Source organism: Cryptomeria japonica, chromosome 11 (genome assembly GCF_030272615.1).
Source record: "Cryptomeria japonica chromosome 11, Sugi_1.0, whole genome shotgun sequence".
Classification (NCBI taxonomy): Eukaryota; Viridiplantae; Streptophyta; class Pinopsida; order Cupressales; family Cupressaceae; genus Cryptomeria; species Cryptomeria japonica.
Window position 1 is genome coordinate 317,639,573 of NC_081415.1, and position 72,089 is coordinate 317,711,661.

The window sequence follows — 72,089 nt, forward strand, 5'->3', positions numbered from 1 at the left end:
AATGTGTTGAGATTGATGTAAATACCTTGAATTTTGCTTTGGAGGTGGTTTGATCACCTTTGATTCATTTTGCTCTGCTTTCTTGAAAACTTGGTGAGTGAAAAATGACCGTGTAAATGCTTTATGTGCACAATATACCTTATCAGGCTCCGTGCAGGTTAGGTCAAAAATATTAAATGCACTCAATTCCACTAAACTTTCTTTCCTTTTTGTGCTTTAATCGGGTAACCAGACTTCCTTCATTTACCGACTTGACAGGCTTCCTGTATTCACTGACTTGATAGTCTTCTTGTATAGTGCTCCAAAAGACTTTGATAGAATTTCAAACTTACTAATACATCTTTAACTATGTAGATTTTGACTTAAGTACATAATAAAATAGGAACTGTTAAGATTTGACCTTTGAGAGAATGTAGTCCCTTCATATCTTTATCGATTAATTTGGAATAGGTACACCTAACTCGGTAGGTAAGGTGCTTTCTTCATTTGACACAATTTCCTTCTTTTTCCAAATCATCTATAATTTTTCTTTTATTTCTTTAGTGTCTCCTCTAGGTTGATCTCTACAATCTCTAGCCAAGTGTCCAACTTTGTGACAATGAAAACATGCCATACCAGGATTTCTCCATGATCTTCAGTTGTTCATTCCAAACCTTATAAAGTAGTTGGCACTTATATGTCCATATCTTCCACAACATTCACACCATATCCTTGTATTGTAATCCCATGGTACTACAGAATATTGTTGGTAAGGATCTATGTGAGTTTGGTAACCTCCAGTATTTGCTCAGTGTGCAGACCACATATAGTCCTTTTGCTTAAGCCAACACTTCTTGGTACTATGTCCATATCTATTGCAGTTTTTACAAAACCCTTTGAATTTTGCCTTTCGATAATTGTTAATAGACTTTGTCCTAAATTGGTTAAATGTATGACCATATTTATTGCAATTGTAACAATAACCATTAGACTTAGTGACATTCAGTTACTTACCTTTTCTGATTTGACACATGTTAGCAGTATGACCTTGATTTCCACAGTAGTTGGAAATAGGCTTCTTTCTTTTGATGTGCTTCTTGTTTCCAACTTGCTTTGATGATTCTCCTCTCTCAGTTGTATGAATTCCCTTCTCGGTAGAGTCTTTTCCTTTGTAACCGAGCCCTGCTTCTTTGTTGGGTCTTCTTGTATTTAGCTACTCATCCAACATATTTGATGCTTCATAGCTCTTCTTTAGTGTTTCCTCGGATTTTTTTTCTATTTCAAGTTCATTGGTCAACCTTGATATTTCAAGTTTCAATGCTTGATTCTCATTATCCTTCAAATTTGCTTCATGATGTGCATAACCTAATTGATCTGACAGATTTTGTTGAATCCTAGTCAACCTTATGATTTCATCATTCTTTTTAGATACTAATGCTTCAAGCTGTTGTATTTCTCTTTCTAGATCTCTTACTTTATCCTCAACTATCCTCAAAGCATCAAGATTCTTAGTCATCTGTGTGCTGAAATGTTCATGACTTCTTTTCATTGCTTTTAGTTGATCAGCCAGTGCTTTGTTCTTTTCTTTCAATACTCCAATCATTTCTTCAGGCTCTTCAGATATACTATTCTCAGATGATGTCTCAATTTGTTCCACTAACTCTTGAGAGTCCTACAAATCATCAGATAATCTTATTCTCACTTTCAATGATTTTTGCATTTGTCTTTGCATGTATGCAATCACTTGATTAGCATGATCCAACTTTTCTTGGAGATACACAATTCTCTGAGATTGTTTATAACCTTCCATTGATAAGATCTTTCTCTTTAGTTTGTTAAACCTTTTTTCAAGATTCAAGCTCTGATACCAATTGTTACGCCCAATATGGAAAGTTGATGTACTGAGAGGGGAGGGGTGAATTAGTACTTCAAATCCTTTTAACAACAATATCTTCACTGCTATGCATAAACCAAAAATTGCTGCAACATAACATAAAGATAAAACAAATAAATAACAATCATACATGATTCACTCCATAACACATATATTTTGGTTATGTAGAAACTCTTGGTTAGAGAGAAAAAATGTGGTGGGGATGGCACCCACAACTTCACTACTGCAATAATAAAGAGTGTTCGGTTAGAGCTATATGTTTAGCTATTTTTGATAGCTTACCCTATTAGGAGTATCAAGATCTGTTAGATCTACCTTGCTAAAGGATTTTACAACACTTAAACTAAATGTTGTACCTGGTTAGAGGCTTTACAATTTATAGACTTGGTTAGAGTCTTTTACCCTGTTAAAGGTTTCTCTTACAACTTCACAATATTACAATAAAATCATTACAAATATCTGCAACTTTACATTTGGAATGTTATAGCAGACTCTATGTGCTCAGAATAGATTACCTTTCTTATAGCATACCTCGGTAACCCATATAGTAACTCGGTAAACCCTTCTATTTACTCTGTTCTTTGAGTGTTCTCTGAAATCCTTCTCGATGACCTCTATGTCTCTGTAACTGTCATAAAACTTAGTGCTTTCTCATGTATCACAAATGTCTTGCTTCATACACCTCTGCATATTTCTGTCTGTCACATTTTTATCCTTAATCCATGCTGTCTAAATAGATCTCTTATGTCAGTGATCTGATTCATTGCTTCGATCTTACAAACATGATTTATCGAATGAATAAATATACAAAATATTTCATTGGATAAATGACCTCAAAATCATACACAATTTTTAAGTGCAATTTCCAATGTGATAACGGTTCTATGTTCCTCGATTTTGTAACTTGTTTTCCCATGTGTGTCTAGATTCAATGAATCTGGTAACATGTTTCACTCGGTGTATATCAACTTGGTGTATCATTATTTCTACTTAGTAGACATGGAATGATACTCGGTAGACAGCTCGGTGCATACTGGGCTCTGTGAATACTTTCTTCTTTAACCGATTGTTCTGTTCATACCGACTGAATATTTTGGTAGTAGTAACTGACTAGAGTATATAGAATGACTTTGGATATAAAACTAATGACAACTTGATAAGTAGTAACACCAAGTAGGGAGGTCCTTAGCAACCCACAACCTGTTAGGAATGTTGTTGACAAAGGAAAACATAAATGTATGGAAGATGGGTCTGGGTCTAAGACTATTGTAGAAGTTTCTCACATGCTGTCAGTACATGAGAAAGAAATAGAAAGAATGAGAAAAGAAAAAGAAGACCTGAAAAGGGAATTGGAGAGAGTTGAATTAGAAGTAGCAAATCAAGAGGTTAAATGGAAAATTAATTATCTAAAGGCCCCTCCTATAATTTTTCCTTCAACAGACTTAAGTAAACCTTTACCTCAGCCTGCTTCACTCCCTTCATTAGACAAAAGAGACATGTAGACTATGAACAAGAACTCAAAGAAGGAAGAATACTAGAATTCTTTAAAGATAAATGAACTAAATCTTGAAGGAACTTGCAGCATTAAAGATGTTGGTGTTGATACCATACATATACTCACTAAATCACTTGAACAAGACTCAGAAACTTCATCCAATGACTCTGACAATAGTCCCATTTTTGACAATATCTACTCAACATTAGACTCTGAATCATCTGATGTAAATGATGAAAATTTGTCTACTGATCTTATTGTTGTTGAACCATGATATGACGTCTAGTCTAGCATAGGGAATGCCGCTACAAGTAGGGAGGTCCTTAGCGACCCACAACCTATTAGGAATGTTGTTGACAAAGGAAAACATAAATGTATGGAAGATGGGTCTGGGTCTAAGACTACTATAGAAGTTTCTCACATGCTGTCAGTACATGAGAAAGAAATAGAAAGAATGAGAAAAGAAAAAGAAGACCTGCAAAGGGAATTGGAGAGAGCTGAATTAGAAGTAGCCAATCAAGAGGTTAAATAGAAAATTAATTATCTAAAGGATCCTCCTATAATTTTTCCTTCAACAGACTTAAGTAAACCTTTACCTCAGCCTGCTTCACTCCTGCTTTACTTGTAAGCATTCCTTTAGCTAATCAAGTTCCTGTTACTAATCAAGGTAGCCAACTCCCTCTGACTCATTATTCCAATGTGAGAATGAATATGGGTAATAACTCTAATGCTAATCAATTCCAAAGAAGACCCATTAACCTAGAATTATATAGATAGCTCTTTTTTGATGGAATCCCGGGCTATCCTAACCATGTTCCTACTGAATTAAGAGACAGGCTTCATAAATTTGCTGGTAATAATGCAATCAATGTAGAAGAGCATCTAAAATCATTTGGTGACCTAATAAATGATTATAAAATTATAGATGAAGATGTCATTGTGAAACTATTTGTACAATCTTTGGTAGATGATGCAAGGGATTGGTATAGAGGTCTACCTATGAATAACATTGGTTTTTGGAATGATTTTAAGAATTGCTTCCAAGAACAATATGGTGATAAAACAAATGTGAGCTTCATGCTCAATGAGTTCAATAATATTAGAAATTCTGATAATGAGATTGTCATAGATTTCAATGATAGATTTCATAAATTAATGCATAGGCTTTACAAAGTAATGAGGTTAGATGATAATATGTACCTGAACACTTAGTATAATGCTTTTGATTAAAAAATGGCTTACATCTTGAGGGATAAAAACCCACACAGTCTAAGAGATGCTTTTAGGATTTCCATTAATGTGGAGAGTAATAGGAAAGCATCTGGAAAAGTAGGGAGGAGAACTGATGGAAGGTTGTGGCAAGAATCAAAATAGCAGCCAAATAAAGTTGCTAAGGAGGATGACATAATAGAGAAGTTGATGACTGTCATGAAAGATCTTACAGCTAAGGTAAGTAAAAATGAAAAACCTCATTATAATTGGCAAGATAGACCTCCTAGATTGCATGACATGCCTTACAACACTACTTGGAAGGATGGTAAACCTCAAAATGATAAGCCAAAAAACACTCAAAGCCAAGATACCCCAAATCCTTTGAAAGGAGGAATTGTTCATAACATGGAAAATACTCCCTGGTGCATGTCTTGTGATGGACCACATTCTCCTCATTAGTGTGTTGTAGCTCAAGCCCTTTAAGAATCTATGAGAAAAGAGGGTGAGTTTGATATTAACATGTTTGAAACGGTTATTGAAAGTGATGATGAGTCCTCACAAAGTGAATCTAGTGAGTGTGATGTGATAAATAATAATAAGTGTTACCAAGGACAGTTGACACTTCATTGGCATCATACTTTGAATGTGGTAACCATTGAAGATGAAGAAGTTAATCTCTGAAGACCTAGTGATGAAGAGGTAAGAAATCTTACTAAGGCTACCATAGCCAAAGCCAAGCATAATTACAACTTGAGAAGTAGTAAAAGGGATGGAGATCAGGGTGAACCTGGTTCAATGTTCATAAAATAAATATCTCAGAAGAAGATAGCAAGTAATGGCACCTTGCCTCAAGACGGTCAAGCCAAGAATGACCAATCTAAAGATGTAGCCAAGAGTGTGGATAATAATGCTACTAGTGATATAAAAGGGACTGCTACAGTGAAGAAGGCAAGTTAGCCTAAGGCAGAGAAAGCTAAAAGTAATACCGAGTTAATTAATAAATCCACTTTTGATATGACTTAGGCTCTGACCTAGATGAAGGTTACAGTTCCATTAGTAGAATTACTAAAAATAAAAGAACATAGAGAAGCTGCTCTATCTTTATTTTCTAAAATGTCTGACAGTAGTATAACTTTACCTTCAGGTGCAATGAAGGGTGAAAAGGATCATGAGTTGCAAACTCCAGAAGTATATGTGGGAACAACTATTACACAAGAGCCTTCACAGGTTGATCCTTTCTATGTAACTTTGTTGGTGAATAATAGATTGATTAAGAATTGCATGATAGATTATGGTGTTGCTGCAAATGTGATGCCATATGGTGTCATGAAAGAATTAGGACTGTCAGTAAGTATTGTGTATGGAAAGTGTTATGCTATAGATAATAGAGAAGTTCCTATAATAGGTACAATGAAATATGTGGAGGTAAAAATAACAATGTTTCTTGAAGCAACATATAAGATGGATGTCATGGTAACTAATACAAAACCTCATTATGGCATGCTACTATCCAGACAATGGGCTACAACAGTAGGTGAAAATGTTCAGTTGGATCTGTCATATGCTACAATCCCAATCAATGGAAGCCAGGTTAAATTGTATAGAGAACCATGTGCCCCTAGGGTAATTGAGAAAATAGACCCTAGTATGTTAAACTGCATGATTGATGTAGATCTTGATAATTTTAGAATGCAACCAATTTTACCTCAGTTAAAAAATACTGATTCTATTGTGACTGAATTAGAATCTCAACAACAAGGTTTATGGCACATGTACTTTGATGGAGCTTGTTCTAAAGAAGGATCTAGAGGAGTTCTTTTTGTGTCTCCATCAGGTATAACTTTCAAATACTCTTTTTTGCTAGCCTTCCAGTGTACAAATAACACTGCTGAATATGAAGCCTTGTTATTGGGGCTTGAAATTGCTAAAAGGCATGGAATTCAGTTGTTAAGGGTGTTTGGGGATTCGGAGTTGGTTGTCTCTCAGGTAAGGTCTAAGTATGCATCTAAGAATAATCATCTGAAAAGTTATAAACATGCTGTTTGGGATGTGATTGAACATTTTTGTGCTTTCTCTATTAACTAGATAGAAAGATCAAAGAACATCATGGCTGATTTCTTAGCAAATGTTGCATTAAATAATGATGATGTAACACTAACCGGTGTATCCATAGTTGAGATAAAAGCTAGGCCTACTATTCCTGATAATGTATGCAATTGGCAAGTGTTCATGGATGATGAAGACATTCTTAGATTCATACAATGAATTGATGACTATGATGGACAGAAAATTGATTGCAATGCATTGGTAGAAGTGGTGGAAGATAGAGAAAAAATGTTTGAAAATGACATGGTTCAGTTGGAAACTAATGAAATACCCAAAGGATTAGTAGAATTGGAAGGTATGTTCAATCATAGTGACAGTCATTTGCATTAGCAGTCCACCACCAAGTTAGATGAATTGGAGGAAGTGAACTTGGGGATAGAATCATCCCCTAAGTTGGTCTACATTGGAAAGAAATTGTCTCCTCACATCAAAATTAACCTTATTAATTTATTAAAGAAATATAAGCATGTTTTTGCTTGGTCTTATGAGGATTTGAAAGTGTACAGGCAAGATCTTTTTCAACATGAAGTCCCTTTGCTTTCATATGCTAAGCCTTTTCAATAGAAACAAAGACCTATTAACCCCCTTTTGGAAATTAAAATGCAACAAGAGTTAACCAAGTTGAGGGAAGGGGGGATCATTAAGCCTATAAGGCATTCATAATGGGTGTCTAATTTGGTCCCAGTTAGAAAGAAGAATGGGGACATAAGGCTCTATGTTGATTTTAGGAACTTAAATGTTGCTTCTTTAAAAGATAATTATTCTTCTCCTAATATGGAAGCAATGTTGTAGAGAGTAACTGGCTGTGACCTATTGTCTATGATGGATGGGTTCTCAGGATATAACTAGGTGTTAGTGAAGGAATCTGAACAGTTCAAGACTGCTATTACCACCCCTTGGGGAACATATGTATATGTAAGAATTCCTCTTGGTTTAAAAAATGTTGGAGCTACTTTCCAAAGAGCAATGGATGTAGCTTTCAAGGAATTCATTAACATTATTAGGGTTGTGTACCAAGACGATTTAACATGTTTCTCCAAAAGGGCGGATGACCACTATGGGCACTTGGAAAACATTTTCAATAAAGCTCTGGAATTTGGTATCTCCTTAAATCCAAAAAAGTGTCATTTTGTTGTCACTAAAGGAAAGCTGCTTGGGAATATTGTCTCCAAGGAAGGGGTTAGAATAGACCCTGAAAGAATTGAAGCTATAAACAATGTACCTAAGCCAAAAAGTGTCAAAGGTATCCAGTCTTTCTTGGGCAAGGTGAATTTTGTTAGAAGGTTCATTGCCAATTTTGCAGAGATAGTTAAGCCCATTGTTAGATTGCTTAAGAAAGATACAAAGTTCTACTGGGATGAAGAAGCTTCAAAGGCTTTTGGTGAAATTAAAAGGGCTATCCAAGAGGCACTAGTGTTGAAGTCCCCTGATTACAGTAAGCCCTTTTCTTTGTTTTCTTTTTCTTCTTATCATATAGTAGCTGCAGTTCTTCTACAAAAAGATAATGAAGGACATGAACACCCTATAGCCTTTTATAGTAAATCTCTACAAGTTGTAGAGCTAAAATATGAAATTATGGAGAAACAAGCATATGCTTTGGTTAAGGCTGTAAAAGCATTTAGGCCATATCTTGTGAATGCACAAGTAATAGCTTATGTCCCACATGCGGCTGTCAAGGACATTCTATCTCAGTCCGAGGTCACTGGTAAAAGGTGTAGATGGATAACCAGAATTCAAAAGTTTGATTTAGAGATTAGAATTACTAAATTGGTAAGAGGTTTAGGTCTTGCTAAGTTGATGGATGAATCAAACCTTATTGATTTTGAGGTGAATAATGTTGAAATTAAGAATATCCTGGTCACAAGTATTGAGACACAGCCTTGATACTCAGAGATAGTACATTTTTTAAGGGATGCAACATATTCAGAAGGAATGAATCACTACCAGAGAAGGACATTGAGACTAAAATCTCAAAAGTATTTCCTTATTCAGGGTGACCTATACTAGCAAAATAGAGATGGGTCATTATTGATGTGTTTAGACAAATCCTAGGCTAAAAGGATGTTAACTAAAATGCATGATAGAGTTTGTGGAGGTCACTACTCTACCAAGACTACAGCTGGTAAGATAGTTCAGGCTGGATACTATTGGCTTACTTTGTTCAAAGATGCCCATGAACATGTTCGAAGATGTGACCCATGCCAAAAAATTTCTTCCAAATTAAAATATGAGGGAGCCTTGCCCCTCAACCCGGTTATAGTGGAAACCCTTTTTGTCCAATGGGGCATTGACTTTATTGGGGAAATAGTTGTGAAATCAGGAAGAGGTCACAGGTGGATCATGGTGGCCATTGATTACTTCACTAAGTGGATTGAGGCTATACCTAATAGAAGGGCCACTAGTAAAGTTGTTATTGATTTCTTGATAGATAATGTTATAACTAGATTTGGTGTTCCTATGAAACTGGTAATGGATAATGCCATGAGCTTCAAATCAGAGGAGTTCACAGAATTTTGCACCAGTCATGGAATAATTAAGTCTTATTCTTCACCATATCATCCTCAGGGTAATGGGAAAGTTGAATCCAGCAATAAGATTCTTCTGAATATTATTAAGAAAATCCTTGAGAACAAAAGGTCTTGGGACCAGAAATTGAAATTGGCCCTATGGGCAGACAGGGTTACTATCAAGAAAGCAATTGGTATGTCACCTTTTGAATTGGTTTATGGCATGCAATCTAGGGTGCTAGTCAACAATCTTCTTCCTATATACAAGTTCCTGTAAGCTGAGGATATGGAGTTATCTAAACCTATAGAAGATAGAATGATTCAAATGGTGGAAATGGAGGAAATCAAGACTCTGGCCCATAAAAGGAATTTGAAGATTCTGTTGCAATCTAAGTATTTGTTTGATAAAAGAACCACACTGAGGAAGTTTCAAATTGGTGACATGGTTCTTCAATGGAATGCAAGAGGGAAAGATAAAGGAAAACATAAGAAATTTGAGTCGTTATGGATAGGCCCTTTTGTTGTTTGTGATCTGAATGGAAAATATTCATATTTTTTGTAGACAATGAATGGTGAGGTACAAGAATTTCTAGTGCATGGACAATTCTTGAAGTATTACTTCTCTTAAGTCCATGCATGGTAGGTTTTAGTCTATATATAGTTAGGTTTGTTTTTGTTGGTCATTTTCAGGCTTTTTTCGGTCTATTCTCCAGAGTTTTTTGTATTCTTGTGTTGATCTTGCAATCAACCATCCACAATCAAAGTCGCTGTTATCACTGTTTTGAGCTTGATTGATTTTGTTCCATAGTTTGCTAAGGTCTGCAAAGTTGTTCTTAGCATTTCATGTTGCCTCTGAGTTTTTGGGTCAAAAAGGGTTTGGGTTTTTGAAATTTAACCCTTCTTATGTTCTGAAAGCCCTTGCATTCTATTTTTGTGTTACCTTTTTCCACTTAACCGAAAGGGTAGGTCCATCATGAAAGGGTCCCACCTTTACGAATTTCCTTAGGCAGGTCTTTATTAAGTCTTTTATTTAGTGCCCTTTTCCTAAGTTTTCATGTCCTTGTCAGGCTCTGTAAAGATATTGTAAGTTCCATTAGATCTAACGATGCATGCGGTCTCCTGAAGGAAATATGAGTGAGGTTTATCCTTCGTGAAAAAGCAAAAGCCTGGAGGGCCCTGAATGTTAAGTGAATCCTTCGATTAAAGATCATTCATCTTCAGGAAGATCTGATGGTCGGCGCTATTTTTCCTGGCAAAGGTGTCTGATGTTTACCTTTCGCGAAATGGAGAAAGGGTAGTGGGCCCTGTAGAAAGATTGCTTAAAAGGTAAGAAGGGTGCACTTGCAGAGATCAGACGATCGACATTGTTTCACTAGGCAAAAGAGAATGTGTTTTATCCTTCATGAAATAGAAAAAGGATAGGTGGGTCTGGTAGGTAAGCAGTTTGTGTTATTAAAGGCCAGTCAACTCAAAGTTGATCTAACGGTTCGCGTTGATTCATGAAGAAAAGCTATCAGGGTTTTATGCTTCATAAAGTGGCAAAAAGGTAATGGGCCTGGCTTAAGGGTAGCATGGATAGTAAAAAAGGTGCATCTCAGAATAGATCTGACGGTTTGTGTTGTTTCACTGGGTGAAGTAGCACGCAGTGTACTCTTTGCGAAGCAGTGAAATGAGCTAGCGGTTGCATGACAGATGATGTGGTGAAATAACTAGATATCCAGCCAGGGAAAATGATGATCTATCGGTATAACATGCAGCTCCAAGTAGATCATGGATGGCCCACTTAGATTGAGCGGCGATGGTGATGAAATCCATGGCCAAAATAAAACACATGGCTATTAAAATGTAGAGTCCAGTAGAGTTCTTGGACAAATTGGCGGCTGACACATCAGAGTTATCTGGCAGAAATAAAAAGGGCATGTGGACTCTGTGCAGAGGGCCCACTTTGAAGGTTAAAGGGTGTTAAAGGTCGTGCATCTCAAAGGCAACCCAATAACGAGTGTTGTTTCACAGCCCAAAGATGCAAGGTGATTAACCTTTGTGAAACAACGAAAACCACCAGCGGTGACGGTTGTGTGTGGTTAGTCATAAGGGACTAGCAATCGCCGTGGGGAGTAAAGATCGAGTGGATGGTGGAAGATCTAACGGCAGGCATTGTTTCACATGGGAGAGATGCGTAAGGTATATGCTCTATGAAATAGTGAAAGGAAGGTAGGGCCCAGTTTTAAGCAGCTTGAACTAGGTAAAGTAAAAGACGTGCGGGTTTCTCAGGATCCAAAGGACAACATTGCTTCGTAATGAAAAAGTGAGGATTTTAACCTCTACAAAATAGTGAAAAGTGAAACAATTAGAAAATTTTATGATCCGTTGGAACCATTTTTGGAATTCAATTGCGAATTCAATCCAGAGTTGATTGTCGAAGCTTGTGGTTTTAATTCTTCAATTCAATGCTCGACTATCATATTAAGCTTCACATCAACTGAACATCAGTACCATTTTGAAGAGTTTTACAGAGGAGCCGATGCACAGAGCGAATTTCTTCAAGAAATTAGTAAGGTTCTGCATATTGCATGTTAATTACAGTTCGAATTGGTATCACTACATGCTTGTTTTTCTCCGAAGTTTGTCCAAATTTTAATTGAGAAACTGCAATTTCAGGATGGCACCAAGAAGGGATTTCATAGGGAAAGTTAATTACTAGGACAGAGCTATTTGTGATGATTTTTTAGAACAATTAATCATGTCCATAAATGTCGCAGCCAAAATTAAAGAATTGGTACCCAAAGCCCCCCGTCTAAGAATTGGAGATGGTTTGTATGACAAAGGCAACTGGTTGAGGGATCCACAGATAGGGATATCAGGTGTAGGAATTTTTAAGGTGGGTTTTAGTCAAAGATATGCCTCCACTCTGATGAATAGTATATGGGAATTATACATGGGAAAGCTCATAGTCCCTGGGGTTTTCATGGATGTAGATTTGTTAACCCAGATTGTACACAATTATGACCCTGTGGCTAGATGTATCGGGAATGTGAATGGAAGAGCCTTAATTGAAATTAATGATGATGAATTTAGGAAGGTGTTTAAGCTCATTGATGTATCAAATTACTTAGAGCCTATCAAATTTGAAACATTGGCCCAAGTCTACAATGTGCAGAGAGATCACCTCAGGAGTGGTCCTTTGAAGGAGTTTTTTGTAAAAATAGGAGGGCTAACTCTTGTAGGCCCTAGTACCATGGAACCCTTCTCTCTGAATTTGTTTACTCTGAGGGCTAAAGGGATGTATTGGTCACTGTGTCAAATTTTTGGGGAAGATGCTGAAACCACCATGCCAACCCATTATATGCTAATGATAGCACAAATTTTAAACCCCTCTTTGGCAGTAACATTTGATTATGCACCTTATCTCACTGATGCAATCCATGCAGGACTGATAGGGATAAAAAGTGGTAAGGTAGATAGACCTTTTGGATGGTACTCCCTTCTCATGCATATGTTTTTATTCAAAGCTGTTGATTACGTTGCTATTGAAATGGATCTAGTTAAGGACATGGATGGTGAAGAGATGCCTGTATAATTGTGGAGCACCATTTTGTCCTGGGATAGAGAGGATGCCAGTTACCTAAAGTTTGACAAATGCTTTGCATCTAAGATAAGGATTCTATTATGCTCAGAGAACCCTAGGATCCCCAAAGATCTTTTAGAATTCCTTAGGCCTAAGGAATTTGTTGAAGGTATCAAGATTTTGCACAATTGGGGTGACATATACTTATGCCCCATCTCTACAATTTTCAAAATTTATGGTTCCAGAGGAACTCCATATTTATTGCCCTATCAAGTCCCATTGAAGGTAGGAATTACAGAGGGCCTAAGGCAAAGTGGGTGGCATACAAAAAGGCTCTTGATTTTATTCAACAATTTGATAGTAGTTATGACCCTCTGTTTAGCTTTAATCCTTTGAGGAAAAGATTAAATTCCTAATTCTTTATTTTGAAGACCTAATGCAAATTTTAAAGGAAAAGATTGAAGCTATAATAAGAGATAATCCTGACAAGGCTAGGTTGGTGCTAAGTAAGCCTGCCTTTGCTAAGGCCATCCCTCTAGGTAATTATGTAATGCATAAGAAGCCAAAATATAGTGTGTTGATGCTAGTAATAGGTGAGCCCTCTACTTCAAGAGGGAAGAGAGCAATAGAAGATGTCATTGACATCCAAGACTCCCCTAAGAGGCAAAGGGTGGGGAAAGAAGTGAAAATAGGTAAACCTTTGTATTCTCCATCCCAATCCCCTATCCATATAGGAGATGAACAGGTAATGGCCAAACAATTGTTGCAGTTAGGGAGTCTCGGGGAGATTACCTACACATATGAGGAAACAGAAGAAGGGATGCCATAAGAGCCACCGAGTGTTGAGATGAACTTAACTATAGATGAGTTCAAAGGAAATGAGTTAGACCTTGTTGTCAAGCAAGCTAGTGAGGAGTTCCTAGCTGATAGTAATTTTGTCACAACAAGGGCCTTCATGCAATTTGTTTGGAAGAAAAACATTGAGAAATTCAAGGCAAGGTGTGAAAAGAAAAAGAGTGAGCAACCCCACAAAGATGCAACTTCAATAGAGGAGGAGGTGAAACAAGAAATGATGGCAGAGTTCAAAGCCATTACTCTTGAAAAGGGGAGAGAAGTGGTGTCAAAGGCTTGTGTTCTAATCCTCCCAGAATGGGATATAGCAGATGCCTTAGTACTTGAAGCAGTCAGGAAAGAAACCAATCCTATGGAAGGAGTGACATTCAGTAAGGATAATGCTGCTATGGTCATAAGGTCCTTAAAGAGGGATGAGAGTAGGAGATGGAAGGATACCTCAGAATCTAATTTCCTTGGAGAAATGATTGTTAAAAGTGTCCAGGACACAGGAGTGGTGGAAGATACCAACACAGTTCTTGAAACTGCAAAATTCAGTGTGGCAGTGGTTGAGAAAGAAGCTAAGGAAAGAGCTAATCTCCAAATAAAAGTAGAAACAATTCTAAAGGCTTATAATGAAGCCAAAAAGGAGGTAGCTAACAGTAATAGTATTATTGCTAGACTACAAAGTAAATTGGCAGGACAACACCTAGGAGGTGAATCCTCTACTCTGATGATTGTATCTTCTCCAGCAAGACCTCCACCCACCACTCCTATTGTTGAATTTCCCCCTTCTCCCATGACCTTTGGTTTTCAACCAACTGAGACCATTCAACATGAATTGGAAAAGTTAAAATAAGCTCAAGCCCTGTTTGCAAATAAATATGAAGAAAAGGTAAAGGCCATAGTTTTGAGTTTTGTTGATATAGTTGGAGCTCCCATTGTGCACACTAACATGAAGAGAATTTTGGATATTTTTAGTGAGTTGAATGAAGACAAGGCTACTTTGGAGCCAATTTTAGAGAAGTGGATGCCTAGAGAAGTGAATTTAGAACTTATGTGTGCATCTTATGATGAGGCAAGATCTGATGCCACTATTAAATCCACAAGTGAGCTAGCAAAAATCATGACCAAGCTATCAAAAGGAAGAGCTAGTGTAGAGAGAAAAGCCAACTTGTATAGGAAGGAATATATTGAGCATAAGTTTGAATTATGTCCTGGGGGTTTTGTTAGTACAAATTAGTTGAAGGACAAACAAATGTGGCTTGATGAGCTGGGAGCTAACTTGTCTTTAAGGGTGAATGAAATTATTAATACAGATAACACATCCTTGTTTGATAAGACAATTGAAGAAATAGAGAACATAAAGTCACACTAGGGTTTTTTGGAATCAGTGGTTAATAAAGTGATAAACTCTTGGAAAAGGTTAGTTAAGTTGAAAGAAAAAATTGTTACGTTCTCATGGCCTACTGATGACATGTTCCAAGAGTGGACCAAAAGGTATTTAGTGCAAGAAGAGGAAGTCCTAGAACAATTAGAAGATACTATAGTGGAGCAACAAACTGAAAAGGCCACTGGGATTGAAAGTGACGTGTAGCTTCTTGTTGAAAGAAATTGCGATTGTAACAAACTATTTTTAGGGATGTCCGAAGCTTGTATGCATCCATATTGTTATAAATGGACACCAAGACTAAAGAATAGGGGACTACAAGAATTTGTAAAGAAACTCTATTGAAATATATTTAGATTTTTTCTAGTTCTCTCAGAGATCACTTTGAATTATGTAACATTTTCAAGATTGAATATGAATATAGAGATCGAAGTTTCAGGCACAAATCTTCATTATCTTTTGGTGTGTATTCATTAGTTTGCTGGTTTCATTTGGATAATTTAGGGTTGTTCAAATGAGCATGGATTGTAAGGAAATCTTATAGACATATTTCTGGCTTTTCTCTTCAGGAGAGGGATTAAATGTGCATGAAATATTTCTATCAGTAGATCAATTGTTTGTTGCTTTGAATCTGATGAACTATTTTAGTTAAATGGGAAAGGACCTATGTATATGTTAGGCATGTATGGGGTTCATGAAAGCCAAAATGATGAAATGTATGAGAATGTTCATTTTTGAAAACTTTTGCTTGATTTAGGTGACTCTGTGGCCTAGATAAGGCACTGATACCTATTATGGAATTCTTTCTATTTTTCTTGAGGATCAATACTGAAAATGAACACAAGTTTTTCTTTTAATGTTTCAGTTCCATTGAGGTGATGAAATCCATAGGTTTTTAGCATTGGTTTACTATGGATCTCAATTTAAAAGTGTGAAAGTTTTCACAAGGGGTACACCCACCCGAGCTTTGAATAAGTTTGAAGTGTAGAAGGTTTTGTTGAGAACCTTGTTATAAGTTATTCTGGAATTCTATTTTATTGGTGCCCTCTTCATATGCAAATAGAGTTATCAAATCTTCTTATAGGGAGGAAAGGAGAGATTCAAAATTTGAGACTAACAGATAGGAAGAAGAATGAAGAAGACTTGACTAGGAGACTTAATGATGCTGGAAATGAAAATCTGAGACTTGGTCATGAAAATGATATGTTAAAGACAGATCTGATTCACATGCAACATGATAAAGATGAGCTTGTGAGACAAATTGGGATTCTATAAAATGAGTTGGCTATTACAAATAAACACAAAGAAAAATTCAAGAAAAGTTCAGAAGAACTTGATGACATGCTTAAAAGGTAGAAACCTGATGGAGATACAAATGGACTTGGATTTGAACATGGACTGCAAGCAATCAAGATCAGAACAAACCGGTTAGATGACCTAATTCTTATAAATCTAATGGGAAATGTTTTAATTGCAACAAGTATGGTCACAGAGCAAATTAGTGTAGAATTAGAAATAATCAGAATACAAACTCACCAACCGGTCAATGTTCCAAATGCAACAAAGTTGGTCATAATTCAAAAAATTGTAGAATGAATGTGAAATTCTATGTTTGTGGAAGATTTGGGCATTTATTTAATCAATGCAGATCACAAATTGGTCAAGCTAATGGACAGGCTATTCAAAGGAATAATGTAACTTGTTATGCATCTAACAAGATTGGACATATTGCTAAATTCTATAGAAGCAAGAATGCACTGATGAACAACAAAGGATCTAGTTTGAAGGGCAAAGAAAAGGTAGATGAGGTAAAACAAGAATTTTCAAAACAATGGATTAAGAAGAGTGATTAGAGAACTAATGAAACTATCTCTTCACTGATAGCACATAGTAATCCTCCACCAGCAAGAGATTCTTCATCTAACTAAGGAATAATCCTTAGGGGGTATGGCAACAAGTTGAAGATCATGTATTCTACCCTTAGTTGATGGTGAGAAGATACATTTCTTCTTTACTGATGGATGTGTTAAGTTTTCACTTAATTGACGAGCATTTAATGTAGTTTTAAGAACCTTTTTGGCTATAAAGCACCAAGAAACCCTCATTTCAAACTCACTGAGCATTCAAACGATCAGAAAGCACCAAATTGAGCAAAGCATTCTAAGGTGAAGATACGATGTGATTTTCAAGCATTCAGAATTTTGATTTAAGAGGTATTTATCTTCGAAATGGCTTCCTCATCTTGTGTTCCAGAGTTTATTTCGAGCCCTACCATTGTGTAAAATTTTAAACACCCTAGACCCATATTCAAGATTATCCCTGAGATTGCAAAACAAGATGATTTTGTAGGAGCTTTTTCAAAAATTCCTAATGGTTTAGCATTTGTAGAAGACCCTAGAATATACATACATTGCAACATAGAAAACCTAGGGATTGAGGAGCTAAAGAAAATGTTTAATGAGGTCATTTCTGATGAAAATGGAGTAATCAAACCCAAACATAACATTGTGGAAAATTTAGGTTTTGTAGAAATTCAGAACATCCCCAAATTTCCTAAGGAAGTTGTCAGACTTCTATTAAGTAGAGTCCATGGAGAATTCATGTGGTTAGAATAATTTTGCAAGATAACCAGGGAAGCAATTAAGGCAGTTATTGGTTTACCTTCAACCGGTAGTAGGCCTGATAAAACCAAGAAGATACCTAATAGAGGAGTTATGGATTTAACTAGAGCAACATCTGATAATAGGTCACTTAGAGTGAATGATGTTAAGGATATAAATGTAAGATATGTGAATATGGTACTAGGTTACAAAGCTACTCATGCAAATAGACTAAATTTTGTTTCTAGCCTATGTATTCACAGTGTATATGAGATGGTAAACAATAATGCTAATATTGATGTGTGTGAATGGCTTAAGGATGAACTAATTGACAACCTGAAGAAGATTAAGGGAGACAAGAAAGGTATTTTCCATTTTGGAAACCTTCTAGTATGTCTGATGTTGTACTTTACCAAGGAGATACCCAACATAGGTCACAAGAATTTTGATTATGACATTTTGATAGGAAAATAGATACAAGATGCTTTCATCGATATGGGCACTAACAATGTTAAGAATATTGCACACTATTTCAAGACATTGCAATCTAAGATGAGAGCAAGAGAGAGACTACCACAGAGCATAATTGACAAATATGACAAGGAAATATGTTTTGTGATTTAGAGAGATGAAACTTGGATGGAAGTAGTAAGCCCTAGAACTATTTGGGTTACTGAGATGGGATATGAGGTAGACCTATCTATTTTAGAAACATATGCTAAAGCTCTACTTGATGCACCAAGAGAGCCTTCTGAGAAATTCTTTGGAAGTACAAAAACTATAGAGAGCAATTTATCTATGCAGAAAAGGACTAAGAGAAGAGAAAAATTTATCAAAGATGCCTCCAAGAAGGTAAAGGAGATAAAAGAAAATATCATGAACATTAGTGGTATATCGGCAAGTGAACTTGAAGGACTACAAGCTGAAGCACATGTTTCACCTATTGTAACATCCTCTGATACTAATAGTGGGAAGGTTGTTGAGTTTAAGAGAGTAGAAAGGAAGAAAAAACCCTCATTGGTACCCTCTCCTTCACCTAAGAAAACCATGACACTAAGGAAGAAACATCAGGTAGTTAGGGAATCGAAAAATAAGCTTACACCTAAGAAGAAACAAATGCCAATTACCCCCACATTAGATGATTTACTGAATGAGATAATAGAGGAAGAAAATTTGCCTAATGTAAGCAAATGGTATAACACTTCAAATGATACTTACAGAAACACCATTGAGGAAAGAATTGTTTTACACTTAGATATTTACAAGAAAGTTTTGATAAAAGTGATTGATGAGCTACCAAATGATCTATACATGAGATTAGAAACAAAAAGGCCATCTGTAATGGAATTGGATAGGAAATTGAAAGTTGAAGAACTCTAGGATGTTCACCCGATAAACTCCAAGGAAGAAATAGATGAACTTATTTCTGAAGCTAATCGGTATGTATTGTTAGTGGACACCGACAAGTAAGCCTGATGGTTGGAAGAGTTAAGGATATTGTAGATGAGACTACGGATAAATGGGACATATTCTTTGTAGAGAAGGAAAAGAAAGAGGAAAAGAGAAGACCTAAAAAGACATTCAAAGTATATTAGAAAGAAAAGAATAAGGGTAAAGGCAAAGTTGGTGGTATGCAAAACATAAATGTAACAGATAATCTTCCACCGCCTCCTTTGGATACACCAGTGGTACACTCAGAAGATCCACAGCTTACTAATACTAAAGGTATAACACATGACAATACTAATCCAAAGTCTAAGATACTCTTTACCATGAATGTGGATACTCGGGAGGTAAACATTGTTGTGGACAAGGAAACTTCAGAAGTTAAGACAGATAATGTTCATAATAGTAAGACTTCAGAGAAACTAGCACAAACTGTTGACTCTCAGGAAACTGAGATACTGACTCAAACAGAGCAACTGATAGAGACTCAAAAACCTACAGAGGACAAAGGTACTAGCACAGGGCTACCAGAGACCGAACCGATAGTAGAACTTTCAGAGAAACAAACTGAGGCAAAGATTCATGTTGAGACTGAAAAACTGATAGTTATAGAGACACTGAAACAATCTGAGAAACCATTGAAGGTTGAGATGCAAACACAGACAGATCCACCTGAGGAAAATAAAATCAAAATGGATACATTTGATGTAAATAAAGAGTAGATAGTGAAGGTGATTGGTAAGACATCTGTTGAAATGAAATCTAAAGTTGAACTGAGTACATCTACAGGTGAATTCAGACCTACCAATATCACAGAGGTACTTTTGGATTCTATAAAGAGGATAATTGATTGCAATGCATTGGCTTTTAAAGCAATTGACAACACTTTACCTCTTCTAAAGATGATTGCAACAAATTGTAACATAGGTCACATTAAGGATTCTTTAGGTAAATTAGACACATTGTCCAAATTCATTTTTGATAATGTTATAACTATAGACAAGGTGAATGAGGATATCATAAAGGAGAGAGTTGAAAAAGAGAAAAACACATTCTTTGAAAACACCATAAAGAAATGTACCGATCATGTGGATACACTTTTACCGATACTCAATTCTACAATTTTTGAAAGTATAAGGAGCTATATAGGGAAGCATCTAAACCTCACTGTTTGACTAAGGACATTGACAAGGAGATCAAGAAGACATAGAAAGAAATTGATGACATTGTAGATAATATTATAGGTTTATCCAGACTTATATCAGTTTCTGAGCAAGAAATGGTAGTTTTTTAGGAGAAGTTAGAAAAACTTGAGAAAGAGAAGGAAAGGATAAGGTCTAATGCCTGGGAGATAGAAGACAAACTTGGCCTGATGATGGATAATCTAATTACTTAGAGAAATGAATTGTCTAAGGCAACAGTACAAGGAGAATGATCACCAGAGCAGAAGATGCACTATCTCACCGGTATGATCCAGTAGACTGAGGCAACTTTAGATGACAACAACAAGTTTATACAAAGTCTGAATATGATTTTGGTAGACATCTTTCAGATTGTAACCAACTGGTTACAAACCTTGAGGTAGAATTTTTGTACTCTTTTGATTATTTATGACATCTTTTGTCATTGATGTCAAAGGGGGAGTAGTGGAGAGAAAAATGTGCATGTACAAAGGAGATCATTTGCTCAGGGGGAGCACATCTTTTTTTGGATTTCAGTTTTGGGATAACAGTTTTGATTTTTCTCATGAGTGTTTCCATCAATGCCAAAGGGGGAGATTGTTGGCATTCTACACTCTTATGAGAATAGTTGATATTGTCATTGATGGCAACCATCTGGGAACCAACTGGAAAGTCATCGAGCAATTGGTTTCCACATGCCCAGCATCACAAACTTCATACACTGGCAGACATCAGCACCGACAGGCACTTCACCAACATTCAGATTACATTGGTAACAATGCATACTGGCACCCAAGCCGACATGGGATAAAGTTTTGTTTATATGAATTGTTTTGTAATGTAATTATCTTTTGTAAGCCGACATGGTATATTCTAAAAGACTCATATATGTATGAGATCTTATAGGTCATTTTATAGGTCATTTTAGGATTCCCACAGATACTGAGAGGGGGGCGGGTGAATCAGTATCTAACCGGTGAATTGAATTTCTTAACTTAAAACATGTAGAACATATTATAATAGTGTACCAGTATGCAAGAAATAATTCAATAAATAGAATTAAAAGCAACCACATGAAAAACACACCATAACACAATGATTTAACAAGGAAACCCAGTGTGGGAAAAACCTTGGTGGGATTTGTGACCCACAATATTCACTTACTGGCCAATAAGAGAATATTACTTCTAAAAGAGGGGCCTACACATGCAGGAAGGCCAATTGCCTAGAGCTCACTACTCAATGGGAAGTCTCATTGACTTACAATGATGGATTATATAAATCCAGTATCTTGTACTACTTCAAACTAGCATCTATAATGCCAGATCCAGTACCAGTTTGTACTCTACTTCTTACATAAACCCTTAACCTATAATTCGCATAATAGGTCTGCCTTATTTCACCTAAATATAATCTTCTCACTTACTTACAAATGTTCTATAATGATCTCTCTTATATAAGAGTCATTTTACAATGATGCCAAGTCAGCTTACAAAGATTTTACAATAATAAACAAAATATAATATAACAAAAATCATGTCGGCCTTTGTGCCAGTATGCTTCCTTTCTCTGTAGGTGCCAGTGGTTTGAGTGCCGGTGTAGAGTCTGATCTTGCTAGTGCTAGTGTAATGCCTTGTCGGTGCCATAGGATTGTAAGGTTGCCATCAATGAAAAAACCTTCAATCACCTACAATATCTCATTGGAGTGTGCATATGCCAACAATCTTCCCCTTTGGCATTGATGGCAACACTCATGAGAAAATTCAAAATTGTATCCAAAACTTGTAATCCAAAAATGTTTCCAAAAATATGTTACCAAAAATATAAGAGTTCCCCCTTAGCAGATAAGTCTTTTGCCAGTTATTTTCTCATACTACTACTCCCCCTTTGGCATCAATGACAAAGGTTGTCAAGATGTCAATAGAGTTGTAGTCTCACTCAACCTTGTAATTGGGTGGTTACAATTTGAAAAAGATCTGCCAAAATCAAGTTTATACTTTCCATAAACTTCTTGTTGTCCTTTATTGTTGTCTCTGTTCTTTGAACTGTACCGGTGAGGTGCTGCATATGCTCTGTCAGTGTTCTTCATCCCTGTTCTAGTGCCTCAGATATTTCCTTCCATAATGATGCTAGATAGTCCAATCTTGGACTCAGTCTTAGTCTCAAATGTTTTGCCTTATTTACTATTCTCTCCTTTTCTCTTTCTAACTTAAGTAATTCCTCCTCAAAACTTGTTATCCTTTGCTCAAAAAATGATAGTGTATCAGGTGAGTTAACAAAATTGTCTGCAAGTTTATTGATTTCATCCTATACCTTGCTCATTTTCTTATCTATGTCTACTATCAAAAAGTTTGTCTTGCAAGTATCTTTGTACAAAGTTTTAAATTCCTTCAATAAGTTACATAGTTCTGGTAGAAGTGTGTCAAATTCCCTAGTACACTTCTTTATTTGATCTTCAAAGAATTTTTTATTTTCAATTTCTAACTTATCCTTCAATGCTTCTTCCTTTATTTGCTCAACAGTCACTGTGTTCTCAATGATGTATTTACACAAAGTGTCAAGTTGTCTTAAAGAATCCTTATTGTCTATGGTATAGTTAGGAGCTATCATCTTCAAAATTGGGATTGTGTCATCTATAGCTTTATAAGCCTGTGAACTACAATCTGTTATCTTTTTGATGGAGTCCAAAAGTACTTCAATTACATTTGTTGATTTGTAACCTGTTGAGGAGGAACCAACATTCTGAACTCCACCGATGGAGGAAGTAACCAAGATTGTAGTGACCTCTGGTAGGTCAGTCTATGTTTCCATTTCTTTAAGCAATGGTTTTTCATCTTCTTCTGTTGCTGGTGGTACTATTACCATGTGAACCTGTTCCTATTCCAGAGCCTGTTGCTTTGCTTGTCTCTCTGTTTGTTGCTCTGTTTTAGTCTTAGTCTGAGTCTCTACCTGTTGCTCTGTGTTATCAAATTCAACTTTCCTTTCAATATTGTCAATGTTGTCAATTGATGGTGGCTCATTAGCCATATCTATCTTGCCGATTGTTTCTTTGTCTATCACAATGTTGACCTTTTGTGTATCAACATCAACTGTATATAGTACTTCAGGATTAGGATTTGTATCCTCTATGTCCATACTCTCATTTGTTGGTTGATCTTCAGTAGTTATTACTAGTGATGTAATTTGAGGTGGTGGGGATAAGTTGTCTTTTACTTTGATGCTCAGAGGTCCACCAACCTTTCCTTTTCCTTTGTCTCTTTCCTTCTAGTATACCTTTATTGGTTTGGGGTTCCTGTACTCTTCCTATTTTTCTTTTTCAACAAGAAATATGTCCCATGCATTTTTTGTTTCCTTTGTTACTTCATTCACTCATCCAACCATTAATGCAATATGTCGGTGTGCAATAGAGAATACTGACCGGTTGGCTTCTGTAATTAAGTCATCTATCTCCTTAGGTGAGTTTACTGGGTAAACAACAAGTAACTTTTCAATTTTGATTATCTTATCAAGCTCTACAAAAACTTGTCTTCTTGATTCCAGTCTTTTGAACAATTCATCTGGTAGATCATCTATCACTTCCATTAAGAACTTCTTATAGATGTCCATGTGTAAAATAACACTGTTTTCAAATTGTTCTTTGTCATCCGCTGACAGTGTATCATAGACCTTTCCTATGTTCTTGAGTTTCCCTTCCTTTGTGATTCATATAGAAATTTGTCAAGAGGGGCCATGTTTTGCTTAGTCTTCTTCTTCTTTGGTGTTGTTTTTCTAACCGGAGACCTCACTGCCTGTTGTTTTTGTCTAGTCCTTCTAGGTGAAGGTGTGGATGCTGGTAAAGGATCCCTTTTCCTTACAACTCTTTTGAAAGTTGCAGGCATGTCACTCTCTGAAGAAGTAGCTACTGGTGATAGGTGAGTCTCAGGCTGTAGAGCTCCTAACTCATCCTTAGTGATACTAGTTTGTTTCAATACATCTTCATTAATAGCCTTAGCCTGTCTAGAACCTCTTCTCACAACTGCTTCAACCTTTTTCACTCTCTTCTTAGATTGAATTTGTTTTTATATGGTCTCAGCACTACCAAATACTTCTTCCTTTGGTTCATTTGGTGCTTCCAGAAGTGCTTTAGCATAAGTCTCAATTATATGATCATCAGTCTCATAACCCATCTCTGTTACCCAAATTGTTCTTGGGATGACTGCTTCCATCCAAATCTCATCCTTTTTTATTACAAAACATATATCATCCTTGTAATTTTTGACAATTTTCTGTGATAGTCTGATTCTTTTGTTCATCCTAACCTTTAGTGCTTGAAAATAGTCATGAATGTTCTTTTCTTTGTTTTCACCCATGTTGTTGAATAGGTCTGTTAATTGTTTTCCTACTGGTATATCAAATCCAAGATTCTTACTGCCTGTTATCACTGATTAAAAATGGGCTTTTCTTTTCCTATGATTGGCTATGATTTGTTAAAATTTTGAATAGGGTATAGTTTCAAATGCTTCAGCTTTGTTCTAGACCTCAAGGGTTTAAGGGTTTTTGATTATGGATCCTCTTGTGTTTGTTTTAAACCTCCTAATTTCTAATCTTTTGTTACTTTATTCACTTAAGTAATGGGTCGTGGGGTCGTAGGAAGTGTCCCCCCTTGTTTTTTGCATAGGCGGTTATGTTAATTAATCAAAAAAATTATGCCTTATATGTTTTTCTCCTAAAGTTGTCGGGCCCAGTAACTAGTGCGCATCTCGCGGATGGATCCACGGCTCACGTTATTTCGCTAGGCAAAGTTGCACATAGTTTAAAACCAGCGAAGTTGTGAAAACCACATGGCATGCCACATAGACGGTCCAGCTAGTTGTTGACAGCGAGTAAAATGGCGGTACATGGCACAAGTCACAACAGTCAGCGGGTCAGGATTAAAGGCTAAAAGGCGGGCCCCAAAGGTGAGTCAGGTCGCAGATGGAGATGACCTGGAGGATACAGCTGTTAAGAGTTTACTTGAGCCCCATGGTTTTCTCTTGGCAAATGAAAAAGTGCCAAGTCAGCTTCGACGATGACTGGATGCCAGGTGTTCACAGTGAGTCAGCGGGCCCACCCCTCCCGAAAGCCTTTTCAGATGATTAAAAGCAGATCAACTTGAGAAATGATCTGACGGCCCACGCTATTTCACAAGGGTAATATGCTCATTCTTTATACCCTGCGAAATAGCGAGAGTGCATGAGAGCCGTCCACATGTCATGATGGTGGCCCTGGAGGATACAACTATTAAGAGTTTACTAGAGCCTCGTGGTTTTCTCTCGGCAAATGAAAAAGTGCCAAGTCAGCTCCGATGGTGACTGGATGCCAAGTGTTCACAGTGAGTCAGTGGGCCCACCCCTCCTGAAAGCATTTTCAAATGATTAAAAGCAGATCAACTTGAGAGATGATCCGACGGACCGTGCTATTTCGCAAGGGTAAGATGCTCGTTCTTTATACCCCGTGAAATAGGAAGAGTGCATGAGAGCCGTCCACGTGTCATGATGGTGGCCTTGGAGGATACAGCTGTTAAGAGTTTACTGGAGCCCCATGGTTTTCTCTTGGCAAATGAAAAAGTGCCAAGTCAGCTCCGACGGTGACTGGACGCCAGGTGTTCACAGTGAGTCAGCGGGCCCACCCCTCCTGAAAGCCTTTTCAAATGATTAAAAGAAGATCAACTTGAGAGATGTTCCGATGGCCACACTATTTCACAAGGGTAAGATGCTCGTTCTTTATACCCCGTGAAATAGCGAGAGTGCATGAGAACTATCCACGTGTCATGATGACACGTGGTCTAAGAAGAAAGTGTGGGCCCGCCAAGGTGGAACTGGCGGTATAAAGGAAAGACACACGGCCAGCGTTAAGTTGACTGCAAAGGAAATTTCAAGGCCAATGGTTGGGTGCCACGTGGTATCATATAGCCAATAGAGAAGCGGGACCCGGCGCGGAGCCAAAGTTGTTAGTTAATCTAATGCTTGATCAAGTTTCTTTTGATCAGACGGTCAGCGCTATTTCGCAGGACTAAGCTGCCCGATAATTATGCTTTGCGAAGTTGTGAAAGAGGAAAATGAAACACTTGCAGGAATGTTGTGACCTGTTGGAGTGAAAAATATGAATTCTCATATGAATTCAATTTTGAAGGGATAGCCGAAGCATGCAGAATCAATGTTGTAGTTAAGGCCCTGAGTACAATATTTGATTTCCTATCAACCGGGTAAAGATATCTTTTAAAGGATTTTGCAGAAGAGCAGATGCAAAGTTATTTTCTTCAGGTACAGAGCAAGTCGGTTTAGTTGCAGAGCAAATTCCTTCAAGCGAAGAACAGGTTCTCTCGTATTCTTGTGTAGCAATTCCTGTGTAGTGTTTTAGATAAGATAATTGATTCATCACAGAATTGTTTAAGAGTGGTATTCATTTCTTAAGTTTTCAAAATGGCTCCTAAAAGAGAATTTTCTGGCAAAGTTAACTATTCAAAAAGGAGTGTCTGTGATGATTTTTTAGAATAGTTGACGTTGTCAACTAATCAGGCTTCAAAGGCAAAAGAGTTAGTGCCCAAGGCTCCCCGTTTAAAGATAGGAGAAGGATTATATGACAAGGGTAACTGGTTGAGAGACCCACAGGTTGGATTGTCTGGGTTGGGGTTGTTTAAAGTTGGATTCAGAATGAGAAATTCCCCTACCCTGCAAAATAATATCTGGGAATTAGATGTCGGGAAATTAGTTGTCCCAGGGGTATTTATGGACACAGATTTGCTGACCCAAATTGTGCTCAACTATGATCTAGTCACAAGAAGCATTTGGGATGTAAATGGGAAAACCCTTGTTGAGATTAATGCTGAAGAGTTCAGGACAGCTTTTGGGTTTAATGAATTCACCAATTTTTTAGAACCGATAAATTTCACATCATTGGCCCAAATTTACGGTGCACAGAGGAGTCATCTCAGGAATGGACCTCTCAACGAGTTTTTTGTGAAAATAGGAGGGTTAATAGTTGTAGGACCCAACACACAAGAACCCTTTTCATTAAGTATGTTCACCCTGAGGGCTAAAGGAATGTATTGGGCACTTTGCCAAGTTTTGAGAGAAGATGCTGAAGAAAATATGCCAAATCATTACTTGTTAATGATTGCTCAGATTTTGAATCCTTCTCTTGCAATTACATTTGATTATGCCTCTTTCATTGCTGATGCTATTCATGGAGGGTTAATAGAAATCAAGAATGGAAAGGTGGATAGGCCTTTCGGATGGTACTCACTCCTGATGCATCTTTTTCTCTTCAAAGGTGGTGATTAATTTGCCAGTGGACTGGACCTTGTTAAGGAGAAGGAAGGAGAAAAAATGTCGGTACAATTATGGAGTACTGTGTTGTCATGGGATAGAGAGGATGCCAGTTTTTTGAAGTTTGATAAATATTTTGCATCCAAGATAAGGACTCTCCTCTGCTCTGAGAACCCAAGAATCCCTAAAGTTCTTCTGGAATTCATAAGACCAAAAGAATTCATAGAGAACATAAAAATTGTTCATAACTAGGGTGACATTTACTTGTATCCAGTCTCCACAGTTTTCAAAGTGTTTGGTTTCAAAGGCACCCCATTTTTGCTACCTTACCAGGTCCCTCTCAAAGTAGGAATCGCAGAGATCCTTAGACAAATTGGTGGCTTACAAGAGGCAGAGTTAATAGGCAAGGGTAAAGGGACTATTTTCCCTGCAACTACCATAGCTCACCAATTTGTAATAATAAAAGGAGGCTAGAATTGCTTTGAGGATTTCCTCAAGCCTTATCATTTGTCCACTGTAGTGTCCAGGTGTGTTGATCCAGAAGACTTCTTCAACGGTATGTTTAGGAAGAAGGTAGCATGCAGAGGTAGGCCTCATCAATTCTAGTTTCCTGAAGACCTCATCAGAAACAAGTTTGATCTAGATGAGCAGGAGCTAAGGAAAGAGAAGTGGGTGGCTTATAAGAAAGCCTTTGATTTTGTGCATCAGTTTGATGCCAGCTATGACCCATTGTCTAGCTTTTTCCCACTGGAAGAGAAAATAAAGTTTTTGATTGTTTGCTTTGAAGATGTGATGCACACACTGAAGGAGAAAAGGGAAGCTGTAATCAAGAGCAACCTTGAGAAGGCAAGAATGATCCTAAGTAGGTCAGCTTCCAGCAAGGCAATCCTTCCTGGTGATTATACACTGCATAAGAAATCTAATTATAGTGTGTTGATACCTACAACAGGGGAGCCCTCTACCTCCAGAGGAAAGAGGAAGATACAAGATGTCATTGACATCCAAGAAAGCCCAAAGAAGCAAAGGCTGGGGAAAGAAGTGCAATCAAATACACCTTTGTATTCCCCATCCCAATCCCCTATCCATATAGGAAATGAGCAAGCAGCAGCTGAGCAACTCCTATAGTTGGGTAGTCTAGGGGAAATTGCATACACTTATGATGAAGTGGAGGATGGAATGCCAGAAGAACCCATTGCTACTGAAATGGATATCACTACTACTGAACTCAAAGGCTAGGAGTGGGATTCTGAGATAAAATAGGCAAGTAGTGCCTTTTTAGCTGATAACAATTTTGTCACATCAGAAGCATTTATGCAGTTTATATGGAAATAGCACATAGATAAATATAATGCTAGATGTGAAACGAAAAAGGCTAAGTAGCCCAATAAAGATCCAACCCTGGTGGAAGAGGAAATAAAGCAAGAGATGATGGAAGAATTCAAAACGACCACCCCTAAGCAGGGAAGAGATATGGTAGCACAAGCTGGAGTGCTTATCTTACCTGAATGGGATATAGCAGACGCACTGGTACTAGATGCAGTGAGAAAAGAGACTAAACCCATGGAGGGGATTACTTTCAATAAGGACAATGCTGCACTCATCATGTGGTCGCTCAAGAGAAATGAGAGTAAGAAAAGCAAAGACACCCCAAGGTCAAGTTACCTTGGTGGAATGATGGTGAAGAGAGTGCAGAGTATAGGGGTAGTGGAGGCTGCTAGCACTATGTTAGAGACTGCAAAATTTAGTGTTGTAGTAGCAGAGAAGGAAACCAAAGAGAAAGAGGCCCTCCAAGTTAAGTTGGAAATAGTTTTGAAGGCTTATAACAATGCCAAGGAGGAGGTAAGAGGTAAGGATAGCATCATTGGCAAGTTGCAGAGCTAGTTGACTGGACAATACCATCAAGGTGAGTCTTCAACACTGATGATTTCCTCTTCTCCTGCAAGACCTCCACCTACTAGCCCTATCATTGAGTTTCCACCATCTCCAGCACCCTCCAACTCTCAAATGGTTGAAATTACTCTTCAAGAATTGGAAAACTTGAAACAGGCTCAGGCCTTATATGCAAAGAAGTATGAGGAGAGAGTAAGAGCTACAATTTCCAGTTTTGTAGATACAATAAATGTCTCATTGCTCTACAACAATGTAGGTAAAATTATGGATATATGGAATGAGCTCAGGAGAGACAAGGCCCATTTTGATACCTATTTTTGATAAATGGAGGCCTAGGGAGAAAGATTTAGAGTTTATGTGTGTATCCTGCGATGAGGCAAGGGCCAATCCCATCATCAAATCCACTTCTGATGTCACTAAAGTCCTAGTACAATTAGCAGCAGAGGTGGATAATGTGGATAGGAAGGTTAATTTGTGCAAGAAGGAATACACTGATCAAGTTTTTGAGTTGCTCCCAGGAGTTTTTGCTAGCCTGGATCAATTAAAGGACAAGCAAATGTGGCTTAAGGAGATAGAAGCTAAATTGTCAGCAAGAGTTAAAGGAATTATTGATCTTGATGATGCTTCTTTATTTGTTGTGACAATACAAGAGATAGAGAAAATTAAGTCACATTATGGTTTTCTCAATTCAGAAGTCAACAAAATGAGAAATTTTTGGAAAAGGTTGACTAAGACTAAAGATAAAGTGATTAATTTCTCATGGCCGACAGAAGAGGTGTATGGTGAGTGGACAATTAAATATGCCACCCATGATCCGGAATAGTTGGAGAGCGCCCCTGAAAAGGTAGAAGAGGTTGTAACTAAACAGCTTGTTGAAGAAACTGCAGAGGCTGAAAAGAGCTTGTAACTGTTTTTGTGAAAAGCTTGTAACCTTTTTATTTTGAAAGAAATGATTGTAACAAAGTCTCCTCGAGAAGTCCGAAGCTTTGTGCATCCATGTTGTTATAAATTGATACCAGGACTAGAGGAAAGGGGATGGCAAATAATTGTAAGAAAACACTGCAGAAATTTATCTGAGCTTTTCTAAGTCTAATGGAGAATACTCAAGATTTCTTGTAATATTTCTTGAACTAAATATCAATATACAGACCATTGGTTTTGAGTAAATCTTTGTGTTGTCTTCAAGTGTGTTTATAAATTTGTTTACTGCTTTCATTCTGAATAATCCAGGGTTGTTCTGTTTGAATGGAATTGCAAAGCAATTTTAGTAGAAGTGTTTGTTAGCTTTTCTCTTTAGGAGGGAAATTAAAGATGCAAGGATCACTCATACCAGTAAACTCTTTGCAAGAGACTTTGAATTTTGATGATCATAGTTTAATTTGGAATGCATGAATTCTTGTGGGTGTCAGGCATATACAAGGATTAATAGAAACCAAGCCAATGGGAAGCATAAAGATGTTTTGTTTAAGGAGTCTTATTTGAGTTTAGATGACTCTATGACCTTGGATAAGGCACTGGTATTAATTGACATTGTTTATTATATGTTTTGTGAATCGAAATGCTGAATTTAAATATAATTTTCATTCTTTGTTTTCAGTCGATTTCAAGGTGAATAGATCCACTAGTTTTCTGGACTGGTTTGCTGTGGGTTTATGTTTGAAAGTGTGAATTCAATTCACAAAGGTATGCCCGCCTGGGCTCTGAATAAGTCTGAAGTGTAGAAGGTTCAATCAAACCTTGTCATATGTTGTCTTGAGAATTTCCTTATCTTTGATGTCTCTTCTGCACCGAGCTTAATTATATTATTTTAAGGATGTTAAAGGGAATCAGATTTTGAAGACAACACTGCCTATACCGGGAACCTGTTTGGTTATGTGTAGCATCAAGCATACAAGTAGATTTCCAAATCTAAAAGTTCCTTTCTTATCCTTCTTTATTTTACCTAAGTTATCAATCAACTCATCTTTTAACCATTCACATACATCAATTTTTATATTGTCTTTAACCATGTCATAAGCACTTTTAATGCATAAACTGGAAACTGAGTTAAGTCTGTTTGCATGAGTTTCTTTGTACCCTAAAATCATGCTAACAAATCTCATATTTATATCAGTCACATCATTAACTCTCAGAGACCTTTTGTCTGATGTTGCACTAGTTAAGTTCATTACTAGGTCATTGGAGACCTTCTTAGTTTTGTCTGGTCTGTTACTGATGGAAGGTAACCCTATTACTTCTTTCACAGCTTCCTTTGTAATTTTGTGTATAGAATCAAGCCAAAATAATGAGCCATGTACCCTACTTAAAACTATCCTAATCACCTCCTTGGGAAATTCAGGAATGCAGAGGATTTCAATGAATCCTAGGGTTTCAACAATTTTATGTTCAGGTTTTACATTACCAGAATTGTCACATATAATAGTCTTATACATGCTTTTAATTTATTCATCTCCTAATTCCTCTATTTTTCAATGAATGTATATTCAGGGATCTTCCGCGAAAATAACTCCCTTTAGAATTTGGGAAAAATCACCTACATTGTCATCTTTCTTAGCTACCTCGGGAACTAGCTGAAATATGGGCCTAGGGCATTTTATAACCTCGACTACTATAGGGTTTGCTATGAATTCAGGTGTAGAGGAGGATGCCATGATAAATACCTTTTTCTGCCTTTGGATGGATTGATTGTCGAAGTGCTTTGCCTCTTTGCTCGAAATCCCTTAGCTCTGCAAATTTTGCCCTTTTCGAATGTTTGAAATCTCAGTGAAGTGAAATGAAGCCAAAACCAAAAATTTATAATGTTTATTTTTCCATCTACCATATTTAATGTATGCCTGTTAAGTAGTCACTTAACATTGTCTATCGGTATAGAAGTAATTTCCAACTTCTCACCATTAACTGAGGGAATTATAGCATATGTCTCATTGATTGCCAAACCCTCAAGAAAGTTTTCTTCAATTTGATGAAGAGCTTCCTGCCGGTGAAGCATCACTCTGTCCTACCGGTGAAGTGTTGATTGGTTCTATTGGTGGAGGAGCATTCCCAACAATATTTAGGTCGGACTTTCTAATCCATTGTTTTGAGAATTCTTGCTTAACCTCTTCAACTTTTTCTTTACCTTTCAAGCTAGAACTTTTGTTGTTTGTTGGTGATCCTTTACTTCTATAGAATTTTGCAATATGCCCAATATTGTTACATGCATAACAAGTCACATTATTCTTTTGAATAGCTTTCCATAACCTATGCCAGTTTGTGTTCTGCATTGATTAAAGATAGGTGTCCAAATCTTCCACAAACATAACATCTCACATTCATTCTACAGTTTTCAGAGTTGTGACCAACTTTGTTGCATTTTGAACTTTGACTGGTGGGTGTATTGATATTCTAATAATTTCTAGATCTACATTCATTTGCTCTATGACCATACTTATTACAGTTAAAGCATTTTCCATTGAATTTATAAGCATTAGGTTGCCTTACCGATTTGCTATAATCCTGTGTATTTGCAGTACCAGAGCTTTCACCAACTTCAAAGCCAATTCCAGAAGTGTCACCTTTAGGTTTTTGATTTTTCAGCAAGTTACCAAGTTCCTCTGAGCTGAAAGTGCATTCTAGGCATCAAATGCAGATTTTATTGAGTAGCCCACTTTGAGCGATTACATCTTTTTCCCTATTGATTGTCATGAAGAAATTCAATATGGATTAAATTCTATGCATAAATTTGAGTGAGCTCACAAATTTTCAAGTTTTAACGAATCCATTTGCTCAGTTTTTGAAGCCAAATCCATTTGCAGTTTCTATGTTTTGGCAAGTCCCTATTTCGACAGCTAGTCGGAGCCTTGTTTCGCACAAGTGTAAAAGTTGCCTCAGTAAGCGTCATGCCATAATTTTTGTTCCGAGCTGATGTTGGTATAAATGATGATCTACGTTTCAAATTTCAAGGCTCTACCAATCCATTTGATCGGTTTTCAAAAGAGCTCATTTTACCATCAAATTCAGTTATTCGCACTCCAGTGTTATATCAGTTAATGTAGCCGTTTTGGTGAGCGTGCCATTTGCATCCTTTCAGTATGGCGATTGAACTAAGAATTCAAAGATTTAAAATGTACTTTAAGGTACCTATGTTCCAAATTTGAGGACCTACGGAGGTCATTTGATATTTTTGAGAAAGGCATCATGTGTTGCCAGGACATTGACTTCATCAGGTCCGCAGTGTCGACAAAGCCAGTTGGGCATTTTCAGAAATTAATATCTCTTCTCTCGGGACTCATCTTGAGAAACCGTTTGGTGGAAGTCATCCTTGTATATCAGAGTACATGCCTATCAGACGGCGATCTCCAGAAAGGTGTTTTGACCACATTGAAAATTACGTCTTCGCGATTAAATGCGAAAATTGTGGCATAATTGCCTGAAAGTTGTAAATTTCAATCTGATGATCCAAACATGATGCTGATCATTCCTAGAGGTATGTTTGAGGTCCGTGAAGATATTCTAGAGGCCAGTAGCTTGAAAACAAAAAAATTTTTAGTCGGGCCCACTTTGGGGCCCGACCTAGCTCATGCCCGCGCACTATTTTTTGTGGCGGAATGTTCTAAATTTCACGATATTTTAACTTCCAGAGATAACTAAGAAAAGTAACTGATGATATGGTCTCATCTCCATCGTCTCTTCATAGGTTCTATCAGATATAGAAGTACAACTTAAAACTGTTGGCAATGTGTCAGGGGAAAGCCTTGGCCTAAGTATCAATTTCATGACTACAAAGTTTGTGAAAGAAATGACTCATGTGAGTTCAAATTCAAAGAGAAATTATTTGGCCAAACCCCAGCTTACAATATGCCAAAATGGAGTGGGAAACTTGCTGGATACTGGAAAATTCTGTGCTATTGGTGTAAGCATTTTTTTTTTTCCATCCAAGAGGTCGTAGAATATGCTTGCCAAGAGAAAAGTGGTGCCAATTGTGAATCAGGTTGGGCACCATCCAGTGTGGCAACAGAAAAATCTTCAATCTTTTTGCAAATCAAAGGGCATTCATGTATTGGCCTATTCTCCACTAGGTTCTCCAGGTATTGAATGGTTTAAAATAAAAGTGAAGATTTCAGAGCGAAATGCAATGAGCAGCCAACTATTTTCCCTCCTCGTATGTATGGTGAAGAACATTTCAAGCTTTAGAAAATGTAGTTGGCATTAAGCCAATCTTCCTTGCAGAGGGCGTGGTGGTTGTGGAAAATATTGGGCAAATAAACTTTAGCCAATGCAAACCTTGTTGCCTCCTCCCTGCGTGGAACAGAAGGTGGAGTATGGAGAAGGCAATGAACTCCAATAGCAAATTAAAACTATTGGCAATTCTCCCTCTGCATGGCTGTTTGGAGGCAAGTGCTGATTTGTTAACAACAAATGGCAAATGTACATTGGCAGGTGTAATTCAAATCCATGTTCTGCCAAAGTTTTCCCTCTGTGTGGTAAAGGAACAGTGTGACATGGGGACACTAGCAGCAATCAAAAATTACTAAAGAAAACATAGCACCTCCCTTCCCCACGTGATAACTAGAGGGGGCATTGAAATGTGTTTTAAACAAAGGCCATTGGCAGGTGTAAAAGCCGAACTCCACAACCAAGCTGCCTCCTCCCTGCATGGAATAGAATATAGAGTCTTGACGGTAGTGATGCCATTTCTTTTAAACAAATTCAATGCTGGCAGTTTTTGTGCCATTCTCCCCCCACGTTAAACATGAGACAAGTGGAATGGACTTCACATGCTCCAGCGTCTTTGAAGGAGTGTATTGGAGCAGATTTCCAAGCTGTGCGTGGCATAAAGGGGGGCCATGGAAAATGGTTCAAAGCAAATGAATTGCAACATCTTCTTCCTCCCACGCGAAGCCTGCAGAAAGTGATTGGAATCATTGCATTTCTATAAAGTGAGTTACCAGCCAGCCCCCCCTCTATGTGGCTTGGAATCAGAAGAACCTATGTGGTAATGGAGCTGAACTTAAATGGCAACGTCAAAGTTTATTGCAACAAATGCAAATGCCATTGATTCCTCCAGATCCTTCACATGGCATGGGAAAGAGGCAAATTGTAAGATACTTTCAACCAAATGCAATTCCTCCTGCGTGATGCTTGGAAAGGGGCGTTGAAGAAACTACAGAGTGTTTTTTTTAAAAAAAGGGGGCAAATCCTTTCATCCTCTGTGTGGCATCAATGAAGGGTAGTAGTATGAAGTTTTTCATAACAAATCTTATTGGTAAACCTGTTGGACATGGTGTGAAGATGGAGTTTAAGCATTAAGAAGGTTTCAAACCAAAGGCTCCATGAAAACTCAAAGAAAAGCTCCAAAATCGCAGTCCCAGGCATAATGCATTATCCCACATGCACTGGGAAGTAGTTCTTTTTAATGTTTATATACTAATCCACACAATACCAATATGTCTAAGCCATAAAGGCTTTTGATGGATGATCCTTGATGGGCACCCAAGGCGGGCCCATGCATGAGCATGCTTCCCGAGGTGATAGAGGAGTTGACTGGATGGTGACTAGGTGGACCCTACGTAGGCACACTTCCTGAGGAAAATAGACAAAATTTTACAGAGGAAGGCTGGGTTAACGAGTGAGCAAGTTCGAGAGAGATCAACGACTCGCACTATTTCGCGAAAGGAAGATGCACGTAGTTTAAAACCAATGAAGTTGCAAAAGACAAGTGGCGGGTATAGTCAACAGTCCAGCAGGCGGGTCCCGGTGAGGTGGTAGTGATGTGGCACACAGTTGGCGCATAGGTGGCAGTCCAATGGCGATGATGTGGCGGCCAAGTGACGGATGAGCAAGCGAACATGTGGCGGTGATGAGGTGTCGTCCCAGGTGGCACCCAGTGGACCCCATCAGCCAATCGGAGGCCACCACGTGGCAAGGCGTCAGAGCACATCAGAGGCAAAAAATTAAAATTAAAATTGTTTATTATATAGTTTAAACTATATTAATAAATGAAAAATTTAAATGATGGTGCACATTGGGGAATTAATTCGCCCAGGGCCTAAATTTTGGCCAAAATATAAAGTATTATATATCGTCGGAAAGCTCTCAGAGTGAGGAATCCGATTATGAGGTTAATTTTGACAAATGTGGGATATTTTGGAAGTAGTTTCCATGGGAACAAAATTCAGTTAGAGGGGAGACACTTGGCAATTCAGTTGAAGATTTGATTTGGTTTCCTCTCCCTTTTTATTCCGAATTCTTCTCAGTTGTAGGGGTTCCAGTTTTGGAGAGATTTTCTCCAAGGGAGAAATCCGAAATTGCAGGTTCCAGTGATGGCATCCTTTTATCAATGCAAATGACAGTGTGTTCGTCTATGTTTTCAGTGTTGTCTTTACTGTAGGTTTAGTTTTAGTTTGCAAGTTCGCATATATGCAAGGCATGTGTGATTTTTCATGAAATTGTCTCTAAAATGTACTCGGATTCATATAATTTCATATTATCGAGGATAATTTGAGTTGTCTCTTTTAGATTCCTCTAAGAGTGTAATGTTGTCTTTTGGGTATTCTTCAAGGAAGGATTTAAATCCTAAAACCCAACATTAATGATTTTGAATGCATATTGGATATCTACATATAAGTATGGTTTTGTGACAGAGCAGAGGATTGTATTAATGTAAGGCATTGATACATGAAAATTTAATGTTGAAAAGAACTTACATCTGAGATTTCTCATCCAGTTTTATGCATGACTCTGTGGCCTGGATAAGGCACTGGTCTCTTGTAATATTGAAAGGTTGTCAGAACACCTTTTAAAAATAAAAAATCAGAATATCTTTTTATATTTTATGTTATGTGGAAGTGTCCCTCCATCTCATGATTCAAAATGTTGAGTTGCAAGTGTGGATATAGCCCATCTACAGTTATCTCTTAGTTATTGAACCTTTTGAGATCCATCTGCTTTTGATTGATGCAGTCTTGTGTGTAATAGGTCTGATTAAATGCATCAAAGGTATACCCGCCTAGGTTTTGCAGAGCCTGAAGAGTAGAAGGATTCATATCCTTGTCATGTTGTCCAAGCCCTCAGGTGTTTCATTGATTGAGATTGGCTATCTCATAGATAGATTTGTAGGTATACTTGGGTTATCACTTTTGGTGAACAACAATATCCTGGGCTGTCTTTAGATCATCTTCTAGTTTGATATTTTTTAGTTTCTCTGCATCATAGTCTGAAAGAGCTTCTTCTAGTTGCTTCATCAGATTTTCCATATCTACTGGTGTCAAGATCTTCCTTAAGCTGTTAGGCTTCTGAAAATAGAGGATCAAGCTCTGATACCAATTGTTAGGATTCCCATAGATACTGAGAGGGGGGGGGGGTGAATCAGTATCTAACCAGTGAATTGAATTTCTTAACTTTAAACATGTAGAACATATTATAATAGTGTACTGGTATGCAAGAAATAATGCAATAAATAGAATTAAAAGCAACCACATGAAAAAAACACCATAACACAATGATTTTATGAGGAAACCCGGTGTGGGAAAAACCTCGGTGGGATTTGTGACCCACAATATTCACTTATTGGCCAATAAGAGTATATTACTGCTACAAGAGGGGCCTGCACATGTAGGAAGGCCAATTGCTTAGAGCTCACTGCTCAATGGGAAGTCATTGACTTACAATGATAGATTATATAAATCCAGTATCTTGTACTGCTTCAAAATAATGTCTATAATGCCAGATCCAATATCGGTTTCTGCTCTGCTTCTTACATAAACCCTTAACCTATAATTCGCATAATAGGTCTGCCTTATTTCGCCTAAATATAATCTTCTCACTTACTTACAAATGTTCTATAATGATCTCTCTTATATAAGAGTCATTTTACAATGATGCCAAGTTGGCTTACAAAGATTTTACAATAATAAACTAAATATAATATAACAATAATCATGTCGGGCTCTGTGCCGGTATGCTTCCTTTCTCTGCTGTTGTCGGTGGTCTGAGTGCCGGTGTAATGCCTTGCCGATGCCATAGGATTGTAAGGTTTCCATCAATGAGAAAACCTTCAATCACCTACAATGTCTCATTGGAGTGTGCATATGCCAACAACCAAAGGCAGTTAAATCAATCTTGAGCACATTAATTAATTCTTTAATCATCAAATATCACGTGGCAATTGAATTACTCAATATTAATTAAATATTCATTTAATTAATTGAATCATTCCAAGAATATCATTTTGATCAATTATCCTATTAAATATCCTAGAATATTTAATTAATTAATAAATTTTGCATTTAATCATACAAAAAAGGAATTAATTTATTACAAAAGAGGAATTAATCACAAAGCAAGAGTTAAATTGAAAATAAAATAAAAGAATTAAATTGAGAGAGAAATCAAAGTTGAGATATTATTTCTTTCTTCTAAATTGAGAACTTGAAATCAGAAAAATAATTAATTGAATTATTAATCATTCTCTAAACTTGGAACTCCAAGCTTTTGAGAAAAAGAAGTTCGGTTGCATTGAAAAGACTCTTTTCTTGAATAAATCAAAGAATTATCTATTTTTATCACAAATGCATGGAATTAATTAATTCTTATTTCTAATGCAACTTGAACTTCTTATCTGAATGCATTTCAATTAAACTATAATTGGAATCTATCTCAAATTTAACTGAACCTGATTTCTCAATTATTTCAATTAATTCTCAATTGTTCTTTTTCTTGATCTCTCTTGTGAATTTCTATAAATTCAGCCTTCAACTCTCATTCAAATCACCCCAAAGATATTTGAGAAGCAACTTGGAGATTATTATCATGTTGATTTTGCTCTGGAGTCATTGAAGATATCGTGCTTGCTTTTTGAGATTATTTGCATCTTAGTTTAGCTTTTTCCATATTTAGTTTATTTCATTATTGCTTGAATTATTCATCCATCTTGCATCCATATAGCTTAAATATCATGCTCATATAGATTAAGTCCTTCATCTTGGTGTAATCTAGTCACTGGTATTGCTTATAAAAATTTGAGAGCAATCTTATACTCACATCTTTTAGAAGGCAATTACTCGCTTTGTTATGGTTTATTATTTATTGATTATTTTACTAACCATACATGTAATGACTTAATTGAAGTGTTGTGCCTACAGCAATCAGACCTTATTTCACTTATTTCACACACACATTTCTAGCGCCCACCGTGGGGCTGAAGACTAGTTTTTTCGTCATCCAAGACTAACTGTTTATTTTTTTATTTTTTTCAGATTTTTGACTTTTTGGATTTTCATCCGTACTATTTCTGTGAATTGTTGTACAACATTTCCCATATGCCCGAATGACAAACTATAGGTGTCGTACGATCTGGTACAGTTTATCATACGGTCTGGTAAAAATTATCGTACAATTTTGTATTTTCCTGGTTAAAAACAAATTTCATTCTTCTGGTTTTTCTGTCCAAATTGATTATAATGACACTAACCCTATTTGGTTATCTATTTATCTAAGAAATTTTCACAGCCTAATTAGTTTTTGCAGCACGCTTGTCAAAGAATGTGTTTGTCGCACAAAGATAATATGACTACTGATTTGTTGTCTTTGCAGGTTGCCTGAGGAGATTCGAGAAAATATCATGTATTATTTAAATTCATTTTTTAGGCACCTAACTTGCTATCTGGTTAAAGAACAAATCTGTATTTCATGTTTTAAGTAAATTCTAAGAGGTAGGAGAGTATGCTCTTGTCTATATAGACAATCAGAAATCCAGTCCCTTGAGGCATTTTCTTTAAGTTTGAGATTTGTACATCTTAAGCTGGCATGTCCTCTCGAGGAGCTAATAACTCTTAAATCCATTATGGTCAGTGAGAGGGGAACGACCCAAGTGGGAATGGCTAAATGCCAATTACTCCAACCCACTATAAAATAAACATGATTTGATAAAAATCAAGTTAACGACAGTGCTCAGGAATAGCTCTCCTTTGTACCTTCGGGTATATTAAACCTTGGTTTTCAAGGCTAGGAGACCTCTTAATTGAGTTTATACCTCGATGTGCCGAACAGACCCCTTACTAGTTCAAATTCAAATTAGAAGCTACCTGGTTCACCTTCAAAAGGGGGGATAATCTTTGTGCAAGAGAGATAGTAACTCTCCCAAGATACTTGTCATTTCGTGCCCCCATTAGCATTTGGAGTCGGCTAATATGGCATTGAGAATCCATTGCATGAGACTCAACAGTCATATTCTGATTAGCTATTGGGTGTGTACCTAAGTCTACAAGCAAATGTTTTCTCCTCTCACCAATTTTTGTAGGGTTTGCATGTTGTGATTGGAGTGATTATTCATATTACATGTCTTCTGTGTTTTCATCCCTAAAACTGAAACTGAAATACCAAAACTGGAGAAAACAAGAAACAACTCAGTGATCAAAAACTTTGTCTATTTCCAAAACTAGTCTATCCTAGTCGAAACTCTATCCAAAACTAGTCTATCCTAGTCAAAACTCCATCCGTGTCAAAAACTAGTATACCTTAGCTATCAAAAACTTAGTCCACCTCTAAACTACTCATCGTCAGTCAGCGATCAAAAACTTAGGCCATCTCAAATCTGGTCATACTCAGTCATTGAAAACTCATAATTTTTCCTCTGTCCAGCAAACAGTCGTACGAGTCTTCTAATTTATCATTCTATTTCATATTCTATGTCGTACTAAATTCCATTAGTCCTAACAGTCTATCATTTGATCCTACATCATGTGTCGTACGAGTCCTAATTATCTATCATTCTAAGAATTGTCATTTTATCTTGAATCCTGTGTCGTACGATAAAACTTTCCATTGATCAGTTTGTCATTCTAGACATACCCATCTATCATAAGGTCGGTACTAGGAAGAAACTCATATGAAACACTTTTGTTGTCATCCTGAAACTATTTAATTATCGTCTGGTCCTGAGAAACCCGTCGTACGAATCTCTAATTTTGTCAGCCCAGAACAGTCAAACTTGCCTAAAACAGTCTACAACGAGCATAAAACTAGTAATCATCATCCTGAGCATAAATAGATCAAAAAAGTGTACCTTTTCCATTTGTGTTGCACAATTTTTTCGATCATCTTTTAGCTAGTTCAATCAACTACATATCAAACCTAAGTCACTCAGATAAACATCCTATACAGGATAGATCTTTCCTGAAACTAGACTGAGTCTTAGTCACTTCTCTTAGATCAACTTAGATAAATGCCTTATATAGGATAGATCATTCCTGAAACCAGACTAAATCTTAGTTGGTTCTCTCAAACAATATTTAACTGAACAACTAGCTCTAAATTTGATCTTGACTTCTGCATCACAAACAACTTTAGGTCACCCCAATCAATAAAAATGCCTATCCAAACTAGGAGTTCTCATAAGAAAGATGCCAAAGGCAAAGGCCAACCCTTTTCATATAAAGATAATCCATTTTATGAAGAGGATCCCCTGACTGATAAACCTTCATCATTAGAGATACCAGTTTAGGATCAACCTTTATCTCCCACTATACCTAGAATAGAACAAAATGATGAAGACAACCTCAGTATTCATGAAACTGATAATGATTCCTCATCAAGTGAAGCTGAAGATTATGAACCTCCAGAAAAACATATTCATAAATGTCAAAAGCATAAAGATTTCCAAAAAATGATGAAGGCTATCATGGCTAGAGAAAAAGAAGACTATTTTCTAGAACTAGCAAAACAAGGCGCCAAACTTTCCTACTGGATATGATGTTCAGAATCTCATCACTAAAAAGTAAGAATCACCTATAATAATGGTCCATAGTCAATTACAAGCTTTATGGACTGAGATCACAAAACTAAAAAACAAGGATAAATCCCCAAAACAATATTCTTTGGAGAAAATATGCCCATTTCCATTTGATAAAAACCTATACATGCCTCCATTCCCTTCATGAGTTGAGATTCCAAAATTTGACAAATATGATGGTACCTCAGATCCTCAAGATCATGTCAAAGAATTTTGTGCTGCCTACATGGAGTTCATGCATGATCAAACATATCTCATGCGCCTTTTTCCAAGGAGTTTGGGAGGAAAAGTATGGAATGGTTCTCAAGTCTACCTAAAGGGATAAATTTTTTTGAAGAACTAATCCAACTATTTTTACAACAATACTCCTACAACATTCGACATCCTATTACTATGATCAAACTTTGCAATACCAAATAGAAAATAGGGGAGCCTTTTCTCACTTTCCTCCAACGTTGGAGAAAGATCTTCTCTAGGTATTCGTGGCCTATCCTAGATGCTGAGAAAATGGATATATTCGTCAACAATTTGATCCCTGAATTGAAATATAGTATCCAAATGCAAGTACACTCATCATTTAACAAAAAGGTAGATAATGCTATCCGAATGGAAGATGTGCTTATAAAGAAAGGAGATATCATGCCTTGGAAAGAAACACAACCAGGATCTAGCTCTAAAGAGAAGAACAAGTATTGGAAGTATGGCAAAGACAACAATAGAACATTGTTAATGATGGAGTAGTAGACACTGTTAAAACAAACTCAAATCCCATGATATTCAACTTGGCTAGTGGAACACAAGCACTCAAAGTAGCTAAAACTGCAACAAAACATCCTCCGAAGAAAGCAAAAGAGTGGTTCAAAGAGAAACCTTGGCTTTCAAAACCTAGACGCGAATTCACTCCTCTAGAAGAATCATACAGATCCGCTTTCAAAACTCTATTGGCAAACAACCTGATAACGTTACAAGATAATTCTAGGCCATATGATCTAGAAGTCAAACCAAAATGGTGGAGAGAAAATGAATACTGCGACTACCATAGGAATAAAGGTCATAACACAAACAACTGCATGAAGCTCAAGCATGAGATCCAATATCTCATAGATGCTGGTAAAATTGTTGTCAAGAATCACCCAACAAATGTTGAGCATAAATCTTTTAAAGACCCCTTACCCATTTACGAACAAGATGATTCTTCAAAGACCAAAGGAGGTGCCAAAGTAAATTATACTTATACCAACAATGACAACGTTATCAACATGATTGAGCCTTCCCAATCTGAATATTACAATGTGAACATAATCCAAGATAAACAAAATGAATCACGATATGCAAAGGCTATGACCCATTCTCAAAAGAAAGTAACTCTCCAAGGAGCTAGTTCTTCAACTTTTGCTTCAACAACGTCAAACCTACTAGCCTCATCAAACAAACAAAAAGAATCAACATTTGATAAATTTAAAAGGCTAACTTCATCATCATCCTCTGGATATAGCATTGTTGAATAGTTGAAAAAGACAAATGCTCAAATTTCCATCTTTGAATTACTAAAAATCTCTTCTTCTCACAAAAAAATCTTGGACAACGCCTTGCTCACTACTAATGTTCCAAAAGATTTAGATATCAATCGGTTTCAGTCTATGGTGGGTCATATAACTTCACCTCACTATTTGACATTCTCTGAAGAATATGACAACTCCCTAAATCATCCACATAACCAGCCATTGCACATTTAAGCCACGATCCATAAACATAGAGTCAAATGTATTTTGATAGATGGAGGCGTGGGGTTGAATATCTATACTTACAGTTTGCTTACACAAATAGGATTTTGTTAAAATGTTATTGATCCAATCAAGAAAATAACAATTTAAGCCTGTGATGAAGAGGAAAGAACCTCTAAAGTTCTGGTATCATTACCAATCAAGGTATGACCAATAGAAAGAGATGTCATTTTCCAGGTCCTTGATCTTCCTCTGTCATACAATATCTTACTGGGCAGGTCATGGATTCATGAAATGAAGGCAGTTCCATCTACATACCATCAATACTTAAAATTTCCTTATAACAGAGTTGAGGTCAGTATTCTTGCTGATACAAATGTCCCCTGTAATGCATTGAAAAAGGGTGTTGATACCTTTGTGCCTCATAATAGAGAAGCCTCTACAAATGAAAGTTCAGAAGCCCTGATGAAAGACTTGGAAAAGAAATTGAAAATTACCATTACTATCATGGATGGATACAAGATAGAACTAGTACTTTCATTAGTCTCTCTTCCTCCCTCACTGAAACAGTTGGGCAAACCATCAGAGGCTATGAAAACACATACTTCAACTCTGAATATCATATATGATGTTCTTTTTGTGCAATCTTCTACTTACCTAGCATATGAAATAGAAGATGATGTTGTTCTAAAATGGCTTTTTAAGGAAGATAGTGAAAACAAAGAAGTACGACATTGTGAGATTTCCTCAACACAATATGGTCCAAGCTACAAAATGATTCAATGTATGGGATATTCGGGTATGGGTCCCCTGGGGAAACATCAAGAGGATATTATTGAACTAATTCAGCTGCAAACAAAATCAACAAATGATAAGGCTGGACTGGGGTACAATCCAAAAAAGACATCAGACCAAAAACATGCTTCTAAATCTAAGTGGTAGAAAAGGATATCATCTTCAACATTACAGAAAACAAACACTCAACAAACTCAAGCAGAGTGTCTAAAAGAAAATGAGGAACCAACAATCAAGAGAGAAGAAATAGTCAGCACTCAAGTTCTGATGGTGTCAGCTACAACAATACAAGGAGTTGAAGTCCCAAAGGATATAAGAGATGAAGTAGAAAGAATCAGAGAATTATTTGCACCGCTGAAAGTTCCAGTCACATACAATGGTAGGAAGCAAGTAGATGATTCAGAGGCTAAGTTAAATGAATATGAATGGGGTCTAGACCACCCCTTAGATACATCCAATACAAAAACTCTAGAAGAGTCTAGCGGTATCATAGATGATACTCAAGAGCTGATGCGCTTAAAGCTAGAAAAGGAGATACAAGAAATCAGACTAAAAAGACAAGCAGACTATGAACAAGGGCTGAAAGAAGGAAGAATACCATAAAGTTTTTCACCTATTATATACCCCTCTAAAAGGATAGAACAAATTAGGTATGGGATTACACAAGAAGAATTGGAAGCTACAGAAGCATAACCAGTCATTAGTCCAAAGGAAGCTGAATGGAGTAGATGACAGGGAGTCACAAAACCATCAAGATCATGTCAACAGGTGTGTTCGATACAAATGCTAAATGAGACAAATCTTGAAGGAACTTGTAGCATTAAAGATGTTGGTGTTGATACCATATATACATTCACTCAACCACTTTAAGAAGACTCAGAAACTTCATCCAATTACTCTGAGGACTCTGAAAATAGTCCTATTTATGACAATATCTACTCAGCATCAAACTCTTAATCCTCTGATATAAATGGCGAGAATCTATCTACTGATCTTGTTACTGTCGCACCTCAATATGAAGTCCATCCTGGCATAGAGAACAATGCCATAAGTAGGTCTATTGGATTAGGTCAACTAAATATTAACATGCACTTTAATAATCATGTTCTGACTTTTCTTGGTCTTGAGACATTTATGCAAGGTATCCTTCTAGAACTCAACTTTTCGATCTGCAGTTGTGATGATAATACAGTGAACTCCCTTGAACCTTTCCACACTCTATCCTTGGTACATCTTGAATTAATTGACTGTAGTCTACAAGACCAACCCATGAATGTACCTACTTTTGCCAATGACTACACACTAGCCTATTACCTAAACCCAGTTGAACCCATGTACTCTTCCACCAGTGAACAGAGTGAAAACATGACTGAAACAAATATCAAGTATCTTAGTCGCAAAAATTAGAAAAATAAAAAATAAAAGATCTGATGGAGAAAACTACATTGTGGCGATGTCAGAATCTAAAAAAGAGAAAATAAAGGACATACCTATTGGTGAAAACCTCTCCGAGGTGTCTGAAGGTGAGATACTTGATATACTGCCAGGTCACTTCTAGGAGAGATCTTCTATATTGATTGAGCCAACCCATCCAGTGAACATTGGGAGTCAAGAGACACCACACATAATTCATGTAGCTCAATCATTGTCAGTAGAAGAATTGAAAGATTTCACTTATCTCTTTTCAGAAAAGAAGATCAATTTTGCATGGACGTACTTTGATATGCCAGGCCTAGATCCTGATCTTATCATGCACCATCTTTCTATCACACTAAGAGTTAAACCAGTTAAGCAAAAACTCCGTAAGATGCACCCTCATGTGGCACTACTAGTCAAAGTTGAGTTAGAAAAACTGCTAAAAGCTGGATTTATCAGAGCTATAGACTATGCAGAATGGATTTCAAACATAGTACCCATGTCAAAGGCAAATAAATATATTAGGGTTTGTACAGACTTCAAAGATCTCAACAAAGCTTGTCCGAAGGATGACTTTCCATTGCCAAACATTGATATGATAGTCGATATGATTGCTGGGTATGAGATGTACTCACTAATGGATGGATTCTTTGGTTATAATTAGATCAAAATATCTCCTAGAGATCAAGAAAAGACAGCTTTCACCTGTGCATGGGGAACCTTTTGCTGGAATGTCATGCCATTCGGGCTGAAGAATGTAGGAGCAACTTACCAAAGAGTGGTAAGTACTATCTTTCATGACATGATGCATAAGAATATGGAAGATTATGTTGATGAAACTTTAGTAAAGACTATGAAGAGATCCATGCATATTCAAGAGCTAGGCCCTATACTAGATAGAATGGAAAAATTCAAACTCCGGCTAAATCCAAAAAAATGTGCATTTAGAGTGACATCTGGTAAACTACTTGGCTAGATCATTTCAAATAAGGAAATCGAGGTTGATCCTAAGAAGATCCAAGCTATAATGGAAATGTGCCTCTGAAGAACATCAGTCAAATGAGAAGTTTACAGGGATGTCTCCAATGAATCAGATGCTTCATTTCTCAGCTAGCAGACAAAGCTCAACCTTTCACAAAAGTATTGAGGAAAGGAGTAATATACAACTGGGATCAAGAATTTTAACAACACCTTCAGTAGATCAAAGAGTAGTCCAATCCACCAATACTAATGCCACCAATTCAAGGAAAACCATTGATCTTATACATATCAACCACTGATTCATCATTGGGAGCACTTCTGGCACAATAGGATGAAAATAAAAAAGAGAGCTATATATTACATCAATAGAACATTGGTGTCTTATGAAATGAACTACACTATAATAGAAAAATCATGCTGGGCATTAGTCTTTGCATCACAAAAATTGAGACACTACATGTTGGCACATTCCATCAAGCTACTAGCTAAGATTGATCCGCTCAAGTATCTTCTCAACAAAGCAACACTCACCAGAAGATTGGAAAAATGGGTCATGGTACTTACAGAGTCTGATATTGAATATGTGGAATGCAAATCCATCAAAGGATAGGTAATTGCAGATCAACTTGTTGAAGCTCCGCTTGAAGACACTCAACTGCTACATATAGAGTTTCCCAATGAATCAATAATGCACCTTACTCAACCATCATGGAAGATGTTCTTTGATGGATCTTTCACCCAAAATGGTTTTAGTGCTGGAATACTATTTATCACTCCTTGGATATATTCAATCCCAAAGGCTACAAGATTATTTTCCATTGCACAAACAATATTGCAGTGTATGAAGCTTTGGTAAAGCTTATCAAGCTAGCTATTGAATGGAAGATTCTGGAGTTACATATCTATAGAGATTCTCAACTAATTATCTATCAAATCAATGATACATATCAAACTCAAGATGAGAAAATGATGCCTTATAAGATAATGGCTAATTATCTTAAAAAGTATTTTATGTTTGTATCATTCCAGTAGATTCCTAGATCAGCAAACAGAGCAGCGGATGCTATGGCCAACTTGGCGGCTATACCTGAGTTACAAGAATCTAATTTTTGCTTTGAATTCCTGGTGGAAGAGTTACATTATCCTGCCTATGACTCTCCCGAGTCCTAGATAGTCTGTTCTACTATTGGACAAGAATCATCTTGATATAACCAAATTTACTCTTATCTACATGACCAAATTATCCCAAAAAATCTTACCTGTAATGAAAAAAGAAACCAAACCCGAAATGCTTCACGATACGTCATCATTGCTAGCGATTTGTTTAGGCGAGGTTTCGATGGTACATTGCTTAGGTGTCTACAAATCAAAAAGTCTAAATGTGCATTATCAAAAGTCCATGAAGGTATTTATGGATCTCATTCAAATGGTCTTACTTTAGCTCAAAAACTACTAAGGGTTGGCTACTATTGGCTAGACATAGAGAAGGACGCTATAAAATTTTCTATAACTTTTGAGAAGTGCTAGCTACATGGAAACCATATACATGCTCCAGCAAAGTAGCAAAGGATCTCATACCCTTCATCACACATTGGCCTTTTCAACAATGGCCCTTTGATCTCATAGGTCAGATCTATCCTGCATCATCCAATAGACACAAGTTTATCATAACTGCCACTGAGTACTTCACTAAGTGGGTAGAAGCAGTTCTGCTCATCAAAGCAACTAGTAAACAAGTGGCTCTACTCATTCTAAATCATATCATTGTAGGTATGGGATATCTTCATCCATCGTGACTGACAATGGAGGACAATTCAAGAATAAAGATCTGGATGAGCTCTATGAGAAATTCAAAATTAAACAACACTAGTCATTTGTATATTACCCTCAATGAATTGGACAAGCTGAGGCATCTAACAAAAACCTGTTGACTATCTTACACATGACAGTAAACAAATCTGGGAAGGATTGGCATCTGCAGCTCAATCCTGCATTATGGGCTTACAGAACAAGTATCAGAACACCTAATGGGGCTACACATTTTTCTTTGGTGTATGGGTCCAAAGTAGTATTACCCATTGAAGTAGAAATACCATCTCTAAGAGTTTCTTTGCAAGGTCTTGTTACTGATGAAAATTATAAGATATCTAGATTGCAAGAACTCGAATTGCTTGATGAACATCGGCAAGTGTTGTTTGATCATCTTAGAGTGTATCAAAAGAGAATGTCCAGAGGATATAACAAGAAGGTTGGACAAAGAGAATTTCAATTTGGTGACCAAGTTCTAAGAGAAAATCCTGAAAATCAACAGTTTCAAGACAACAAAGGGAAGTTTGAACCCAACTGAGTGGGTCCCTACATTGTTACTACAGTATTTGGCTCTAGTGCTTATTAGCTCTCAACATCAGAAGGAGAACAACTCCATGAACTAATTAACATCATCCATTTGAATAAATTCTTCACTTAGAATTCTTTTCTCTAACAATCTATACAGCTGAAAATGTCCTAAAAAATACCAAAAAAATCATTAAAAGTCCTGAAAAAAAATTTTAAAAATGCATCTCTGCCAAGTCGGTGAAAATGTGGCAAATAAGCGCCTCTTGTACCTAACGCCCCATCTATCAATGCAACATTGGAATTTCCCACTTTCATGCATCTTTATTATCACTTGTACATATATTTCAATCACATTTGTGATATTCTAGTTCATTAGAACGCCCATGGCTTGAAACTGATTAATGTCCTTGTCTTAGGTTAATCAACATAGCACATTACATGTCCTAAGCAGTATCAACCAAGCCATCTTTCCATCTGTGAAACTTGGTTGTCCACTCTGATCCAGTCACCTGTCTCCTAACTACTGAAGAGTTTTATCACTAAGTACACAAGAAAAACAACATAACGGAAAAACAATCACTAAATAGTTTGAACTATGCATGAAAATTTTCTTTGTGTGTTGTCTTTTATATTGGTTTTTGATTATTATTCCCTCTAAGTAACTCAAGGAAGTCTATCTTGACTAAGAGGAGCAAGGATTGGGGGCATAATATTTTTCTTTATTTTCTTCTTGTAGGAATGATTCTGATGATCTAGAAACATCTAATAAGCTAGGTGTATGTGATAAGAGCCTTCACATCAAAGTGAAATCACCACAAATACCTCAACTCCACTTATTTGTATGATATAGGGAGGTTCCCATCATTTCTTTGTCTGTTTTGAGAGAATTTATTTATCATGCAATCCAGGTCCCTACGTAATCTGTCCAAGGATATGAATGAAAAAAGGGTCATTGTGGATAAGATAATTAATATTGCACATGAAAAGAAAGGAACTCTAATCTGCCTGCTATGTTTGTTATGCTCAATGATGAAACTTAAGCATTTTAAATCCAACGACTAGGTTTAGGTTGCATTTCATTTTGCATCTCATTTTTGTATTTCATTCTATATTTTGTGAATTTAGAGTGATTTCGGTATGGTAATAATCTCTTTATATTCTGAATGAGAGTTGGATGCATCATCATTTCTTAGCTAAGCGGTCTCATTTTCATCATTTCTCTAATAGAGTACTTGTGTATTGAGATGTTAGCTACAAATATAAGCATCTTATATAGATTCATACATTTCATTATCACTCATTCGCATTCATCTTATTGCATAGAAAAAGAAAATATAAAAATTTGCATTACTCATTACTCATTTTCATTAATTATTTGCTTATGAAAAGAAACAAAAACAAACATTCATATTCATTTGCATTTACGTACATCCATACTGAAAAAAAAATATGCATACATATAGAATAAAGCATATAGAAGACATCTCATAATCAATCACACAAGTACTATGAAGTCCAATCAGATCTCATATATATATAATCATCAATGTCTAGGAGTACAAATAATGTCAACTGACATGTACAAAGCTCCCATTAGAGCAAGAATCGTAAGGGCTACAAAAAATAGGTGTCTATGAAATATCTCAGAGCTACAAAAATAATATCTGGCTCTTGGCCTCTCCCTCATCGCTTGGGGGAGGAGGTGGATCCTGCTAACCCAGATCATGACAAGGTGCCCGAGCTCCCTTTGATCGAGCCATATACTACAAATATGGTACAACCTATTGTACTACTAGAACTGCTATGCTATAAGCCACAACATAATAGGCTACCCGACTTGTCTGATGGAGAACCTCCTACTTAAGAGTGTATCGCTCTACCCTCATTACTGTGACTTGACAATCACGCTATGCTCTGAGCTCAGCTTGCTGATGATCTCTCTCCGCTCTAAGATCTATTAGCTGTTGGACTCACTCCGCCAGCTGATTCTATGCCACTGTCATCTATGACTGCAAACCTGTTAGGCGTACTCTCATCGACCACACTATGTTAGCCCCCTAATCCCTCATAGGCTCTCTGCCTCCATTGCCTCCTCCATCTCCGCCTACAACTCCCCTTGCTCCTCTCTCCGCTGCCTGACCTATCTCGGCACTGCTCTCTCCTCCTCTCCTCCACCTTTTGGCACTCTCACTCTACCAAGTCTCACTCCAACCATCTCTAGGGAGCTACCCTCTACTCTCTGCTACCTACCACTAGCTGGTACCCTACTGCTGCTAGCACCAGGATCACCACCTACCCACCTCGGACCCTCAGCTCTTTGTCCCTACCTCTGTCCATGTCCTTGTCCCTGCGTGGAGGCATAATCTTCTACCTCCTTTATGTGAGGTTCCTTCTTAGTCGGATTCATAAATCTCAGGAATGGATGATGCTAGAACCAATCCCTATACTAGGGCAATACCCCCACATCTGGAAACATCATCCATATAGTCCCATCTGAGACACTGTAACCCATTCAACTCCTGCATGCTCAAAGCGTAAGATAATCTTAGTGCCCATCCTTGCCTCTCCTCATCTGCATAACACACATATGCAGCGAACTCCTACAAGATCCCCTGAGGTCTACCATATTGCCTCATCACTCGGGAAACAATGAATCACTCAACTACAGTCTATGATCTGCCGAGGAGTGGTCGAGTCACAAAAAAAATCGTTGCAAACAATCCTCCAATCGTCCCATGCCTCTAGACCTCTGTACGGTCTCCATATCACGACTATCAAGTCATCCAACTATCGTCTTCAAAGATTTGTCTTTCCCAAATGGGGCTGAGTAACATATCCCAAATATATGTATACAATGGGCTGATCAGGATCCCTGCCATCATTTACAATTGGCCTACAAACTGAGAGGTGAAACCAAGACCATACCTATAAAATCAAAACTCCTGTAGCCATACTCTTCCCCTTCCTATATACAATCTCATGCATCTCGTGATACATGTATGCTAATATACAAGAACCCCAGCCTAATCTCTAAGGGGTCTCAATAAGCCTCTCTAACATCTTGCCCCATCCACACAAAAATCCCTGTTATCCCTTGTCTGACATCAGAAAACAGCTGATAAAACCTGCCAAGATGCAAGCAAGTGGAAAGTACTCACTATACCTGCCCATCATCACATCCCAACTTATAGAGCATGTCAGAATATCAGGATCCCTGAAAACATGTCTAACAACTAGTAACCTAGGAAGCTACACTGCATCATAATCAACCTTATCCCCATCAAAATGGATACAGAGAATCCTGTACACATACTTGGGAGTGATGGTCATCTCCCCAACTGACAAATGAAATGTGTTATGCTCTAAGTGGAATCTCTCAACTAATGTGGTCAGTATACCATGATTCACATAGATATCAGGTAAATCAAAAAGGTGGGTCAATTCACACAAATCAATATGTGCCTGGTCAACCTTTGACAATTGACGCACTAAGGTCATCGTCAGTAGATATACACATCTGAACAACACATGAGGCAATCGAACCTAGAAAAATCAAACAATGGAGCATTAGAAAACATTTCAAGTAAGCATATAAGAGAAGTAAAACATCACGCAAATTCAACTACGTAAATTGCACAGTCAAAATTTCAAGTTTGCACCCTAAAAAATGCTATGTTTTCCAAACGACAAAACATCACAGGGGTAAAAACTTGTACGAGTTGGAAATAGGTCTAGTACGACAAAAGACTCCCATACGAAACAAGACTAGTCTGAGGACGACAAAAGGGGCTCTTTTGAATGTTATCGTACGACATAAGGGTAGGCCTAGTACGAAAAAACTGGTCACTTTAAATGACAAAACAGACTTAATCAGTTTGTCGTATGAGACAATATTCTGTCTCGCATGACAAAACGAAAACGCCTGACTTAAACATGCAAAAATTTGAAAAATTCAACAAAAAAAATCAAAATTGAAATAAATAAAAGGCTTAAGATAGATCACTTACCGTTGGCTCAGAGTCCCGAGGTCGATTATGTCATCTCTGGTTCTCAAATCGATGCATATGAGTGGGAACCACCATTTTTCTTCACAAAAGGCTTTTTGAATTTTCAAACTTGGAGGGTTAAAATGAATTGAAAATGACACTTTTACTCCATATATAGCCAAAACCCTATTTTTTCAACTTGCTCCAATGGACATGAAAATTGTACCCTTATCTAATTTGCTCGTCGTGATTCCATTTTTTGGATCGAAATCAAAATTCAAGATTATTCTTCTAGTCAATTTCCAAAATTTGGACCACTTGGCACTTTGCATCAAAAGCTCATTCTTTCTTCAATTTGTACTCAATTTCTCAATAAATCAACACTGAATCTCAATTTTATTCTACAAATCAACTTTGCACTCAATTTCTCGCTTAATTTTCAAATATTCATCTAAATGATTTGTGCTCAAATGAATTATCATTGCTAAACAATTTCCTAATCATCATGTACCCTCACTATCTTTCAATTTTGCTCTCGAGGGGGCATACTCATGACCTCATGACCTCACAACTTCAAAGTCGAGAAAATTTTCAAATCTGCATAAAAAATTGAGCAAAAATCTTTCCAACTAAAGAAAATAAAATTCTTATTTTTAAGGGGCATCTTAGCTTCATTGCTTCATATTAGGTTGAGATCTCTCGATCATCTGAATCAAATCAATTGCTAGGGGCATATTAGTTTCATTTCTTCAAATCAAGCTGATATTGTCTTCATCTGAATCAGTCTCTTAACGTTAAAAAATTTCATCACTTTTCATCAAGATGATTATTTGTTTAAACTCAATCAAGGGTTTAAAGATTATCTTCGATCACATGCTCAATCTAAGAAGGTGTTCAGTTTCATCGCATCAAATCAAGTTGGATAGTTTATCTTCGCTCATCGTATATTGATCCATCAAGTTCAAGATCGATTTATCTTCGCTCATTATGTCTAGATCAATCAAGTTCTAGATTAGTAAGATCCGCTTCTTGATCAATCAAGTTCAAGTTTGGTATCTTTTCTCTCTATCATTCCTAGTTCAATCAAATTCAGGATCAGTATCACTTTAATCAACTTTGTTCAGCTTCATTGCTTCAAATCAAGCTAAAACACCTCGCTTTTCATCTAGTTCGTGATCAATCAAGTTCAAAACTTGCATCTCCTAGACATCAACTATTCTTTGAACTAATGCGCTACTCACACATTAATTCAAAGAGGGGCAAATGTAATACCCTAAAATTGGTCATCTAAACCATGGGCCCCTACTCTCGACAATATCACCAAGGTCCTAATCAAAGGCAATTAAATCAATCTTGAGCACATTAATTAATTCTTTAATCATCAAATGTCACATGGCAAATGAATTACTCAATATTAATTAAATATTTATTTAATTAATTGAATCATTCCAAGAATATCATTTTGATCAATTATCCTATTAAATATCCTAGCATATTTAATTATTTAATAAATTTGCCATCTAATCATACAAAAAAGGAATTAATTTATTACAAAAGAGGAATTAATCACAAAGAAAGAGTTAAATTGAAAATAAAATAAAAGAAATAAATTGTGAGAGAAATCAAACTTGAGATATTATTTCTTTCTTCCAAATTGAGAACTTGAAATCAGAAAAACAATTAATTGAATTATTAATCATTCTCTAAAATTGGAACTCCGAGCTTTTGAGAAAAAGAAGTTCAGTTGCATTGAAAAGACTCTTTTCTTTAATAAATCAAAGAATTATCTATTTTTATAACAAATGCATGGAATTAATTAAATCTTATTTCTAATGCAACTTGAACTTCTTATCTGAATGCATTTCAATTAAAGTATAATTAGAATCTATCTCAAAGTTAACTAAACCTAATTTCTCAATTATTTCAATTAATTCTAAATTGTGCTTTTTCTTGATCTCTCTTGTGAATTTCTATAAATTCAACCTTCAACTCTGATTCAAATCACCCCAAAGATATTTGAGAAACACCTTGGAGATTATTATTATGTTGATTTTGCTTTGGAGTCATTGAAGATATTGTGCTTTCTTTTTGAGATTATTTGCATCTTAGTTTAGCTTTTTCCATATTTAGTTTATTTCATTATTGCTTGAATCCATATTGCTTGAATCACTATTGCTTGAATTATTCATCCATATTGCATCCATATAGATTAATTATCATTCTCATATAGATTAAATCCTTTGTCTTGGTGTAGTCTAGTCACTGGTATTGCTTATAAAAATATGAGAGCAATCTTATACTCACATCTTTTAGAAGGCAATTAGTCGCTTTGTTATGGTTTATTATTTATTGATTATTTTACTAACCATACATGTAATGACTTAATTGAAGTGTTGTGCCTGCAGCTATCAGACCTTATTTCACTTATTTCACACACATAGTATTTATTCATTGGCCAGTGAGTAAATATTGTGGGTCACAAATCCCACCGAGGTTTTTCCCACACCGGGTTTCCTTGTTAAAAATCTTGTGTTATAGTGTTTTTCTATGATGTCTCTATTATTTTTGTTTATTGCAATAATTCTTGTTTACCGATACACTATTTTGGGATGCAAAGTTATAAATAAGTTTAAATATTCTGCTAACTGGTTAGAAACTAATTCAACCCCCCTCTTAGTGTCTTTGGGACTGTCATTGAACCTAACAAATACAATGTTGTGGAGGATCCTTAACTGAAGATGAAATTGTTTCTAAAGTTTTAAGAGCATTACCACTGACATATAAAATGAAAGTAACTGTTATTAATGAGTTGAGAACAATGCCTAATACATCAGTATCTAGAGATACCTTGGTTGGAAAACTTTCAACATTTGAGCTTGAAGAATTTTGTCTTGTTTCTACAATTAAAACAGATTTAGCCTTAAAGCATCATCATCATCATCTGAGAAATCTGATTGGAAAGCACTCTATGCAAAAGAACTTGAAGAAATTAGGAGGGAAAATTAAGAACTGGAAGAACTTGAAGCACTATTTGCAATGAAACTGCCTAAAGGTCCTATTGGAAGTAAGTATGAAGTTAAAGCACCATTTAAATGTTTTAACTACAATAAAGTTGGTCATATGACATCTAGATGTCTGGATAGACATGGAAGATTGAGAGAAGAAGCTAAAAGAAAATATAAGCCTAACCCTGAATATCAAAGATATAGATTTAAGGAAAATAGAGATAAATCATGTTACTATGCTAATGAAGGAGTTACTAATGATTCTGATGAGAAATCAACAAACAATGGATGGGCTTTTGTTTCAATAAAAGAAGATCAACCGACACCTACTGTTCAACCGGTAGAGCATGCCCTGGTAGCTAAAATTGAAGAAAAGGATGAATGGATTATAGATTCTGGATGTTCACATCATATGATTGGTGATAAAAGTAAATTCTTATCTTTTCAGGAATACAATGGAGGTCTAGTAAGATTTGGGGATGATAAAGCTTGTTTGATCAAAGGAAAGGGCACTATATCTTTTGATGGTAAGCACAATACTGACAACATTTACTATGTTGAAGGTTTGAAGAGTAATCTTTTGAGTGTTGGTCAATTAGTTGAAAAGGGATTTCAATTAGAATTCAAGAATGGTAAATGCAAAATCATGAACATAACTAGTTTGGAGATTACAACTAGTAATTAGACTAGAGGTAATATCTTTCATTTGAATAACAGTGAAAAGACATGCTTGATTGCATATATTGATGAAATTTGGTTATGACATAAGAGACTTTGTCATGTGAATTTTGATTGCATTGTAAATATCAATTCATCTAAGGCAGTAAGGGATTTACCTACGATTGTGAAAACTCATAATCTGGTATGTAAGGAATGTCAAATGGGAAAGCAAGTTAGAACAACTTTTAAGAGTATTTCTCAGAAATCCAATAATGTTCTTGATTTAATTCTTACTGTCTTGTGTGGTCCAGAAAGAACAAGAAGTCTACAGGGAGATAGATGCTTTATGCTAATTATTGATGATTATTCTAGAATGTGTTGGGTTACTTTTCTCAGGGAGAAATCACAAGCTTTTGGGAAATTCAAGTTATTCAAGGCAATGGTAGAGAATGGAACCGGTAAGAAAACCAAATGTTTGAGATTATATCAATGAGGCAAATTTACATCTAAGGAGTTTAATACATTTTGTGAAGTAAATGGAATCAAAAGACAACTATCAACACCTTAGACACCTCAGCAGAATGGAATTGTGGAAAGGAAGAACGAAACTATTTTGGATGCAACTAGAAGCATGATATTGGAAGAAAATCTACCTCATATGTATTGGAGAGAAGTAGTGAATACATTGGTTTACACTTTCAACAGAGTTCACATCAAAGGTGAAACCGGTAAGACCCCTTATGAAATATGGTTTGGTAATACTCCTACTCTTAAATATTTCAGAATATTTGGAAGAAAATGTTATATTAGGAGAGATGAGTATATTGGTAAATTTGATCCTAGAAGTGATGAAGGGATATTTCTTGGTTATTCATATAAGAGAAAGTCATATAGATGTTTTAATAAAAGATTGTAGAAAATCATTGAGAGTGAAAATGTGAAGATAGATGAATAATTTAGAGAAAATTCAAGGTCTAAGGATTTTGAACCGGTAGTTTAGATGATCATAAATGAACCTATACATAGTGCATTGGTATAGAATGTGGATCCAATCACACCGGAATCATCAAAGAATTCCACAATGACTGAAGAACAACAGCAAGTGAACACACCCAAGTATGTGAGACTGAATCACTCTGAAAGTCAGATAATTGGGAATAAGTATCAAGGTGTAATGACAAGAGGAAGACTAGCAAATGAAGAAGTGAGATTGGTTTATGTGAATACTAAAGAGTAGATTGTAGATATCTTTACTAAGCCTTTGCCTAAGGAAACTTTTGAATATCTTAGAGAGCAGCTTGGGGTTATACCCTCACCGGTAGAGACTTAGACAGTTGATGATTGGCATCAAACCGACAAAATTAACAGAGAAAACCTTTTTCTGGATTTGATGGAGGAGAGATACTTCTCAGGGGGAGCAGTTGGTTATTGTAATTGGTTCTATGAATTGGTTGTATCTGGTATTTATATTGCTTTGGCATTTGATGTCAAAGGGGGAGAGATATCTATGGAGAAATATTATCCTTTGGGGAGAGATTACTTATTGGGGGAGTGATATATACTCTCCGTATTTGTATTTTGATTTCTGGTATTGATCTATTCTGGAGATTGTTGGTTTTTGGTTTTTGGCATTCTATTTTGGCACTTAGATGTTTTTCCATCTTGTGTTGCCATCAATGCCAAAGGGGGAAATTGTTGCTATTATGGATGTGTTGCATTGGTTTTGTAGATTATGTTCACTAGCAAGTTTAGTGGCTTATGCACAGTCACTTGTATATTGTTCACAGGCACTGACGATGACTGGTTATCATCTGGAGATTACTTGGTTATGTCAAAGACATGGTTTGGATACTTGGTTTTGGTATTTTGGTTATTGGTCTAATCAGGTTGACATATTTGTTGTTACCGACAAATTAGTCTAGGTTATGGATTGACATGCATTATCTATTCCAAAATCAGCACAATACGTTATGGAGATGACTTATTGATTAGATATTGTTGTAAATGTATTGAGCCGACATGATGCATTGCATCTTGACTTATTTATAATTGATTTAATTGGAATATTCCTAATGAGCTGACCTACACATTTGGTCTTAGGTTTTGGTATATATGTAAGATCTCATTTATGAGATGGAGAGAGGAGTGATATATTGTATGTAAGGTTATGCTATTGTAACATGGTATGAGCGAATATTGAAGATCATATGAGAATACTATAGAGAAGGTTCAAGGAAGGTTTGAAGGTGATTATCAGAGCTTAACCAGTACTAAATCTAGTATTGGAGATGCTATTTTGAGCAATACATTAAAATTGGATTTAACCATCCAATTGTAGTCAGTGTGACTCCTATTTTGTGATTGAGCAGTGAGCTCTAGGCGGTTGGCCTTTCTGCATGTGCACACCCCATTTGTATACACATACTATCTACAGTAGTATCATCTGATTGTGGGTAAGGTTTTCCACCGTGGTTTTTCCCCTTATAGGATTTCCACATACAAATCTCTGTGTTATATGTTGTGGATGTTGTTTCTCTTTCTGTTTTATGCATTGAGTTTCATTGGTATTAATATTATCTACTAATCTATCAACCAACATTAAGTTTGGTTTACTGGTATTAAGTATCAAGTTTGATTAAGTTATATTTGGGTTGAAATTCATTGTCAACTGATTCACCCCCCCCCCCCTCTCAGTTGCCTCTGGGTCCTAACATCAAATGCTTCAAATCAAGCTAGACATTTTCTCTTGCTAATCGGTTCTTGTACAGTCAAGTTCAGAATCGATTTTATCTCACTTCGCTCAGTCGATTCTTGTTCCATCATGTTTGGAATTAGTTTCTTTTCTCAATCTAGTTCAATTAAGTTCTAGATCAATACTCATTTCTTGGCCAATCAAGTTCAAGAATGGTATCTCGCTCTTTGTCGATTCTTGTTCAATCAAGTATAGGATCGATATCACTTTAATCAAATCTATTTAATTTCATCACTTCAAATTAGCCTAAACATCTTGCTCCTCATCAATTTTTTATCCATCAAGCTCAGAACTAATATCTATTTGACATCAACTATTCTTTGAACCAACGTGCTGCTCACACATTAATTGAAAGAGGGGTAAATGTAATACCCTAAAAATGTTCACCTAAACCATGGGCCCCTAATCTCAACAACATCACCAGGGTCCTAACCAAAGGAAATTAAATCAACCTTGAGCACCTAATTAATTAATTCTTTAATCATTAATGTCACATGGAAAATTAATCACTCAATATTTGATGGTATGATGAAAGAATAAGTATCTGGTAGATTACTGAGAGGGGGGGGGGGGTGAATCAGTAAATAGAAAAACTGATACAAACTTTCCCAATCTCAATCTCAATCACACAAAGCAAAATTATGAATGAAATGCCACTGTCAAGATAAATACTCATAAGAAAACCAGTTGACTATTACAACAACTTAATAGTAAACAACATTAAACTTGTAAACATACAAATGCTTTATCATATGTCAACATACTTCATTTCTCAATGCCTCTAGCTATCATGCCTTATTAGAATAGTTAAGTAGTTAATCAAAGTAACCATAAGATCATAACCACAAAAACATTCACCACATGACATAAGTTTTTTTGATGTGGAAACCCAAATAGGTAAAAACCACGTTGAGATGGGACTCACAAGATAACTATCTAAACTCTTTTGAAGTTCTCCCTATTAGGTGCCAAGCCTACTAAAGATTTTACAAAAGTCCCATTAAGAACTAACCCTGTTAGGAATCACCTAGTTAAGGGATTGACTACAAATGCCTTGTTTGAAGCAATACCTAGTTAGGAGTAACCTCATTAGAGGATTTGAAAATCCAATCTAATGGATCACCTTGTTAGAGGATTTAATAAGTAACCAAGCTTGTTAGAGCTTACCCAATTAGGAGATTTCAATTATGTTGTAATTGTTAGAAAACAATAGGAGTTTGCTTGATCTGTCTAAATAGAACTACACTTGCTTGATTATATCCTTTTAAGCTCCTATGTGCCTTTACTAAAACAGCAAACTCATCATCTGGTTTGACAACCACATACTCAACTGATCTTTGCTAGCTCTTTCAACTAGGCAACTTCATCGACCTTATAAACAAATCAATTAGGTCGGTAACACAATAAAAACCTAATTCTCTCAAAGAGATTACAAACAAGTCGGTTTAAATATGACCGTTGGATTACATAGAAATATTTGCACATCAATCAAGAAAACCTCAACTGCTCCTTGATTACTGCTTAATCGAGCTCAGTAACTCATCATACACTTTGTATTAGATGCAATACACTTTGATCATTCCCTTGACAAAAAATGCACCATAATATTTTGAACTTGTCTTCATACAATGACCATACGTGTCACCATCATTACCACTCAACATCAGATCATAAACCAACATAACCAATTAAACAACCTTAATCGGTTAGGGTTTAACTCACAAACATACATATTGATTTACAATGTCCTTCACAAAGCTCTTCCTATTGGTTTCAAGACAATATCAAAAATATCATTACCAATTAATTGACATCAATGATAATATAACATATCATTAATGTAATCTTCATGCAAATGCCAACAATCTCCCCCTTTGGCATTGATGGCAATACAAATATCAACACCATTGATTGCTGCTATGATTGTGTATAGGAATCTTGGTTTGCATTACCAAGTATTCACCATGCACTCCATGTCTTCAGCCTGCCACTGGTTTTCCTTCCCATAATCACATATCTTCTCCCCCTTTGACAACAATGCCAAATTGAAAGTAAAGACATGTGATGTCAAATTTCATTATACAACAACAATAATCTACAACTGAAGGCTCCCCCTATGGAATAACTTCCACTACTACACCAATCCTTGTAAAATTCTGCAAGCGATTCAGAGACTGATGTAATCAACATCATGCTCAACTAACCTCATGAAGGGGTACAACCCCTAGTTGAATTCTAAGATACTCAAATGTAGTCTTAGGTAGAGGTTTGGTAAAAATATCTACAAGATGCTCCTTGGTAGAAACATTCTCTAAGATAAGATCTTTGCTCTACACTTTTCCCTCAAGAAATATACTTCAATTCAACGTGCTTGGTTCGTGCGTGCAAAACAAGATTCTTAGAAATATTTATGGCACTTGTATTATCACATAAAATATTTATAGGTTTTGAAATCTTCATCTTAAAACCTTCCAAAATGTGCCTCATCCAAATAGCCTATGTGCAATTCATATAAGCTGCAACATACTCAGCTTCAACAGTAGATTGTGAAGTACAACTCTATTTTTTATTACTTCATGAAACAAGCTTTCCTCCAAGAAAAATGCTCCACTAGTTATGCTTTTCCAGTCATCAACATTTGTGTATTCCTTCAAATCAAAGTTTCCTCCACATGGATACCATAATCCATAGTCAACAGTACCTTTCAGATATCTAAAAATTCTCTTGGTTTCTATCAGATGTGTTTCTTGAGGATTCTTTTGGAATCTAGAAACTATGTTGACCACATGGGCTATATCAGGTCTATTGTGAACAACATAGTGTAATTTTCCAATCATTGACCTACATTCCTTCTCACCAACAAACTTAGATTCATCTTCCTTAGACAACTTGCAACCTATAACCATTAGTGTCCCAACTGGTTTACAGTCACTCACTCCAAATGTCTTCAAGACCTCTTTCACATACTTAGACTGTGTAATGAAAATACCATTCTTCATTTGCTGTATCCAGAAGCCTATGAATTTTTTTATTTCCCCTACTAAAGAGATTTCAAAATCATTTTTTATTTCATCTACAAAACTATTTCTCATGACATGATTACCTCTAAATATGATATCATCAACAAATACTTCACTGGTCATTATTTCATCTCCTTCAGACTTGAGATATATTTTACTATCATCACTGGTTCTCAGAAAGCCTATCTTCATCATATGTGTATGAAGCCTTTCATACCATGCTCTAGGTGCCTAATTTAATCCATACAAAGCCTTATGCAATCTGCATATCATGTCTTTCTCATCAATCAAAGCATAACCATCTAGCTTCTCTATTTATACTTCTTCTTCCAATATCCCATTAAAAAATGTAGACTTAACATCCATATGGTATACCTTGAACTTCTTATGGGCTGCAAATGCAAGTAAAGTTCTGACACCTTCCAGTCTTGCTACTGGTGCAAAAGTTTTGTCATAATATTCTCCTTCTTCTTACGCATAACCCTTGCAAACCATCCTTGCCTTGTTGTGAACTACAACACCATCTTCTTTCAATTTGTTCCTATATACCCATTTAGTACCCATAACATTCTTATTTACTAGTTGGGGTACTAGGGTCCAAGCGTTGTTCTTCTCAATTTGATCCAATTCCTCCTGCATAGCTTTAACCCAATGATCATCACCAAATGCTTCCTTAGCAGTTCTTAGTTCAATGGTGGAGATCACGCAATAATTTTCTCCAATTCTTCTTCTGGTTAGTACTCTAGCATCCTTGTCCCCAATAATTTGTTTAGGATTGTGATTCAGTCTCACATATTTAGGAATAACATGATCATTATATTTAGGTTCAACTTCTTCATTATCAACATCATTTTCTGATTCATCTATTCTGATTGAACAAGTACATCAGAATTTTCTTTTTTGGTTTCATATTTCACAATTTATGGTTCCAAAAAAAAATCCAAGGATCTTCATTCTTTTTCTTTGAATTGGTTCCTTCTGATTCTTCAGGAAATTCATCCACTCAAACAAAAAAATTGTCAACAATTCTTCGTGTCTGGTTGTTAAAACATTTGTAGGCCTTACTCTTGGTGGAATAGCCAAGAAATATACATTCATCACTCTTAGCCTCAAATTTGCTAATGTAATCACCTCTCTTAATAAAACATTTGCTTCCAAATATCTCAAAATAGATAACATTAGGTGATCTTCCATACCTATATTCATAAGAAGTCTTGTCCTTACCTCTTTTCACCAGAACCTGGTTCATAGTGTAGACAGATGTGTTGACAACTTCTCTCCAAAAGGTTTTTGGTACACCTCCTTGTATCAACATTGTCCTAGCAGCTTCAACAACTAACTGGTTGTTCCTCTTTGCGATACCATTATGTTGTGGTGTCCTTGGTGCAGAAAGCTTCCATTTGATACCATTCTCTTCATAATACCTAGTAAATTCCTCAGAAGTAAATTCACCGCCTTGATCGGTCCTCAAACATTTTATCTTCTTACTGCTCTCTTCCTCAGCTAAGGCCTTGAATGCATTGAACTTACCAAAATCTTCAGTCTTATCTTTCAAGAATGTGACCCACATCATCCTTGAGAAATAATCAGTGAGAATCATGAAATATTAGTCACCTTGAATGGTTTTTGTTCTTATTGGTCCACAAAGATCTATATGAACCAAATCTAACAAATGTTGTGCTGAAAAATATTTTCTCTTGAAAGTTGAAGAAGTCATCTTCCCTAACTGACATTCTTTGCAAAGAGCATTAACCAGTTTGTCTAGCTAAGGCAAACCTCTCAGTGTCTTGGACTTACTCACTTTAATAATTTTATAAAAGTTTATATGATAAAATGTCCTATGCCAAAGCCAACAATCATCTATTTATGCAATAAAATAGTTGCTAACTTTAGAATTAAGGTGAAATAGGTTACCTTTAGTTTTCTTCCTGGTTGTAATCAATTCACCTTTATTGTCAAAGATTTTGCACATATCATTTTTAAACTCCAATGGGTATCGTTTGTCATTGAGTTGTGCCACACTCAAAAGATTGTTGTTTAGACCTTCAACCCAGTATACATCATATGCACTACTCTTCCCATTAAGTGAAATAACTCCCTTACCTTTTGTTGGTGCCCAAAACCACAGATTGGGAAACCAAAGACTTGCCTAATCCTCAATTGATCCAATCAGCCTTGGCCAATGAATAGGAATGGTCAAAGATCAAATTCCTTTGCACTTTAGGCTCCACTAAACCTAGGTGGGTGTACCTTACACTCTCAAGCACAAAAGAGGTTTGTTTTGAGTGGATTTAAACTATGGGAATTAGTCACAACATGAAATTAGACACAATGATCTGAATATAAAAACATGAAATCTTGTATATTAACTTCTGGAATAAGAATGTACACAAAAAATGCACTTACAAATACTCCAATACATTCAGTTTGCACATAACAAACTTCTCATTCCTATTAGACCTTTCTAAAACATAACACTTACAGCCCAACCAACAGCCAAATTGTCTAATTTTTTTATCATACAAAAATGACTCATTACATATATGTGACCCAAAGGATTTGAATGAAAGTACACACCCTTTCATCTTGCCAAGCTAAACTTAACTAAAACCTAACACCTAATTGCTTAACTAATAGACATAAAATATAAAAAAAGTTAGTTCTGGTCATCCAGTATTGTATCACACTCTTTAATATGCTCTAGATATTTGTTGTTCTTGTGAGTGTTGGTTTTGAATACAGTATCTCTGAAGGTGATCTCCATGGTAACCAATCTCTCCATCTACTCACCTATCTCCTCCATATCCACAACATCTGCTCGGACAACATTAAGGGATGTGTTAAGTACATTTTGGCATTCTAAAATCCAAATCTCTTTGTCCTTTAGCTTCTTTGCACCATCCATAATATTTGGTAACCCATACCTAACAATATCCTTGCAATCTGTAACTTCTTGCTTAATGTCCACACCAAACCCTTTGTGTTTATTTAACCTTCTTTGGATCTTCTCAACGATTTTCTCATCTGCACTCTTATCTTTCAAAAATTCCTTCAACCTATTCAAAGTTCTTTTATGAGAAGCCATATTATACAAGGTCTTCTGACAGTTTGTCCAAAATTATTTGAGAACTTCCAACAAATGTTCAAACTTGTTTGTTAACAAAACACAAGCAGCATCTACCTTGTTAGTCCTGATTTGCCTCTTTAACTTAATGTTTTCATTCATTTGGTCATCATATTTCTTCTTCCATTGAACACCAGTATCAGCTATCTATGGTACTTCATGACCACAACTTCTAAACAGGTCTTCATATAAATTTTTATATTTTTGACCCTCTTTTAGCACCCACTGCATTTGGGCCTTATTCAGTTTTACAATGTCAATCCCCAAATCTATGGTGACAATTGGATTAACCTCTCCCACTTTCAGCTTCATCATGTGCCCAAATTCCTTATCTACATCTGTGATCTTGGGTCTTTTATTTGGAGGGTATAAGGCCCAAAGCAACATTTCCTCTTCATTTGGATAATACCTTGATCCAATAAAAATGTCATCAACACCTCGTATGTCTAATTTTACATCCTTTCTGTCAGAATGCAACAAGCTATCAAAAATAAAATAGACACTTAAGTCCCATCCTGGGAACAAAAGGATGCCTGCCTCACTGAGAAGTTGTCTCCCTCTCTATGGTGTCATTGTGGCCACTTCTACATCAATATCTTCTTTTAATTTTTTAAGTATCTCTGCTTCATTTTCTTGGGTAACATTTAGGATGTTCTCTCTCAATTGTTTCCCTTTGTAATGGTCCAAAAATGACTTTAACTCTTTAGACTGTACAAAAACCTCATATGCAACAAAAGTTGCATTCTCTTCAAGTCTTACATCTGCATTGGCATTTATTCTCACCATGATTTGCTCCTGGCTTTCTGCTACTTGTTCTAATTGAGGCACATGGAGGGTTGATACAACTGCATTCTCATTAGACCCACTCTCAGAATCTCCTTCTTCTCTTAGTTCTTGAAGCCTCTGCTTCCGCTCTTCTAATTTTTGGTTTAATTCCTCTAAGTGTGTAGCAGCCTCATCTCATTCCTTATTTCTAAATAAATATTCAACCTCCATGAGTATATGCAAATACTCTCCTAGATTCTGGCTCTTCCTATAGTGGTGGATATACCCCTCTAGATCATAAATTTTTTGAGCCTAGTGTCCATTTGGGTATACTCTTCTTCCAAGTATGTAAAGGATAGGGGCATGTAAGGCTCATAAGACATACTGAAAACCTCTTGAATAGACCCCGTAGATATCCAGAAGAATGGACCCCAATTAGGCAATTGAATGCATATTTTTTCATTGTTGTACTTCTTGGTAAGAAATTCCAATAATCTGAGATTCAAAAAAATATTTGGGACCACCAGTCTGCCCAAATTTGTCATCCAAGGGTTCGACAATGGCATCTCCTTATTCTACCTTAGATAGTGATATAGAAATAATTTGTGGCCCCTTATGGTTGTCCAGATATCTCCAACCTCTTTGTACTTGTCTTCCAATTAATCCTCGGGTGGAAAATAGGTTTTAGACCTCCTCGACTTAGTACCAGTTGACTCCATTTGGTCAATCATGTCCTGGTTCAGTTTTTGCTTTTGCACACCCTCTACAAAGTTCCTCTTTTTTGATTTAGCAGACTCTTTGTCTAAAATCTCTATCTTTCCTTTTCCCTTGTGAATTAGAATCCTCCATGATTAAGTGCTTGAAATTTCAAATTACTCATGCTTCTAGTCTCCAACTCCAATGTTGATGGCTGAAAACACTGTGAATAATTCTAGCACGAAAACTCTTTCTTTATGTTGGATATGTAGCGACTAGAGTTTGTAACAATCATAAACTCATTAGATTTTCTTTGTCTGGATCCAATCCATTTGATCATAAGGATTAAAAAATGGCTATCATATCAGATATTCCAACGGCTAATCGGTGTAATCCTACGCAATAATTCAGCTACTTGGCACCACCCATATTTTGCGTTCCTTCAATCAATTTTTTGTCTTTTTGATCAGCATAGGTCACTCTGACTAGTCAATCAGATCTCACCTCGACCATTTCCCTTTCTTCCTCAAGGCTTGGCTTATCTCGATGGATCCACTTTTCCTTTCTATTAGTCAACTTTGCTTTATGTTAGATCAGGGTATGTTTCTTTGATGAAACCTCCTTGTATTTATCCCTCAAGTCACTCCATCAGGCTTCAGAATGAATCACTTAATACTTAACTTGATGGTCCCATGACATCTAAATTTCTTTTTGATTGGTGTTACTTTCCTTGATTTCTTCATCGGGCATCAACATAGCATATTTTCCTTGCTTTCGATGGTTATAGTTTCCCTGATAGATCCACCCTCAATGGCATTCTTCCCATCGGGCCTCGACACAATTTTGAAAATGCTACCCAATAAAGTATGTTATCCTAATGAGTCTTTTAATTCAATCCACACCTTACTCTCCTTATCGGGTTACTTTGGTCTATCAGCATAGGTTTTCCCGATGTGATCTCTTCATGCTCGACTCCCTCATTAGGTATCAGGATGACTCAAAATACAGCTCCCCGATGATGTATGTTATCCTGATGAGTCTTGCTCCTCTTTTTGCTTGGTACCGCTCTATCAGAGAAACTCTCTGATATAGTCCCCTTCTCTACTTGGTCTATCGAGTATCGAGGTAACATAAAATTAAGACCTCCTAATGACTTGATGTCATCTCTATAAATACATTACTCCATCAGTTGTCGACAAGAGCTCCACTGATAACCCCATCGGGTATCAGGATAACATTTTTATTTCATTCCCAATAATGTATGATACTCCATGGACTCCGAATTCTTATCATATCATCATTGTAACTCTCCCCGATAGACTTCCACTCAATATTACTTCCTCCCATCACTCATGCTTTAGAAAACACCATCGGCATGAGTTACTCTGATCACCACACTTTGTTCTCCTTGGGCGATCTCATTTGGGTAACTTATGCCGATGAGCAAAATTTTGCATTTTTTACAAAAAGGAGCCCTTCTCCGTGGATGCAACTTTTAATAACCATACTGAAAGGTTTCTCCCACATCATTGACATCTCTATACATGTTCACAACCCTGCTCTATGTTGATCTTCCAAAATTTCTTCTGCAATGAAACTAATTGTGAAGATGAGGATTGTCAGAATGCCATCATACTTAACATTTCCCTTGAATATGCCCAAGTGATTCTTTTTCATGAAGACACTACAACCTATCACCTGCACATACAATCCAACAATAAATGCTCTTATGATGAAACTATATGCAAAAAAAATTCATATATAGCACACAAATGTTTTGCAAAAATATGTGGTAACAGTGGCTCTTTCTGGGGATGTATGTTCTTTTTAAGGACATAGCAAGATCTTAGCTATCTTTGGAAAGAAGACCAAAATACAAAATTGAAAACACATAACAGAAAACAAAAGGAAAACCATATTACTATGATATAGGAAATGCTCCCTTATTATCAAGAGGAGAAATGTTTGAGGTATTGAGCATGGATTGGAAATTCTAGCACTTCGCCATCAGTATCCTGCAAGTAATATGAGTTTTCTCCACCTTTATCCAAGATGATATAGGTTTCTAGCCAAAGTGCATCAAATTTTCCATGTTTTCGTTTGTCTTGGTCCATGGCGTTCCATTTAAATACCCAATCTCCTTCTTCAAATGTTCTGTCACTAGACTTTTTATCATGTAAAGCCTTAACCATCTGTTGCCTCTGAATGTTTCTTTCATGAGCCTCTTTTCTATAATCATCCAACTCAGACAACTACATCAACCTATCCCCCATGAAGTTTACTTCCTATGAACACTCCTCTATAACAAACTTATAAACTGGAAGAAAATTATTCAAGGGTAATCTTGCTTCTTTGCCATAGCAAATCGTGTGGACTTATTGACTATTACTATATCAGCCCATACTGCTAGGATCAATTTTGAATCCCAAGCTCTTTTATTATTACCAACATCCTTTTAATAATCTTCAACAAGTTCTTATTACCTAATTTTTCTTGTCCATTTCCTAGGGGATGGTAGGGTGATGAATAGGACAAAGTGATGCCATAATTTTCACAGAAATCAAAGAACTCCTTAGATCTGAAACACATCCCATTTTCCACCATAATCTTCTGAGGTACTCCAAATATGGTCTGAATGTTTTCCAAGAGAAACTTTGTCACAACTTTTCTTGTAGCCTGTCTTGTGGGAATGGCTTCAACCCACTTACTGAAATAATCAATAGCCCACGACTAGATTTGTTTGATATTTCCCCTATGAAGTCAATACCCCACATCTAGAATAGTTCTTCTGTATGCATGGGTCTGAGAGGAATAGCTCCATTATACTTAAGCTTTCCTGAAGTTTTTTGACATGCTTCACATTTTCTGATATAGGCATGACAATCCTTGATAACTTGGGGACAATAATAACTAGCATTGAGAATTTTATGAGCAGTGGTTTTGGCTGAGAAATGGCCTCCACATACACCTTCATGTAAGTCTTTTAAAACAACATATACTTGATACTCATATAGACATAATAAGAGAATACCATCTCTATTTTTCTAGTATAAATCTCCTTTAAGTAATACATACCTAGATGTTTGAAGCTTTAATGTTCTTTTATGACTATCATTTAAACTATCAGGACACTACATATATTTCAAGTAATAAACAACATTTGTATACCAAAGACACCTTTCAATGCTCATTTGTGCATCTTCCAACTCTATCTGATTTACCTATGCTGCTTCAAGATTGGATTCTGCCATCAATTTTGCTAAACCCTGACCCCTCACCAACTTTGTGATCTGTATATCAATATTGAATTCTTGGATTTGGTTTATCCATCTGCATCACCTTCCAGTAGTCTCTGATTGTCTGAAGATGTCTTTAACAACAACATTTGGTACATATATAATGACAATGACACCAACCAAACAGGGTCCGAAAGACTTTATAGCTTTCACAAGAGCATAAGCTTGTTTTTCATTTAAATCATAGTTTAACTCAGATGCTTGCAATGTTTTGCTAAAGAATGCCATTGGTTGTTCAAGACCCTCATCATTCTTATGTAACATGACAACAACAGTAGTATGGAATGAAGCAAATGAAAACACTTGGAAAGGCTTAGAGAAATCAGGGGACTTTAATATAGGGGCTTCCTTGATGGCTCTTTTGATATTTCCAAAAGCTTCAAGAGATTCATTAGTCCACTTTATTTCAGCACCTTTTTTCAACATTTTAGCAATAGGTTTTACAATTTCAGAGAAGTTTGAAAAAAATCTTATTACAAAGTTAATTTGACCAAAAAAAAGATTGAATTGCCTTAACTGTTTTGGGGATTTGAATCTTATCAATAGCAACAATTCTTTCTGGATCAATTCTCACACCATCTTTTGAAACAATATGACCTAACAGTTTCCCTTCAGTAACTCCAAAATGACATTTTTTGGGATTTAAAGATATGCCATATTCTAATGCTCTAATAAAGACTTTTCCTAGGTCATTACAATGATCTTTTGCCTTTTTAGAATAAGCGGTCATATCATCCTGGTAAACTACCAAGATATAATCAATTAGCCCCTCAAAGGCTACATCCATAGCCCTTTGGAATGTAGCTCCTGTATTTGTCAATCCAAAAGGCATCCTAGCATAGACATAGGTGCCCTAAGGTGTGGTGAAAGTAGTTTTGAACTTTTCTTCTTCCCTAACTTTGACTTGATTATAGTCGGAGAAGCCATCCATCATAGATAACAATTCATTTCTAGTGAATTTCTGCAAAAGAGCCTCCATGTTAGGTAAAGCATAATTATCTTTTAAAGATGAAACATTTAAATTCCTAAAGTCCACACACAATCTGATATCACCATTCTTTTTTCTGACTGGGACCAAATTGGACACCCATGTTGAGTGCCTTATGGGCTCAATAATACCAGCATTCCTCATTTTCATCAACTCTTCCTTCATCTTGGGAGCCAAATTAGTGTTTATTGGCCTTTGCTTCTTTCTGAAAGGCTTTGCATTAGGCTTCAAAGGTATCTCATGCTGGAACAAGTCTTCCCTGTATGCTTTAAGGTCATCATATGACCAAGCAAAGGCATGTCTGTACTTCCTTAGCAAATTAATCAATACTGTTCGGATTTTTGGTGTGATCTTTTTTCCAATATATACTTCTCTTGGATTGCTTTCACTTCC